This window comes from Aphelocoma coerulescens, chromosome 24, assembly GCF_041296385.1.
Source record: "Aphelocoma coerulescens isolate FSJ_1873_10779 chromosome 24, UR_Acoe_1.0, whole genome shotgun sequence".
Classification (NCBI taxonomy): domain Eukaryota; kingdom Metazoa; phylum Chordata; class Aves; order Passeriformes; family Corvidae; genus Aphelocoma; species Aphelocoma coerulescens.
Window position 1 is genome coordinate 2,983,462 of NC_091037.1, and position 59,714 is coordinate 3,043,175.

General features: G+C 47.3%; 1 long non-coding RNA gene across 5 annotated transcripts; it reads right to left on the minus strand.

Moving 5' to 3' along the window:
• Nucleotides 1-22,345: 22,345 nt before the first annotated feature.
• Nucleotides 22,346-52,012, minus strand: LOC138098352 (uncharacterized). 5 transcript variants are annotated; one of them, XR_011146597.1, is made up of 5 exons: nt 51,754-52,012; nt 30,298-35,611; nt 28,143-28,339; nt 22,937-23,183; nt 22,346-22,723 (listed from the first exon to the last, which is right to left on the minus strand). It is a non-coding gene; the product is annotated as an uncharacterized lncRNA (long non-coding RNA). The 5 variants fall into 5 exon arrangements; XR_011146600.1 differs by having other exon boundaries at nt 22,346-23,183; nt 30,298-35,245; XR_011146596.1 differs by having other exon boundaries at nt 22,346-23,183.
• Between the last annotated feature and the right edge of the window lie 7,702 nt (nt 52,013-59,714).

A 59,714-nucleotide genomic window follows, 5' to 3' on the forward strand; every position in this document is an offset into this window, starting at 1 on the left:
GAAAATAAGAAGATCATTAAAAGAGAGAGAAAAAAAGCACCCAGGACAAATAAAAAGGCAGGAATCCTGGCGGTGAAATGTTAGAGCACAATGGTGCCTCACATCGGGGCAGGGTGTGCTGAGAGGGGTTGCAGGGGCTGGGTGCTGCCAGGGGCTGGGTGCTGCCAGGGGCTGGGTGCTGCCAGGGGCTGGGTCCAAATGTGTCCCCAGGTGTGGGCTGGGGGCCAAAACGCTGCCAGGACTTACAGGTGCTCGCTGGAGGTGAGCGGGTCCATGTCCCACCCACCCTCACACAAACACAGCGTGCTGGAGACGCAGGGAATGTCACTGCCAGGGGAAAGGGAGCCCTGTATTTCAGGATTTGAAAATGAAGCCTAATTTTGAGGAGCTTGTGAGTTTACTCCTTCCAAAAGCAGGGCAGCAAAAGGGACCTGGAGTGGTTTCAGAAGTGACACAGCACAAGGGCAGGGAGGGTCTCTGCTGGCACCGAGGTGGGGGTCAATGCAGGCACCCTGAGCCCTGGGATGTGCCTCTGTTCCACACCACCATCCCCCAGGAGAGCTTCGGGATGGTGGCTGGAAGTGCAGCACAGAGGGGTCTGAAGACACGATCCAGCCCTGGAATCCAGACTCCGTGTGAAAAATCCCTGCTTATTCTCCTGCACTGGGCCCCTGAAGAGAAATGGGGGTGAGGAGTTTGTCCCTGCAGCCTTTGCCATCGGCCACACCGAGCTGCTCGCACAGGAACAGAGAGGAGCTCTGCTGAAACGCCTTTATTTGCTGCCGGTGCCTCAGGGGAGAAGGAGAGGCTCCCAGAAGAGTTTGGGACACTGCTCAAAGCTGCAAAGAGAGCAGCAGAAGCGGCAGCAAGGGACAGCTGGATGTGTCAGTGGGATGGAGCTGGGGTCTTGCATCACTGCTTGCACCAGAGCAATAATCAAGGAAGGCGATTCAGGACCGGTGACAACATCTTTTGGGTGGGAACATGCCTCTGCTGGCTTATTCAGCATCTCTGTGATGTGACAGGTGTTTCCAGGTCATCCCCTGCTCAAGATAAACCCTAAAGCTGACAAAGTACTCAGCACATCTTCATTTCTTAACGCAGATCCTCCCCTCCCACCACAAAAATGCCACCTGTACAGAACGCAGTGCCAAAAGCCAGGGAGATCCAACCACAAGTCCCCCTCTGCTGAGTCCCAGGCTGACAGGAGTGCTTTTAACATTTATGATTCTCGAGGAGATGTCGAAAACAACTGCATTTTTAAAAACCTCTTCAAAGATTTGCTTGACACAGATTTCCCAAGCAGCCAACCTGGGGTTCACCTCATGTAAATTTTATTCCCCTAAAAATTTAAATGTCTAGTCTGAAGCAGCTATTTAAACTCCCTCTCTAGCTGGTGGAGAGGCATCACCACCTCCAGAGGGTTGTTTCTCCCATCCTGAGTCCCCCTAACCGTAGGATTATAGCAGGAAGCAGCAGTGGAAACATGTCAGGAGCATTGCAGTTAAACCACAATTCAAGAGCAGCACCAGAGGGATTTTAATGATTGCACAGAGGGCAGAAGAGCTCACTTTTCACCTCAAAAGGGAGAGGAAAACCAAGCCCTGGCAACATATTCCTGGAGCACCATCCCAATAAAGTCCCCTGTACTTTTCCAGAAGGACCCGTGCCGAGCTCGGAGCTGGAGCCAGGGAAATGCTGGAATGCACCTGCCTCTGCCCACGTGGCCTCTTCCCCAGCCACCCACAGACCATCCCAGCCCTTCCAGGCTCCTCTGCACATTCCTAGGAACCCACAGGCAGTGGTGGGACACTCCTGCCAGAGCCACCCTCCCAGACTGGCAGGAAACACCGGCCTTTGGGATCACCTCTGGTTCAACACCGGCCTTGGAGCCCCAAGGCTTGGCCTTTGGGGTTGTCCCTGGGACTTTGAGGGTTTGGGAAGAGGTGCTGCATGGCTGGGAAGCTGTAGGAGGATGCCAGGCACAGTGACCTGCATTTTAAAGCAGGGTCCTTTTGCAGGGTGGGGAGGAAGAACCCAGGAGTTCACACACAGAGCTGGAGACCCCAAGATCAGTGCATCCTACCTCCTGAGCTGCCTCCAAATCCCACCATTTCCACTCTGTTGCTATTCAAGAAAGTGAAGAAAATACCATCTTCTTTCAAAGAAGGAAAAAAAGGAAAGGAAAATATGCAGCAAACTCTCCTGTGTGTGTTTTTGACTTAGTAATATCTGTAGCCAATTTTCCCAAGAGACACAAACAAACACATGCCGAACCGGAATATCAATGAGGGCTTTTTTAGAGCAGGCACATTAAAATGCAAAACAGGAGATAATGAGATAAAGCAGCAACTTACAGGTTTCTTAATTCCCGATTTTTAAAGCCCGTGAAGTAGCTCGAGGAAGGGAACTGTGCTGAATCTGGTGGAGGGCTTGGCTGGAGGGCAGCTCGTGAGGCTGGAGGAGTGACTGAGGGTAGGAGAGAGGAGCAGGGAGAGGAGGGGGATCAGGGAGCCCGTGAGAGGCAGGTGAGAGCGTTTAATGGCTGTGAGGTTGAATCCTCATCTGAGGGATGCTGCTCTGCACCTGTGTGCCCTGGGTTTGGAGGGGCAGAAGCAGCACAGGGAGCTGGGAATGGGGAGAAGAGGCTGGGAGAGTGGAGGCACCCTCACATCCCTCATCTCCCCGTGAGGCCTCACCCTCAGACCATTGTTCCTCACTGTTAGAGCTGTTCAACACATAAAAATCACTCTGGCAGAGAAGGGGACCCCAAGAAGGGGCAGAGCACCCTCTTGCACACGCACTGTGGGGTGCTGGGTGAATTCGGGCTCTGGGACAAGCCCAAGCTCGGCTGACAATGTAGCAGCAGCCTCTGAGGCTTTCCTGGACTCAATACAGCCATGCTGAGCAGCAGAAAGGTGGTTTTGTTCCTCCTTTCAGAGCTCCAGCCCCGCTGAATAACAGCTCCATGTTTTCCCACCCGTCTGCCTCGCCCGCGCTCCCGCAGTCCCGTAGGTGACACTGGAAAATTCGGGGTCACTTTGAGGAGGTGACATTTCGGGTGCCGGTGCCAAAAAGATCATGAAAGGAAAATGAAAAGAAGAATGAATGAGAGGAAATGGAGAGAGGGGGAAAGTATAAGAAAGAGCCATTATTTAACCAGACCTGGCCAAGGGTAAAGGTTTTAATTCTTTCCAAGTGCCATATGTGGTTGCCTGTGGGGGAAAGGCAAAGCCATATTTATCTGACTGAACCAATAATTCATATCTGTTTCAGAAGCCGACTTTGGTGGATTGTAGATCTACAGCTGTTCCTAGTCTAGGTCCAGACTTTCCCGGTGGGAATCACTGTAGCAACACGTCTGACTTATAGGATTCATATGGAGGGGGATAGGAGACCCAGAACTGTAAATTCAAACCGTGTGTACGTTACTCCTATGTGTTCAATTCAAAAGCATTTAGGGCTTTTCAAAACAGTCCTTTCACTACAGGAAAACTCCCCCACACTCACAATTTAAAGGAAACAGATCTTTCATGTTTACCCTTCCTGTTTCTTGTAGGAGGTCTTGAAATAAAGGTAAGAATGCAAAGCCGTTTTATATTTTTCCAATAAAATTTGGAGCAGTTGCCCTGGTGGACGTGTGTGTGTGTGTGGAGGGGGATGGTGGATGTGTTAGGGGGGAATAAATCACCGTGTCAGGATTAAACAAAGAAGGCTCAAGAAATACTTTGACTTTCCCTCGTTTTACTCAAGATTATGTTTCTCCTCAAATTTGTTTTTTGACACACACGCCCCTCACAGCTTAAGGACCATCAGAGAGTGACAAGAGTATTTTTTAGTTCATTTTCACAGCAGAAACTTTGGTGTATTCTTTTAGCTGCTTGAGGAGGAGCCACCTTTCTCCCTGGGGACACTCAGAGCTGGTGTCACTGCCGGGCACGTGGAGCTGGCCAGGTCTGTGTCTCTCGTGGCTTCTTGAGGAACTGACCCAGACCCAAACACAGAGACGGGGAAGAGAGGTCCTCACCCAAACCCCATCCTGCTGAAAATGTCAGGAAGGACCACGCACTAAGGAAGAGCCAATTTCCCTCAGGGATCTGTGGCTGAATCCATGGCAGAGCCCTGCAGTCCCTAAGATACCTCCCACTGCAGAGACAAAACAGTTCTGCCACAGGGCCAAAGCACAAGTCTGCCTCCAAGCTGACTTTTGTAAGAGGTTTTAGCTCTTTATTGATCACAGCAGCAAACCAGGTGCTCCACAGCTACTGCAGGAGCCTGAATTAGACATGGAAACCCAGAATGGTCTGGGTTGGAAAAGACATTAAAGATCATCCTGTTCCAACCCCCTTTCCATGGGCAGGGACACCTTCTGCTATCCCAGGCTGCTCCAAGCCCTGTCCAGCCTGGCCTTGGACACTGCCAGGGATGGGAAGTCCACAACTCTCTGGTCAACATGTTCCAGGGCCTCCCCACCCTCACAGCGGAGAATTTCCTTCCAATCTCCCGTCCATCCCTGCCCTCTGGCACTGGGAAGCCATTCCCTGTGTCCTGTCCCTCCATTCCTTGTCCCAGGTCCCTCTCCAGCTCTCCTGGAGCTCCTTTAGGTGCTGAAAGTGGCTCTAATATCCCCAGAGCTTTCCTTTCTCCAGGCTGGACACCCCCCAGCATCCAGTCTTCCATTTCTCCCACTCCTTCCAGTAGATGGGTGCTGGGAGGGTGATGGATTCAGTTCTGTTTTCTGCACCTTGCCTGGGGATCCTGCCCTGCAAGGTGCAGAGAGGAGCTGCCCTCAGCCCCGTGAGCCCTGGGCTGCTGTGTTTCCTGGGCATTTGATCTCAGTTTTGTTTGCTTTCTGTCTCTCTGCCTGTGTCATGTATTATGGATGATTGCCATGTAAGCTCTCCTTGCTCACCACGCCAAGGAAAATAAGGAGTTTTGAGCTCTGAGTTAATCTGTGCTCTGTGCCTTAGCAGAGAATCACTGCTGGGCTCTTCCCTGGGCCAGGACACGACAGAAACCTCCCCAAACCAGGATTCAGAGCTCCTTTTACACCAGTGGAGGCTTCAGCCCATCTTCTCTTCCCTCCTGCCCTTCCCTTGCTGAATCATCCTGCTGGAGGGCTCACTGTAAACCAAAGGAACAGGAGATTAATAAGGATGGAGACAGCTCCACAAATTCCACAGTGCAAGCCCTGAGTCAGACACCTCACAGAACAACAGAGAAAATTGTTTTCCTCCTTCCCCTAACACATGAACTGGTGGGATTTTTTTTTTGCCTCCACTGCACTCTGGAGCACAGAGCCTGCCCAGAGCAAGGACAATTTACACCTGGGAGCACCCAGGGAACTGCCAAGGGTGAGGTTGGTATCAGGGGAGTTTCAAACCTGCAGAGAGCGCGTTGCAGTTCTGACCCAGATGTCAAATCTCTGCTTCCTGCAGCATCACTTGCCACGGGGTTTACTCCAAACCTTAGGAGGGAGCTGCTGTACTCCTGGAACCAAATGTCTGAGGAGGGAACACAGTGGGGATGACATAAATGCATTTTAACAGGGGCACGGAACCCAGAAACTGCAGCAGGCTCAGCCCAAATCTCCACTTCCTCTGAGCAGGATGAACTTCAGCAATTCAGGCAGCATCCAGCACTTGGAAGGATCTATAAAATTTTGGCTGGAACTGTCCTTAGCTATGGATTCAGATTTCCTATAGCCCTGACCTTAGCATCTCCCCTTGAAAATGTCAATGATGAGCTGCTGCTTAATATTAATAAATTTTATCTGCATCTCAGCAAGGGCCTGCTCAGATGCTCAGGCTCACATGAGTGCTGGGACACCTCCCTAGGTGAGGGACAATATTTCAGGACCCTCTCTTGACTCTCAAAAGAGCCAGAACCTGGTGGTACTCTTGACCCAGGTGGTGGATGGTGGTAGAAAAAGCAGGAAAATACTTTAAACTGAGTTTTTGGCCGAGAAAAATCTCCTGTTGTACGTCCTAAAAGAGGTTTTCATGGAGAATACAGTCATTTCAAGCCCTGCTCTCAAAGGCCTTATTGGTAAATTGGAGCTGACAGAAAACTGCTTCTCTCTGAATTTCCCTGGCCGAGGTGTCACGTTGTGCTGGGTGATCGATGGGACGGGCAGTGACAACCCACAGCCATTCCTGGATGACTCCAAAGGCTTTGCTGCCTCTCCTTGGGAAGGCTGAATGAAGGGAAAAACCACTCTCAGCACCCACACCAAGCTGCAGGCCCTGGACCACACACACACAATCTCCTGAGATCCCATCATCCATCTCTCACGGGATGCTGCACTGAGAGGGACCAGAGGTGGGAGCTAAAGGAGGATCCAACAACACCGTGAGACACTGAAAAATTGTTTTACACCAGTTTTGGAGGCATAGTTGGGAATATTTTAAGAATAAGAAGCGGTGCTATGTGGAAAACAGCCTGCTCTGGGTGTGGCTTCCACCTCACCTGAGCCAAAAATGGGGAGCCATCCACCTGAACACTGTTCTCTCTGCAGAGAAACCCTCGAAAGCTGCCAGCTGATACCTCTTTCCATCCTTCCCTCTCTGTTTTCCTGCTCAACGACATCTTTGCTAAGTATTTTCTAGAAATATTTTATGATTTTGGGGTCTAGCTTGGAGACCTCCACAGGTCTCCTCCTCCTCCAGCAATTTCACAAATAAAACACTGGCAGGGGGCTGGAAAAATCCTGTTTATCTTCTTCAGAGGGGAGGTTTCCATAGGGGAGGGGATCAAATCACAGCAGCCAGCATCTCTCCCTCGTGTTGAACCTGGAGAGAGGCCCCCTGACGTCCCCATGGACAGTTCTAAACTGGTTCCACTGGGCATACTGGAGCCACAAGGGCAGTACCCTGACATCAACACTCTCTCCTTCCTAATTTTTAGGGACCTCCTCACTAGTCCCAGGTGTGCTGCCCTAAAAGCGCTCTGCAGAGCACGGCCCAGGGTCTGCCCCAGAGCGCCTACACTCCTCCAGGAGCCATGCTGCAAATTCAAAAAAAAGGGGATTAAATGGTTTCCTTTCCCTCTCTGGGCTCAGCCATTCCCCACCCCCCTCCAAGGCTGGCCCTGGAAGGGGTTTTTGCCTTTTCTCAGGTGATGGGGGAGGGATCCAACACGGACCCAGAGGCCCCAAACCCTGCTCTGACTTTGCTGCCTGAAGCACAGAGCTCTCAGAAAACACAGATGAAAGGGAAGCTGGGGGAGGGCTCCAGACTGGGAGAAACAACCCTCGTGGCAGGTCCTTTGGCAGGGGTCAGGCTGCAGGACACAGAGGAGATATATTAAAAGGGGAAGCTGAAGGAATCCAAATAATCAGGCTCCCCACTGGATAATGCCTTGACAAGAGGAGATGTTGCCGGAGCCAACGAAAGCTGACTCGCACAGAGGGGCAGAAAAGTAAAAACTCCCTGCACAGAGGGGCTGGGGCTGGCCAGGGAGACCTGGGAGGCACGGGGGAAGGGCTGAAAGCTGGAAGGAAATTAAATAATAGCCTGAAATTCCCAGGTGAAGAACAATGGAATTGAAAACAGAAAGGCCCCTGAGAGATAAACAAATCGGAGAGGCCAAGCGCAGAGAGAGAGAGACCTGGGGGCTGAATTCTGCACCCTGTCCTGCCATCCCACCTGGGCTGGAATGGGGTACAGCCCTGCCAGGCACCCCACAAGGTTTGGAGAAAGCCTAAGTGCTTGTCCTAAAAATTCTTACAACCTGAACCAGCAAAGCCACATGAAAAAGATCAGTTATCCCTATTTATCTGAGGGACAGAGAGATTAAACCCAGTTCTCGTGCCCTGAAAGGCTCTTTTACACTCTGTTTGTCTAAAAGGACTTCTCAGATGATATAAAATGTCCCTACTTTCCCTGGGGGAAAGCCAGCACAGCTCCACGGAGAGTTCTCAGCAAGATGAGGAATTAAATCCATGCTTGGGAATCCCAGGGAAGATCCCTGGATGTGCAAGGCCCTCAAGAGCAATATTTCATGGGATATCCATCAGGAAACAACCTGGGAGACAGAAATCCATGGAACAGCTCTGAATAACTTCTGACACAGGTGTTACAAACTGCTGGAGCCTCGCTGGCTGCGACAGATGTGTTTTGATTGAGGACATGGTCCTTGGAGGGTGGCAAATTATTGACTTGGAACCCAACAGCAGATTTTTTTGTTTTGTTTTCTTTTTTGGCAATTCTGTTGTGCTTTAAAAATTCATGGGCAAGCCCTGAAAGCACTTTACCAATAAGCATTAATATTCCCAGAGGAGAAACCGAGGCCTGGGGAGTGGGAGTTGCTGCACCACGGTGCAAGAACAGGGCAAAGAACCCAGAGAGCTTCCACAGCGTTTCCTTGTCCCCCCAGCACCCACAGAGAGTCCTGCTGGGATTTACCCACTGCACTAATACTGACCCTGCCCGCTCTGCTAAATTCCCTACAAATGGAGAAACGCAGGAAGCAAAGATGGAAATCTGAGTTTTCAGCTCCAACCGAAAACTGTTCCCTAGTATTGGATGCCCTTTCACACCCTACATTCTTGCAGCACCAGCCCAGTTTGTGTTCAAAAGCCTTTTCTATTTCCTTTTCCAGTGCCACATGCTGCTGTGTCAACATGATACAGGGTCTTCCTAAACAAAGGAATGTGTGTCTAGGAACCATCCACAGGGAATGACGGCCAGAACCCCGCCAGCAGGGAAAAAAACCGAGGTCCCACGCTCCTTTTTACAGCACAGCTTAAAAACTGGGAGTGGGTAGCACCTAACACCGGGTGTCGGACACAGGATGGGCGAAGTCTGACACCCTGGACGTTCTTCCACGAGCCCAAGGATCATCCCTGCACAGGGGAGTTCATTTTTGCCCCTCTCTCTGCCCCTCAGACAGGTATGAGCAGCTGAAGGCGTGCATGGATAGGTTTGAATTCCCCCTGTGCCCGTCAACCACGGCCACAAAGAACCAGGAGAGTCATTAGACCCCGCTCTGGTCCCAGCTCTGCTCTCAGCTTGTCATTTCATCCTGGCCAAGGCACTTCCTCTGCCTTGTTGACTTCACTCAAGCTGGTCCTGAGGCTGCAGCCAAGAAGGTTTTCATCAGAAAATGTGGTTCAGAGGGGAACATATGACCTGCAGCTGAGCTCTGTCGGGGTGTGAGACCATTGGATTGCACAGTGGCATGCCAGACCTCCTCATTTCCATGTAGGATTGATTCAGAGCACTGCCAAGGATCTGCAGGAAGCATATGCATTTGTTTAACATGGTGGGAGCACTAGGAGGAAGCTCAGGAAACATCAAGCCTTGTTGCAAGAAATCCTGCCCCTGGAAGCTCAGGAAAGCGGCCCAGGCTGAGCCAGGATGGAGTTTTCCACCAGGTGCCCCTGTGGGACATTGTAAAGGAGAAGTGAAGCCAAAATCAGCCTCCCCGATAACAGGGTGACCTCCACCTTTCCTGCCTTGCCTATCGCTGCAGATCCAAGCCAAGCAGAAGGGAGAGGATGTGCCTTCCACCCAGGCAGTGCCCTCTCCATCTGCACTTCTAGTTTCTGTAGTTCTTTCTATTTAAGTCCAGCACGGTTTTGAAATGACACAGACGACCTCTGGACTGGAACCTCAGTGCAATTTGCCTCTGTCAGGAGAGAAAGGGAAGCCTCAGACCCGCCAGACTTTCCTCGCGAGGACTTGGCCCCTTCATTTAGAAGAAATCCTAAATATTTGTTTTAATTGTGAAATGGATCCTCATAAACCAGCAGGCCTGTGTGCTATCAGGCTTTGGATTGCATCAAGCCTGGCATGTGGGCTCATGAGGCAGATGGTCAGGGAAAAGCACCTTGGCACAGCCTTGCCTGGCATCTCGCAGACAAAGGGCTGCACCAGGGACGGCGCTGCCATCGCAGCGCTGAGGATTTTGTCTTTCATCGCCCCTTTCCAAAGGCTGGATCCAGCAGGGTGCTAAGCTTCTGTCAGTCTCTGTCAGCCCTTCACTCCCAATGTCTTTCTCCCCACAGTCTGGCTGCTGGGGGAGTGAGGTCTCTTGGCAAAGCCAAGCCTGGGTCTGTTTTCTGAGCCGCCTGCACGGCCGTGGGCAAAGCACCAGCTCTGTCTGCACCCCCAGCCCCTTCCCAGCTCCCTTTCCTGGAGGTTTTGACTGGCTCCATCCGAAGAGTGCCCAGGCACACCCCTTACAACTCAGATTTTCACAAATATTTAACCCTGTCTGACTGATCCTGAATTCAGTATCTTACAGCTCCCCAAAGGAACATTTCTCACTCGTTGTTGGGGCCAGCGATGGGGTTCAGCAGTGGGGCAGCTCTGCTCCTCCAGGGAAGGGGAATGCCCTACGCAGGAATTCCAGATGTTTTCCTCTCCCTGAAACTCCCAGAAATGAGCTCCTGCTGGTCCACACCTCCCATGGAGACCGAGGAACCAGAAGAGGGTTGGACTTGCAGACTGGAGGAGGAACACTGCTGAGGATTGGCTTCCTGTGAGCTCGGGCTGGGCAACCTGGGCATGGCTCTGCACATGAAAATTTTGCCTCTATTTAAACTCTTTGAGGGATGAGTTGAGAAAAAAAAACAGATTCCTGTGGGTGCAAGTGATATTCCTCCCTGCCCTCCCTAATGGCTGCTCAGATAAACTCCGATCTAAAACGACACCAGAAACCTTTTGATGCCTCCTCATGGCCAGCATGGCCAATTTAGCCCATTTTAGGAGATCCAGCACGAGGAACGGCACAAACACAGGCTGGTAAAATTCTAGCATTTAAGAGTATTAATTTAGCCCGGTACATTAAGTCCACAGATCTTTCTGCCAATTATTTTGGATAATTGCAACTATCACCACAAACAGTTTGAGATGTACAGGATCTGCAATTATCTGTATTTCCCCCCCACTGTAAATGAAAGGGATAAGGAGTAGAACCATCAGGGAACGACTTAAAGCTTCTATTTGCTGCTGGGAACATCTGAACCATTTCTCTGACACCTCCAAAAACTGATTAAGGGGAAAGGGGATGGATGAAGGGAGATTAATCTACAAACAGACTGAAAAGAGGGACTGGAACTGGGGAAAGGCATGATGGAAAAAAGCTGAAGAATGAAATAAAAAGGGAAATAAAGGAAAAATAGTAGAAATTATTAAGTGAAGAAGCCCGACATGGTGGTTCCAGCCTTTTTCACACCCCAGTTTAGGCTTTGGCTCTGCTGAAAGGTCCCAGGGGAGGATGCAGACAGCGATGGGCGCCCTGCTCTAGGGCCAGCTGGTGCCAGGTCACCCCTGCACCCGCAGCAGGGACATTGCCCACCCAGGGAGGAGCCAGGCAGAGCAGATCCAGCCGGGAATGCCACTAGAGGGCCCCTGGGCCAGCGGAATGCGGCTCACCTGGGGGCTGAGAGCTGGCCAAGCCATCGGGGTTGAACACCTCCCGTTATCCAGACAGGTGACCTTTCACGGGGTGGCCCTTCCAGCAGCACCGTGACCCCGCTGCAGCCGGGCTGATGGAGATTTAGAGGGGAAAACGCTCCTTGCTCGGGCTCCAGCGCTGCTCTGGAGGTCTCCATCCAGCCCCACATCCAACCCCAGCCTGTTTTACATCTAATAAGTCAAGCACAGCCTGGAGAAGTCTGATTTCCAAGCCAGAGCAGCATCTTGCACCCATTTGAAATGTCCATTTGGAAATTCAGTGTGAATAACACAAACACAAGACAGATGCTGCCACTTACCCAAATGTCTTGGAGGAACAAATGGGAGGCGAATTTGAAAGCAAATGAAGCAACCAGATTGTAGCTCTTAAGTGGACTCTGTGCTACAGCGAGGGGAAAACTTGGCAGGGAGGGACTCAGTGCTCACCACTTTCCTTGATCTACATAAACCATAAGTGCACGTGGAGCTGTTCGCTCTGAAGCTGAAGACTTAATCAGAAGCAGGTGAAAAATCCCTTTTTTTGGACCACAGGTTGTGCCTCCACGGGGACAGCTCAGCCCAAAAAGCCACTGCCAGGGGCTGGCTGGGTCAGCACAGACCCAGTGGCAGCTGCTCCAGGATGTGCAGCAGCAGCAGCAGCAGGTGCACGGGGAGATTTTGGACACAAACCCCCTCATTTCACCCAACGCTGCTGCTGGGAGATGCTCCCTGTGAGAGCGGCAGCAGCACCGCGGCACCGCTGAAGGTTCGGGAAGGAAACGGGGTGGAAAAGGGGTAAAAAGGTGGAAATTGGGGTTCTGTGTGCGAGCCCCGAGCCACCCAGACACTGAGCATTCACTGGGAGAGCACATTCCGTGCAGCTGGCATTGTGTCAGACTAGACTGGCTTCGTGCAGGAAATACTGAGCACTTGGACGCTCGGAGCGAGGGCTGGGAAGGCGTCCAAGATTGTGCTTCACATCTGCTCCTGCGAAGCCAGTGCGAGCCCTGTTTGAGCGTGTGGGGTAAACAACAGCAGCCCCAGCGAAACACAAGCACAAGCAAACGTGGGGGTGCTCGGGGAGCCCCCAGCCAGAACCTTTGGAAATGGGAGAGGAGCCTCATCCCGGCACAGCCGGCGAGGAGGAGATGCTGAGTGACCACAGCACAGGTCAGCCAGGGAAAGGTGCAACTCAGAGTTCAAATGTCAGCAGTTTGAGTCCTGACATCAGTGAAATGCTGGAGTTAATCCGTTTTGCCCACACCATGTCCAGTAGCGTACATCTCTCTTCTTAAAAATGGTCTTTTCTTTCAAGCAGTCTGAATTTATTCCTAAGAAAGCAACCCAAAAAAAAGCCAGGGATGCACAATCCCAGCCACCTCCCGACTTTCTGTTGCTTTTCCTCGTCACCTCCATAAAGCACAAGCCCATTAAATGCTTCCATTCCTGTTGTTGGCACCAATAAATCTAAATTTTCAAGCTTGGCAAACCCAGCTAAACAACTGGCATAGAGATAAATGATTCCTCAAAGATAATGTACAACTCTCATTACCCCAAGACTCCTTTTTGCTTTTTTTTATCCATCCCCCCAAATACTGGTTTGAAAGTCCTGGAAAAGCACAGCTTTCTCCCCCAGCAATAAAGGTACCAGCTTTCCCTGTGGATTCTCAGGGTTTTTTTCCATAAGAAAATTCCCTGTGATATGGCAGCTTTCATCCAAACTGGGAGCAAACTGGGAGCTGGAAAAATGCAGCCTCCCCAAAGAGCCCGGAGAAGAAACTCCTTAGCAGCCAGCACCCCCTCCAACCACCCAATAAATGGCATTCAGCTCAAACTCTCCAACACTGCAAGGGAACAGGAGAACAAAGGGATTTGGAGCATGGATTAGATCATTCCAAATGGTCTCAACATTGGTGCTTTGGGGGTTTTCTTTTTTTTTTTTTCCTCCTCCCTCAAGCCGTGTGGCAAAGGCTGGATTTGAACCTTTGAGGACAATGTTTTGACACAAATATTTAAGCTATTTAAAATAAGTAATAACCTTCAGTTACCTTCAAGAGTATTATATTAAAAACAGAGAATGGGATTAAAACAGATTAGCTCCCAACGTTTCTTAATGTGGCAAACAGCATCAATCAGATCATATCAATGCGAGCTGACAGCTCAGGGAAATCCAGAGGAGCAGATTCCCTTAGAAAAATGAGATATTTGATCAATTCTTGTAAATTCTTTTTTCTGAGCTGTTAGAAACTGCATTGACTTCATAAAAATGTAATGACAGCTCAGCCTTTGCTTAGCATAACATCCTGAAAGTGCCTGAGAACATTGAATTAAGGCGCCCCGGCAGCGCCGTGTGTGATCGAGGAGTAAATACTGCTGTCAATTCGCTCTCCAAGTGCTGCTGCCCATCGATTTCCTACTCGGGGAAATCAGGGAAATGCCTGCCTTGCAATCCCAGCTCTCCAGCCTGCACTTTAGTGCCTGCAGACAAACTGGTGCAGAGCCCTGGTGGGATCCATCAAGCCACGAGGTGTGAAGTGAGGGGTGAGGCAGCGCGAGAGCCGAAGTTTAAGGATGCAGAAATTCCCTTTCACCTGCCCTCACTCTAACCCTCCCCAGGGAAGCTGCTCCATCCCTGGAAGTGTCCAAAGGCATCTTGGGTGGGGCGTGGAGCAACCTGGGGTAGTGGAAGGTGTCCCTGCCCATGGAAGGGGGTGGAAGTGGATGATCTTTAAAGTCCCTTCCAATCCAAACCACTCTGGGATTCTAGGATTCAATCCCCCTGCTTTTCCCAGCTACCCTGTTACCTCTCCCCCACTGGATGTGTCTGCTGGTCCTTAATTTCCCATCCCAGGAAGAGCTGGGCAACCACACTGATGCCTTTTCCTTACATTTTGCTGGGACTCCTATAAATGATCCCAGGCAGAATTCCAGTCAGTTTTGGGTTTTTCCCTCATGTTTTGGAGTCATCTGTGCACGCCAACAAAGGAAAAACTACGGATTTGTGTATTATTTGTAAATTAATCACCACAGGCTTAGGTGGGATATTGGGAAGGAATTCCTGGCTGTGAGAGTAGCAAGGCCCTGGCACAGGGTGCCCAGAGCAGCTGTGGCTGTCCAAGGCCAGGCTGGACGGGGCTTGGAGCAGCCTGGGATGGTGGAAGGTGTCCCTGCCCAGGGCAGGGAGTAGAATTAGATGGACTTTTCCATCTCTTCCAACCCAAAGCAGCCTATCTGCATTTATCCCACGGGGAACACCACCAGCAGGAACCACTGTCACACGAGGGACCTGGGCTCCATTCGTGCTGCAGATCAAGCCAAGCTCCCACTCTCCAGCACAATCAAATCAAGCATGAACGAAGCAGAGCCTGGTGCTTAAAATGGCATTATCCGAGCGCTCCGTGGGAACCGCCATCCAAATCCCCCTGCATTAACTTGGCGTAATCTTGGAGAAATCTCTTCCCAACTGTTTTGAAATAAATCCTGTTAAATTCTGCAGGGAATTGGCCTTATCTCTGCACACCTGTGTGGGTTTTTTCCTACCTTTCCCCCCGTGCCTGGACAAAAGGGAGCGGGGCTGTGTGTGGCAGTGTGTGTGTGTGTCTGAGAGGAGCTAAAGAGACAATTATCTTCCGCTGAAAATAAACATCATGAAACTATAGATGCCTAATTTTTGCACCTGGAAGATCCTCTTACAGCTATTCACTACTAATCACTCTTAGCTAATAAATGAATAGAATAACTAATGTGATTAGAGTAATTTGCCTATTCATCAGGAATATTAAATGAATTGAATATTTTGTATTTGACTCGTCTCTCGCAGCATTTCCCTGATACTGTAATTAGCCCCTTGTCTGTTCCTGTGGCAAAAACACCACGTAGCCTTCGGAATAGGACACTTGGGCTCGTTCTGCATCACTGGACAGATGGACACCTGCTTTTATAGCCATACCTTTCATGCTAGAATTAAATAATCCCACTGGAAAAGGCGCTGGACTCATGATGGAAGGAAGTCAGGGCAGAAAAGAAGGATAAAACCCTTGGTTTGGAGCAAGAAAGTACCCAAATAAAGAGATTTTACAGAGCAGCCACTCCTGGGCACCTTGGAGGTCACCCTAAGAGGTGACATCAGAGACGTGGCAGTGACAGAGGAGCTGCTCTTTGGCTGGCAGCATTGCTTAGGAAGTTGTCCAGGAAATTCTTGGCCACTGTGCCTCTTTTCCCTATTTTCCAGGTGGGAATGTGACAGCTCTCTGAAGACATCCAGGTGAACTCCCAGACCTGTTAATACATGCTGGGATGGTGGCTGTTATATTTAAATCTTGCTGAGGAGTCAGGAGGAAGCTGAACTATGCAAATGAGGATATAAAATAACCAGTGGGCAGATATTTAAATAAGGATTTCACATATATACAAAAAGGAAAAAAAAAAATTCAGATCTAGGATGGAGTTTTCCATATCTATACAAGGCTTTTCGAGAGAAGACAGCAAGGATTTAGAAAATTAATGCTGGTCTTTGTCTGCTTCTAGAAAATAATGGGGATATGCAGAACAACAGAGAAAAGATGCATTAATAAAATTGCCAAAGATCATCTGTCACTTCCTCTTGGTAAGAAGCCAAAGCATCTTTTAAAATGCATTTGCACTTAACCAGAATGATATCATAATCTTCCTTAGTCATATCTTTTCCTGCCTTCCTGCTACTCCACAAAGCAGACAGCGAGGTTTGCAGGAGACAAACTCAAAATGCTGCATTAAAATTAAAAAGGGAGGAGGCTGCACAGAAAAGCTGCACAAACAGAATCACCTTGAGCTGAACCTTGAGCAAGAAATACACGGGGCACGTTCGGAGCAGGGAAGGAAATTAAGGAGGGGAAAACAATGAATTATTGAAGGCTTCAGGGTTCTCCAGTCTGGAGAGCTCTAAAATCAAGATGTCACACAACCCTTTTGCTGTGCTTGGTTGGAGTGAGGCAGATACGAGGTGGTTGTAATCTTTGGAAAAGATTAGAGTTAATAATCGTGGTTTCATTTGGGCTTCACTGCCTCTCTTTCCCAGCTGACCCCACACAGAACCAAGTCCCTTCTTCACATTTATTTGTGTCTCCTGGTTTTGGGGTTGTGGGGTTGTTTTTCTCTGGTTTTGGGGTGGTTTTTTTTTTTATATATAGCTGCAAAGAAACCAGGACCTAAAACGTGAGTATCACTGGAATTCTGCATCAGCCTCCATCCTTATTAATTATGCCATAAATCTCTACCTGAACTCCCAGATGTCCCCGTGCTGAAGCAAGATCTGGATTCCTGTTTCAGAGCTGAGCTATTGTGAATCACACACAGCTACCTGGAGAACATCCTTCGAGGCACAGATGAGGCAAAGTCTCTTCTCAATTCTTTCATATCTTGTTACACAACAAAATTTCTTTCCCAGCTACCCACAGCTCCTCACCATTATTTTTCTGCCTTCCTACTTAGACCTGGAGTTTTCACTGTGAACCTGAAGCCAGTTTCACAGATTTATTTAGGTATTTTTAACACTCCCCCCGCCCTTAATTTCTCCTTTCAGATTGCTTTCAGACAGCAAGAGTGTAAACCACTTTGATTCCTGGGTTGTTGTGAGAAAAATGCTATATGAATGAATAAGTTACAATAATAATAATACATTACAGTGATAATGATGGATGTGTTTTAAACAAAGCCTCTGGCTGCCAGTGTGGAGGAGCTATGGAAAAATCAAAGATAATCTTGCATGAGGAGAATTGTAATGAGAAAGACCTGGAATATTTTATCTCTGAACTGCTCCTATCTGCTCGCCCCAGATCAGGGCTGTCCCAGTTTGACTTGAAGAGTGTGGCAGGTCTGGAGCTAAATTTAGGCCCAGGTGCTCTGCTGCTGTCAGGGAGGGAGTGGTTGGATCCATCCCGGATTCATTCCTGGCCCCGCGGGCTCCGAGCCTCGGCCCCAGCGTGGGGCAGGACCCCGTGGTGCTCAGCACTGCACAGACACACACACAGAGCCCGTTTCATCCTCAAAGCCTCTGCCAGCCAGCCAGATGAAAGCAGAGAAAGAGATTAAAAGCTTCGCCCCAGCCACCCAACAGGTCACTGGCAGGGCTGGGAAGAGCTCTCCCACTGTCACGCCAGTGTCTCCAGGAGAAACCCGCCCTGACAGTCCTGTCTCACGGCTGGGAAAGGGCAGGTGGACCTTAACACAGCTCATTTCTATAGGAAAATGGGGATATTGGGTCAAACTCAGTGCCTGCAGAATGCTACAGCTCAAACCAACAGGAATGCTCTGAACAAAACCTCCTGGTTTTTGTAGAGAGTGAGATTTTTATAGGGAGGGCCTCACGATTTATCCTAGTGGGGATACATCCTTTTCAGTTTTATCTCACCAGCTGTTTATCAAAATATCGCCTCTAACACAAGCACAAATTGGGCTGGAGTGACAACCCACAATTTCTTTAGGCACATGTACCTGTACAGTTGTTAAGGAGAGCTCCTCAATCACAGGGATTTTGGAAGCACAACAGAGGCACTGAGTCCAAGACAAAAATCTTTTCTACTCCAGTTTCAATCCCAAGGGCTGCCAGACCTCGGGATGCTAAAAAGCTGAGGAATATCCTTTACAAAATATAAGGCAGAATAATGTAACGTGTCCAAATTTCAGCAGCATCCCGAGATCTGGGTGACTGCAAAGCTTCTTCAGCCACATTAAGTATAAGACACAAAGCAGCAGAGCCTTGCAAGCTCCCTAAAATGCTTTGGAGGCTCCACAATCCTCCCCCTCCACCAAGCCCTCAGCCTGTGCAAATCCCTGGCGTGCAAGGCTTGGGCTTGGGGGTCTCTGGGGCTGGGGGGATTTACTCCTGGCCACTGATTTGAACATGTGCTGAGCCAACATCCCGATTTCCTGCACTGCCTAAATCTCTCCACCCTCAGGACAGCTCCTAGGACAGACCCTGAGAAAGTAATCTCATGATTTATGAGGTTTTCTAACAATGGCAATAAGCAAGGCAGCGTTTTAAGCAGCTAACTGAATTGGGATGTGGGCTGGCTTTTTTCTTTTTCCACAGCACAATGTGGATCTATTTAGCCCTTACAGCTTGAATTTCAGCCTTTCTTTGCCCATGAGAAAGCCTGGTAAATGGGATTTCGGCTAGGAGCTATAGGGGAGAATATCTTTTAATTAACCAGGAGGGTGGCTCAGGGAAGATGCAGCACTGCCTCTGAGCTGAGTTTCCAGCAAGACAGTCGAGTACAAATTAAAGTAGAGCAGTAAATGCAAATCAAATTCCTGATAGCTCCGATTTACCTGGGGTTGTGGAGGACTGGGACGACTCCGGTGCTGCTCTGCAGGCAGGGCACTGCCCCTCACCCGACCATTTCCACCTGAGCAGCTCAGGTGATGTCAATCCACAAAGATTTTTTTCCCCTGAGCTCAGGGGCGCCCTGTCTCTGTTTTCAAGGCAAGGCAATCAAACCTCTCATTACACTGCTGGTAGGGAAATATTTTTCCTGAGAACACAGCGAATTCCTCCACCCAGAAAGCACAAAGTGGGCACAGATCCTGCCCTTTCTGCATCAGCAGCGTGGCTGGGGGCTCCTGCAGAGCAGGGAGCTCACGCTGAGCGTGGCTCCACTGTGACTCCTGTGTCACCTGCAGGACACGGGAGGTGACCAAAGGCAGAGCAGGATTCATGCCCACAAAATATTCAAACTGTGGGGAGGTTGGAACAGAGGCAAGCCTTTGAGGAACAGCTGGAAAGACACAAGCTCAGGAAAGGCCAGAGATGGGGCAGCACAGAGCGCTTCCCAAGCAGCCCTAATGGGAACTCTCACCTTGCTGAAGGCTGAGTGAAGCAAAAACGAGGCACAGCTCCAGGAGAAACCAAACTTCCCCAGTGCCAGCACCCAGGGAATGGCTGTGCCAGCACCCAGGGAATGGCTGTGCCTGCTCCCAGGGAATGGCTGTGCCAGCTCCCAGGGAATGGCTGTGCCTGCTCCCAGCATGGACACGGGGATGGAGCTGAGCCCAGAGCCTGATCCTGATACCCCCACGACTTCACTCAGTGCTGGCCCACACCCATCCCTCCCTCGCCATCCCTCCCACGGCCCCGTTGTGCTCTCCCTCGCCAAGTCCCGCAGTGTTTCGCTGGACAAGGCCTGTGAGTTAAATTTACATTTTATTTGAACAATGTTTCATCTTGTTCCTGTGTGTCTCCGCTGGCGATGAGGCAGTGAGAAGCTGATGAAATTTATTCCTGCTCTTGCTGCCACGCTGTATAAATAAAGGGAAAGGAATAAAATACTTCTCCAACAGGAAGTGTGAAGGCTTTAATGCTTTGTTTAAATATGCAGTTGAGAGACTTTATTTATCACGCAGCATCTGTATGTGCCTACAGCTGAAATTTGCTCCCTAAAATTAAAAGATCTCACTTTGAATGCATTTTTTATCTATGTCACACCACCAAACCTGGTGGATTTACCCTTAAATCTATGCTGGATAAGAATCTCCCCCAAAAAGATGCCCAGGAATAGCATGGCCACTGTATTTGTGTATCTCAGGTACTGTGAACTCTGGCTAGCTGCATTTCCCAAGAATAATTGGTGTATACACACACACAGGGAGATTTATATTCCCCTGCATCTCGGGCTATATACAATATGATTTAAATGGCACAGGCACTGGAGAAAGTGGACAGTAAAGCGTACAGTATTTGAAAATAAACATAAAGCAAAACGGTTTGACATCCTATTTCACTTAAAATGTAAATGGTGAACATTCAGGGCGTGATTTACAACCTTTTTAAAAGCACAAATGTTTTCTCTTTTTGGCCCCCTCACTCAGATGCCACAAATCAGGAGAATTCTTTGCAGCATCAAGAAATCCCCCGTGGTGGGTTGGCTCCTTTTTGTTGCTATCCTAAGGAACAGACATGGATCCCCCAGATCAGTTTTCCTGCCTCTCTTTTTGTTTTCCCCTCTGGTGTCTTGGGCTGGAATGTGTCTGCATTGTGAATTTTAGGCTGTAGGCTCTCAGGGAGAGAGGAGGGAGAGGAAGGGGATGGGATGCATGAGGAGCCTGTTGCTCAAGAGCTCACTACTGCAGCCAGGGTAAACACCTTTCCATGCCCTCAGTCCTGGCTGTATCACTGCTCCCATCACAGTGTGGGGAATCCCTAAATTCCCTGATTCCTGCTGCTGCCTGGAGGCACTGACCCAGGAGAGCATCCAGGTGTGCTCACAAGCTCTGCACACATCGCTTTTTGGGGGTCCAGCCTAACCTGTCTCTGCTGTATTCCAAAATAGCATCGCTCTGTGCTGGTACCATCCCTGCACCTCCCTTCTCCTCACCCACCACCAGCACAGTAAAGATGCAGAAGAGAAACTGCCCTGTGCTGTTCTTCTCCCAGCAGAGCACAGGGAAGATACCCGGGAAGCTTTTTCAGGATTGAGCCACTTTCATTCCCAGATCACAGAACATTCTGAGCTGGATGCCACGCACAAGGCGCAGCTCTTAAGGGAATGGTCCACATCAGCTGGGCAAGAGCTGGAGTTCCAGCTGGAGTTCCAGCTCCACCACACAAAACCCAAAGAACCAACAGTGTCTTGTGCCCCTGAGCCACCATCTACTGACCCCCACAAGGCACAAATCCATGAAACCTGATCTCCAGGAGATCTTCCTGCATGGAGAGAAGGAGCAGACAGCCCCACCAAAGTGGTCCTTGTGCAGCTCCATGGCACCAGCACATTCCAGTCTCAAACCACGGCCGCACCACAGGGATACCCCAAAAACACTTCCCAGAACCTCCTGTCCCTTTCCCAAGGCACTGGGATGCAGGATGCTGCTCTGAGCATTTGTTCTGGGTGCAGGGCTGGGTCACAGAGGACTCTGCATGACCTGAGCACACCCTGGAGCCTCCGCCCTCCTCCCGGCCCTACAGCAGAGCCAGCCCCGAGTTTCCAGCCGCACCATCCAGCCCTTAAATCTTTAATAACCTTTCTTTTCTTTACTCAGAGCACACGAGTGTGAGCACATCTTCCCAGATCAAACCGAATCCTTAATTTAAGCAGCTGTTAATAAGGGTTAAATCTGCCGGCTGCGGTGGCCCCTCCGCTCCCTCTTCCCTGCTCTCACAATCAATGGAGCGGGAAGCCTGAAGGGTGTCCATTTTGAAAGCCATAATGAATCATTTTTCCTTAGCAAATCTGGCAAACTTCAATCCTGGTTCCTGCAGCCTCCCTTTCACATGTCCAAGCCCTCTGTGACACATCAAATTTAATGAGACTGCACAGACCTCAAATAAGGCACTGTAGCACTGCTGGGATACTTTATTAAGGAGGATCAGACAGAATGTGTTTGCTGTTTAAGAGCCTTTAAAGGCAAATTACACTTCTTTTTGGGGGGATGAGAGCCTCCCATTTTTGTTCAGTCTCTGGCCCTCCTCAAACACATCCTGCAGGCCAATTCAAACACAGAGTTAAGGTTTCTGCAAACAGGGAAAGCAGCAAAATTGGCAGCGAGGGCTGAGAGACCAGCGAGGCTCGATTGAAGGTTGTGGGGTAGGACACAGACAAAGGAACGTGTTATTTCCCAAAATAATAATAATAATAATAATAATAATAATAATAATAATAATAATAATAATAATAATAATAATAATAATAATCTGCCTCTGACAAGCCGTGCGAGGGAACACCCCACCCTGCTAGCAGGTGCTGCCCTGGTAGGTCCGGGGAAAGGCCAAATTAACCCTCTCTGGCTGGTGGAGAGGTGGGAAAAACTTTCTAGAAAGATCATAAAATCCTAGAGTGGTTTGGGTTGGAAGGGACCTTAAAGCCCACCCAGTCCCAGCCCTCAAGAGGGATGATGTGAGATACGTGCTGAGCCATCCTTGGGGAAAAACTGGGGCACCCCTTGAAGAATGGGGAAAATGAACCCTTATTTTTATTGTAATATCCATATAAATAAATACAAGCCCCAGAAGCAGGCAGAGTGCAGCTTTGCACACTCCAGGTTTTGGGGCAAGGGAGGCTCTTTGGTTTTGCTTGGTCTGCTTGTGGACGCTGTAAGAGGTTCAAGATGAAATCCTGGATGACTTCAGGAGTTTTTTCCAGCCATAACCAGCTAAGGTTATGTCCTTGCAGACTTTTTTCCCTCAGAAAATCCCATTCTGTGTGAGGACTCGGCGCTGTGACTTTTGCTGGAGACTGCAGCAGACTCGTGGCTTAGCAACCTCCTGCTTAATTCAGAGCATCTCTTTTGAGATCATCATGTTCAGCTTCTCTGTGTCCACCTCTGGCCACGTCCAGCTCTAAAAAGAGCTGTAATTTATTTCAGCCAGTGCCCAGGCTGCTGGACAAGGCAGCAGAAAGCCAAAATGAGTCTTTCAGCCTATGGATTCCAACTTAATTGGGGTTTATAGGGAAATATAAAAATTGGACTGGCTTTCAGAGAGCTCTCAAGGGTGCCTAAGGAAGAAAGTCTGTGTCTCAGAAGATTTTTTTGAGACTAGAGGAAAATGATAACATTTTTACCTTGTTGGTAAGTGAGGACCCCGCCTTCCAAAAAGTGCAGTAAGAAATAAAATCCTTTAAACATCAGAAATGCTTTGGTTGCAGGATAAACCCAGAGACGTTTCCTACGCCAGGACAACTGAGGCAGAATCTGTGGGAGGTTTAATTTGACTTTTCTTCTCCATCTTTGGCTGTCTGAGAAGGTTTGGGGCTCTGCATGGCGAACACAGTGGCGATTTGGACCCAGGTCACATTTTCTCTGAAGCACCTGCATTTGGAATCACAGGAAGAGTGTGGTTAATGGATCAGTTTAATGACATCAGTTCTGATCCATCTCTAATTAAGGGCTCTGCCAGGAATACGGTGAAGCAATTCTAATGGCCCAGAGGAAAAATTGTGAAGTCAGGTAGTGAAATTTGCTTATTAGACAAAATGGGAAGAAGGAGTGCAGGGGCACAGAAATCAATATGAAAGCACACGGAGAGAGCCCAGCTAATGAAGTTCAGTGCTCAGAAGTGGAATTACAAACCCCTGCCCTGCTAACAGCCTCGAGGATGTTCACCTGGAAAAGGTCCAGTTTACGTGAACTTCTAAACAATTTCTTGCACGCTCCAGCTTCCTCAGCTGGAGGATTTCACCACTTCTGGGTTTGTGTGTCTCTCAGTGCTTTTAGAGGCAGCTCCATGTCTCCTTCTAGAGCCAGTTCCCTTCCAGTGGTGCCTGTGGTGGGATATTCCCAGGATTTATAGCCAGGATGGTGACACGACTCTTGAGGATGGAGAAAGGTAGGGTCACACTTGTAGCCTGGAAACTTCTTGGATAAATGCCATAATGGCCCCCAGTAAATCCCAATAAACGTTATGACACAAGTATCCCTGGAAAATTATTCACCTGTGGCCTTTTTATCCAAGGAACTTTTCAGTCTGTTCCCACCACACCCATTCCGGTGGGAGGTGTCCCTGCCCATGGCAGAGGGCTGGAATGAAAGGGTCTTTAAGGTCCTTCCCAACCCAAACCATTCTGGGATTCTGTGATTAGCACAGAGGAGATGCATGTAAAAAAAACCAAAAAGCCAGAGAGAAACGCTGATTCTGCCAAAAAATTAAAACCTATTTATTCTGTGGTGATCTACAGAGTGCTGGGGAGGGAAATATTTATAGGTAGGATAGTTACAGCTCCAAACCCTTCACTTGCAGGCTGGTAGGAGAGGAACAAACCAGACTCTTAGGTGGTTTTTTGTTTGGTTGGTTTTTTGGGGGGAGTTTTCATATTTTTAAGGGGAAAAGTTAGCTGAAGTTTATGAGCTTGAGCTGAGGAGCAGAGCCTTTTGTGTCTCACTAGCCCACATAATTGCACTCCCCCCTCCTCTCACCCGGTGGCAAAGGAATGTAGGTGGAATGTCTTTACACGGAGAGCGGCTCACGCAGGGACTGCACAATGAGGGGAAGAAACAGGAGCCAATCTAAGTAAAGGATCAGGCAAGGAAAATAATATTGGGCTGTCTGCTACCACGTCTAACCCCGTGAAATGCCTCCATGAATCCCCTGCTTCCTTCTGTCTTAAAATGTCCTCCTCCATCCCAAAGGTTCAGGGCACGTATCTTGTTACAGTCTCCTTTCTAACACTTCTCTTTTCCCCCTCTCCTTTCATCCTGCTGCCACAGATATATTTACTGGCAACGGAAAAAATCAATAAAGGAGAAGGAAATGACTTGGCAGCCTTCCGAAGTGTTAAAATAATTCTCATCTAATTGAGCCCCATTGTTTTTAAACAATATTGCCAGCGGTGCAGCTCAGGAGCTTGGCCTCGATTTTCAGAAGCAACTGGTGATTCAGGGTGGTTCTGACTTTTTGGGGTGGCCTTAAAGGGACCAGTTTGGCACAGCCACGTGGGAAACACGGAGGCCCCTCCATCACACTCCTGAATTTATCTGTCCCTCGAGGGATCCCACCCCCCAAGTTTCATTTGGGGGCATATTTAAGCACAGCAGCCCTAAGAAAGGCTGGACATCCCATAAACTATCCCAGCTGCCTCTCACCAGAGAAAACTGGGAATGATATTAGCAACCAACAGCCTGAACCAGGTGCATTCCAATCTGTCAATTCCTCGTGTGAGTTATTGCTCCTTAAATACAGACTTTCTGTCCCAGCAGTGAAATATTCTGGCACGTGCTGTGCAAGAACATAGAGATCTGACCTTCACACTGAGCTGCTCCTTGTAAGCTGGAATCTCTCCTGGAATTCTGATTTTCCCACATTTTGTGGTGTATTTTGGAAAATCAGAAGAAGGAGGACTCGAAACGTTGAGATGCCCAAAGATCCTCTGTGTTCCCACACAAAATATTTCCTCCACAGCTCCAATTAAAACCCAAAGAACTTCATTTCTATTTAGACTTTTTTAAAAAAAGTATTTTTGCTATACAAAAACGGAAGTGAAAAGTCATTTCCAAATGGAAAATTGGAGCATTTAATTTGGAAGAGGATAGGAAGCACATCTCCACTTCAGGAATGCTCCATCTTGAGCTGAAACAGAGTCAATAAGTTGGGGTTTGTTCCAAAACAAAGGCTTTTCTCAGGGAGGCAACAGCTTAAATGAAAAGCGTCCCTTTATCAATATTTTGGCAGCTAAATGTTTAGAAATTAAGAGTTCTCTGCCTCCACTTCACTGCAGGAGAACATGATCCCACTTCTCACACCTGGAAAATACCAGGATTTGCCTTTTATTCCCAAGCTATCTCCCTCTGGCACCCAAGGAAACAGCAATTAGTGCTGTCACTGCTGGGCTTTGCTGAGTTCAACACCCGCTATCACCTGGAGCCCCAATTTGTACCTCATTTAGGTACCAAGTGACCAGCGTGGGGAGCGCCTGCATTTTTCCCTGATCTCTGATTTTCCTGGAATGTGTCTTTGGCAGGACTGGGCCTGGCTGAGTGGAGCTACACATGGAAGGACACTTTTTGTGGGCTGAGCTTGTGACAACAAGAGCTTGGTCTGGGGATGCTCTTCCCACTGCCTCCCCTGCCGCCTTCGGTGTGTGGACACGCTGCACCCCAGGAGACAGCCCTTTGTAGACCTAGAGATCCCTTTTTGGACCCTGAGATGCCCTCTTAGACCCAGAGATGCCCTTTCAGACCTAAAGAACCCTTTTTAGACCCAGAGATCCCCTTTTTAGACCTAAAGACTCCCTTTTAGAACTAGAGATCCTCTTTTTAATCTAGAGATCCCATTAAGACCCAGAGATCCCCTTTCAGACCCAGAGATCTCTTTTAGACCGAGAAATTCCCTATTTAGACCTAGAGATCCCCATTTTAGGCCTAGAAATCCCCTTTCAGACCTAGAATTCCTCTTTTCAGACCCAGAGATCCCCTTTTAGACCTAGAGATCCCTCTTTAATTACTTGCACATAAATCCCACCCCCTCCAAGAGCATTTTTATCCAAGATGCATCGACACTAACAATCAGGAAATTATTCTGATGGAAAAACCCACTCCTAAAGTCCAGGTGTGTCCATGCCCAGAGCCCTCAGCACGCTCCAGCTGAGAGCAGCCGCTCTCCTCCACCATCCCAGCTTTTATTCCTGCTGGGAACGTGAGCAAACCACACAGGAAGGGAATTCTCTGCTGCTCCCCAAGAGCCAAATGTGCACAAACACCCAGAAACGTGCACCTCTGTGCCTTGGAGGTCCTGGGGAGAGGCCTCCCTCTCTCTCTCTCTCTCTCTCTCTCAGCATGAGAGGAATGAATTTTTTGGGTGGGAAACATCTGCCCTTCTCTGGGGTTTATTGGCAGGGATGCACATGGCCCTCATAATGGGGCCCATTGTGCGTGCACGAGCACAAAGAGGGTAAATCAATAAACCAGGAAAGCCTCAGTTGTTGGATCAAATGCCAGCCATATCTAATGCCTCCAGGATGCCTCCTGAGCCCACCAGGTCCTGCTCGTTTGATGCCTTCGCTTCCTGGGTATCCCAAAAAGAAAAAACCCAAGATATTAACTTTCCTTTACAAAAATGGCTTGTGGGAACATAGGGCCAGGGAAAAGTTTCAGCTTGACCAGCCTCAGCGTCTGCATGGGCTGTGTGGGATAAAGACAAGTCCAGCACGACCCTGTGGGAACACCAGAGGGGTGGGATCCCACATTCCCACCCCAAAGGTGCCATCAGCACCCCATAATGGGGTGATGTTTCTGTGCTACCTCCCAGCGGCCCCACTGCCCTCAGATGGAAGCAAAAATCCATCCAGATTCTCCACTGTGGAAACATCCATCATCTTCCCAGCAAGGACAAAACAGGGATGTTCCCAGCTAACTGAAAAGCAGCCTCAGAGCAGGGAGTGGATTTAAAGGATTTTGGGAGCCCTGTCATCGTGCCACCAGCGCTGGCCATGGCCACCCAGTGCCCAGGTCAGCCTTTCTTCCATGCAAGCTGGCACCAGGGGAAGGAGCTGCATTTCAAACCAGCACCAGCCTTTGGCAGAGGGGCTCAGAGCAGAATAATGATGATGGGATTAGGGAAAAAAAGAAGAATTCATAAAAAACTAAATTAAAAATCACACCTCGCTTCACATTGGAAATCGGACTTGGCCACCGCGGTGAGGTTTGGAGCAAACCTCTTTAAATGCAACCCATTGTGTAGGGAAATTCTCCCTGAGCTCTGGGTTTCCAGCACAGCTCCCCACGTTCCTGAAATCCCCTGAAAAGCTGCTGAAAAAGCACCGTCCTGGCAGGTCTGGCTGTGGTATGTGAATATTTTGGGACAAGTCTCTGCAAGAGCTGCTGAGCTGCAGAGACAAAACCACTGGCAGAGGGTGGCACAGGCAGTTCCCTCCCAGCTCATGTCTGACAAGGCAGAATCAGCTGGCTGGGATACATTTTGCTTTCCCCTCTCCCCCAAAACACACGTGCAAGTTCTGAGTGGCAGACAAAGAGAAACAAGTGCTGCTTTTTTTTGGTGTTTCCCTCCTTTCTCTTCATTTCCTCGTCCCAGTAGCAAAAGGGGAAATTGAGGGGACAGACACGACCGAGTTTGCACTGAAGGGGAAGCAATAAAATCTTCCTATATGCAATAACAACCTCTGCTACTCCTAAATATCCCCGAACTGCCAGAAATAAAGAGGTTGGAAGAGGCTTTTTTGGTTTTTTGTTTTGCCCACCCATGATAAAATGCAGTTTTCCTCCTCACAGATTGAGAGTTGAGCAAAAGTAGGAGTGAAGATAACACAAGTTCTGTACCTTCTGCTCTGCAAATGCTCCTTTAACCTTGTGCAGCATCCAGCAAACTTGATGGAATCGTTCAGGTTGGAAAAAACCTCTAAAATCATCCAATCCAATCATCAGCCAGTCTCTCAAATAATAAAAACCTGTCAAATATTCTTCTTTTCTTCTTCTTGTTCACTCCCCTCGGACTTATGGCGTTTGTTGTGAAGCACCTGCACATGAGGGGTGAAAAGGGAGATTTTTGTTCTGTGCCTGCAGTTGGCAGCACAGATTTGGGGACTCTGCTGTGGGACATGGGCACTGGAGGGTGGCAAACAGGCACTGCCATCCCATGGGAGAGTGTCCCTGCAGGCATTTAGGAGGACACAACCCTGAGGGTCTGATTTCACAGAATATCCTGAGGGGGAAGGGACCCACGAGGATCATCTACTCCATCTCCTGGCCCTTCACAATCCCAAAAATCCCACTCTATCCCTGAGAGCATTGTCCTGGAGCTCTGGCAGCCATTCCCAGGGGAGCTCGTTCAGTGCCCCACACCCTCTGGGGAAAGAAACCTTTCCTAAAATCCAACAAAACCTCCCCTGGCACAGCTCCAGTTGTTCCCCCAGGTCTTGTCCCTGGTCACAGAGAGATCGGATTTGTGTCCTTGGCCTTTCGGGGCTTCATATCCCAATCCTTCAAAAGGAAAGAAAGCACAGTGAGGTTCGCTTTCATTTTTCCTTGGAAAGCACCAGGATGAGGCATTCCTACAGGGAAGGGGCCAGCAGGGTGTGGGACTGAGACACTGAGGTGAAAAAAACCCCAACCCCAACTAAGTTATTTGGGGGTGTAAAAGCCTCCCCCAAAAGCCCTGCCAATCAAAGGCCCGTGTTTCACACATTAGGCCGCAGCCGTGAGCCGGGGTGGGGAAGCCCTTTGGAAAGGGGCTGTTCCTGTGTGAAAATCCAGTTGTGAGGGGCTGGGAGGCACAGCTGGACACAGCTGCACACAGCTGCGGGCTGGTACTGGAGCTGCAGCCTTGCGGCAGCCAGCTCTGGCATGTGCACAGGAGGCCCGGCAAGGGGAAGGGGAAGGGGAAGCGCAGTTCGCTCCTGGCTGAGCCGGGAACATCCACCTTCTGCCACAGCTCCGTGTTCCTCGCTTCACGCCCCTCCCTCCCCTTTCTTTTCTCTTTTTTTTTTTAATTTAGTGAACAGCAACAAAAAAATCCTCCCTTTTGACCCCTTTCTCCTGGGCAAGTTTCCAAACGCTCCGAGCATCCGACTGGACTCTCTGTATCACCCCAGGCTGGGATGGATAAATCCCACAGCTCCCAAACACCCAGAGGGGAGAATGCTGCTGCTCCCCCAAGCTTTCCATGCTCCCAAACCAGTTCCAGGAGGGGCAGAAGCTGCTGCTCTCCCAAACCTTTCCATGCTCCCAAAGCTTTCCATGCTCCCAAAGCAGTCCCAGAAGGTTGCATCTGTTCTGCCTTCCTGATCTTTGTGGTGTACGTGGACACGCAGATACTTGGAATTAACAACGGCTTGGAAGGATTTTTGTATTCACACATGACGCAAGAGCAGGGGAAGGAGGGTGAAGGCAGATTAGGATCTGGCCCACCACATGGAACAGGAATATTTGTGCAAAACATTAATTTATTGTCCCTGAGAAAGCAGCAAACCCTCAGGAAGTGGCATTTCATGGGCATTTACTTATTTAGGAAGCACGTGAGATGCCCAGTGGTTGTTGGAACAGGTGACAAACACCAAAATAAATCAGCTTTCCTTCAACATGAGCAACCAACTCTCCATCCCCACTTACCTGATGTCCAGGAGATCTTTAACAAGGACCCAACAAACCCTAAATTGCTCCAAAATGACTCTGCTGGCCATCAAAGCCTCATTCAGGCCCTTGCCAGCGGGGTAACGCAGCACCGCAGCGAATGGTAAAAAACAAAATAAATGTATTTTAGTGCTGGCTTCTGGCCAGATCTCCAAGTCAGTAAAATGGGAAACCAACGTGGGCTGGCTGAACCGGCTGTTTGAACTCTGCCCACTTACAAGGTGGTGCTTCCGTGGAGATGCCAGTGGGGGAGACGGGGAGGAAGAACAGCAGCAGAGACAGGCAGAGCCCTGGCTTCCTGCTGAAGGCAGCATCAGAAGCTCAGAGGTAAAGGAAAGGAACTCACCAAGCTGACATTTGAAGGGTTAATGGGATTTAAGCTTTGATCTCCCAAGAAAACATGCTGAAAACGTAGCCCAAGGCGTGCTCACCATTTTGTTTGCCTGTAAAACAATGCAATTTGATTTTTGTTGGCTTGTTGTTTTTAAGTGGAACCTCATGGGTGTTCTGTTAAATTCAGCCCACAAAAGCAATTTGTGTCATTTTAATGCGGCTCCTGTGCTAGAAATGTTTGTTTTTAAATGCAAGTTTTATTGTTTTCATTGTTGGCACATTAAAAGCTCGATCAATAAGAAAAGCAATTCATGATGTCGCCCTTCAAAATTCCAGCCTTATCTACCCCATAAATTGGGGCAAATTTCAAAACGCGAGGAATAACACGAGCTCATTCTTTTGGAATATGAAAAGAATAATTCCAGATCTTCTCTGCTTTGACCTGTCCCTATCCATCATCTGTCTTAATATTTACAGGCGAGTCAGGCTGAGATGCAGCTCTGGGACAGAGGATGGAGCAGAGCATTCTGTGATTTGTTACATGGTAGTTATATTTTAGTGCAGACATCACTTCTAAAATGGAAGAGAAGCCTTTTTTTCTGCAGGAAACGTCCAATTCCTGAGCAGATACGAAGTGTTTGGGCACAGATTAAAAAAATTCTCCCCAAAATGGGGACAACTCCTGCAAAAAGGGTCAGAACCCAAAGCCTGCCCTCAGCTCTGTCTCCTGATCTGCTACTGGCTTTACATTTAGCCTTGTACAATTCCTTCTACCTCTCAGGGCCTCCTTTTCCCACCTTTACCCAGGGGACAACACTACAGTGGGTTTCTTGCTCTTTGATATTTGAAACACGCTCCGAGATTCCTCAGGTGGAGGCGGGAGAAAGAAATCATTATTGTTATATTTTTATAGCCCGTTTCTCCCTGCAGGGTCCCGGAGGTATTTTAAAGTCTCCATAGTCTTGGGCAAGAAGGAGCAAAGAACAATCAAAGTAAATTTGCAGGAGCAGGATCACTGCAGCAGGAGCTGGACATGGATGATCCCTGTGGGTCCCTCCCAGCTCAGGATATTCCGTGGTTCTCTGACAGATGATTGGATGTGGAGCTGCCACTTCCATTTCCCCCCAAACATCCCCTTCTGATTTCATTTTTCCTTAAAGAGGTTGGCATTACAAGCAGGAACAGGGATAGCGTCAGGTATGACTCTGCATGCCTTCACACCTCATGAAATCCCATCCAGAATGGTAAAATTAATGAGGAAAATTGCCTACTGCAGCAATTTCTGAAATAGCTGTAAATGTTTTATTGCCTGAGCATATGCAACAGCAACTTTAGCAAACATGCTCCAGCGAGTGTCGTGGAGAAAGGACACAACAGGATCTTTTGGAGAAGCAGACAGCCATGGGCATATTCCTAAATAAATTGGCATTAATCAGCTGATGGCTGCACAGCTTCCTGTAGCAAACCACGCTCAGCAAAGACACTCCCGCTGTATCTCCTCGGTTTCCTGATAATGCCACCACCAGACTGGCGCTTTTCAAAGCACTAATTGAGCTGAAAATCTGCCACAGGGGCTGCTTGGTGTCTCAAAATCAAATTGGGTTTGGGTAGGCCCCCCAGTAAAGTCTTCAGGGAAATGGAAGGACACTTGCTCGGAGCTCCCACCACCCATGGAATTGTTTCGCTGAGGTCAAAGACGTCTCAGCTGGAGAAATAAAAGAGAAATGAGTGCCTGGTAAATGTGGGGATCCTGCCACCAACCCCCAGCAGGAGGGGCTCCATCACAGTCACCATGGCTGCAGAGGTAGGGCCATTTGTCCACCCTGTCCATCCAGGGCCACACCACCCAGGCAGGGAAGGACACCAGTGTTCAAGCAAACTTCCCAAAGCACCTCCAAACTCACTGTTGGTGGCCGATGGCTGGCTGGTCCTAAGGAGCCACAGCGAAGGACACAGCAGACCCATGGCAAGGACTTGAAGGTCAAATAAGGGCACCAAGCCAACCTGGTGACCTTCTGCTGCTGCTGGACCTTGGTGTCCATCACCTCCCACGTGCTGCCAGCCCACCAGGCCCCCACAGCAGGGACAAAGTGCCAGGGTGGCTCTGAGGAGGTGGCAGGAGCCTTCACAAGAGGGATTTGAAAGGCCCTCGAGAGTCACTCACAGGGGGAGCAGAAAGGAAACCAAAGGAGTGAAGTGGCAGCTCTGCACCTTGTAAAGAAGATTTGAACCCGAGGGGAGCAGAGCACCTGGAGATCCCTGTTTGCCCAGCCCAGGTTGCTCAAAGCTTCTGGCATCTTGCAAGCTCAGCTCAGAGCTGCAGAACTTATTCATTAGACCAGCAAATAGCTGGGGATAACTGATCTATATGCTGGAAGAGGCTCCCAGAAAACATTTGCTAAATAATTTAGGAACAAAACCCAGCAATGATAATAATAAAAAAAAAAAAACCAAGAAGTTTGCTCCCAGATGATCTGCAAATACAAAACAGCAGTAAGTCTATCAGATGAACTCACCTAGTGCTACTCTCATATTCCCTACCATCCTCCCAATCCTGATTCTCCTCTGATTCAGCAGCTTTCCTCCTTTTGGCATTTCTGGCTGGCAGGGCTGGATGTACTTGGTTAGAATTCAATACCACGAGGGGGGTTTAGTAACTGAAAACTGCCTTCTTTTTTTTTTTTTTTCTCCTTTTTTCCCTCCTCTCTTCAGCAGCTCACAGGGGGTAAACAAAAGTTTAGAAGGGTGCCCTGTACGATTAAGGTCAGTCAAGTTTAAACTGCTTCAGTCCTCCTCAGGTTCCACCAGTAAAAGTCAAAAGCTCCCTTTACGTTCTTCAATTAAATTAAAAGAGGAAAAATGAAACTGCTGTTTGAAATCTCTGGATCAGCTGAAAAATATGAGAGCAGAGCCCTTGCCAGGGTGCTGTAACATTCAGGAGGAGCCTGTCCCAGGTGCTGTTCAAAAGCACATTACCCAAGACAGGTCTGGACTATCATTAAAAACTTTAAATGAAGTAAAGCAAGGAAGAAGAGAATGAGACTAAGAAAATGAGCACCAAGCTGGAATTCACTTGCTGGCCCTCCTCCAAGCCAAGGCTCAGCTCTGTGTGTTACTTTTAGGATCAGTGTCATGCAGGGGCCTTCAGCCAGAGGCTGCTTTCTGTGGATGGACAGCCACTGCCATGGTCCCTCTGGAACCATCCCTTCTACCACATCATCCTTGAACCCAGTTCTCAAAATCACTGCGAAGGGGGGAAAGAAATATTAACAGTGAGGAGACAGATGGTGCCATAATAAAATCCTCTCTCTCTTCTTACTTTTTTCCACTGCTTTTGCTTATCAGGACAGCTCCCCCAAAAGCAGATCGTGCTTGCACTCCACATGTTCATTTTGTGCCTGCTAGATGATCCAAAGGAAGGGCTGAAAACCTTTCCGAGCTGATGGCGCTGATCTGATGACCTGACAAAGGCTCAAACCAAGAACCAGTTACTAAGGAAATAAAGACAAACCATGGCTGCTCTCCAAAAGAACTCATAAATCTAAACATCTCCTTCTTGCTCTCCTGTAACAGCTCTAATATTTCTTCTGCTTTTACCTTGTGAAGGCTGCTCATTATTACTTTCACCTCTTAGCCTCTCTCAGGATGTCAGCTCCATCTGCCACAACATATCTGGAGTGAATCTCAGAAAGCGCAGTTCAGGTGCTCACTTCTCCCTTCCCCCTGAGTTCTCATACTTGACACAACCCTTCAGAATACACAGAATATTTTTTTCAATCAACACACTGCAGTCTCCTCACCTCTCGACTTCTTTTTTTCCCTCTGCCTCTCCATCCCCAATCACTCTCTGCTCATCCTTCACTTCATTCTTACCTTGGGATTACTGAGAGTCATACAGAGGGTGATGCCTCATTTTGCTTAGTAATGGTTTTGCTGAACATCTCAGCCTCCACTTCAGCTGGCACATTAGCAACCAGAGAATAAACTCGAATTGTTTTGACACTCTACCACTTGCCAACCCTGAGCACAGGTAGCACTGAAGGCTGCAGCCTTCAGCTCTGCTTTGAGGAGCAGAGAATTCCAGCCTTTGTTGACTCGTACTTGGCTTCTCCCGTACAAATGTTTTCTGAACTCCTTTCATCTCTACCTCACTGCTGCTGAGCATGTCATTTTCCATTCCCTGTTATTCAACAGCCTTTATATTCACACGCAGCCCAATTTTCTGCCAATATCATCTTTTCATTTATGTCAACTGGATTACATGTTGCTCCTACCTGCCTCCGAGTTACCGCTCATTTTCTGTGTCAGGTGAAGTTATCTCACAGCACACAGAGCGGGTTTTATTCCACAATCGCATTCCTTTATGCCTTCAAATTGCTTGCCACAGAGCAGGCTGTAATTCTCCTCTGGTGTAAAGCTCATCAAGACAAAATAGAAGTATGGGAGCTGGCACTGAGGGTTCTGGTCAGCTGTTCCTCCAGCACGAGCCTTTTTCCAGGAATTATAGGAACAGACATCGCTGAAGAAGATTCTAACACTTGTGGGATGAATAACCTGTCAGTAGGTGAGGCTTTCTCTTGTCACATTAATTAGCAGTCATCTCCTTCCTTTAAACATAATCCTTATAAGACTCCCAGCCTTATTTATTTATTTTTGCCCCTGCAGTTGGGTGTTCTCCCTCCGCGGCCGGGGCTGGCGTCAGTAGATGGCACTGTGACATTCACTCTTCCAGCTTCCTTTTTGTTCAGCCTACGAGCAGAGCTTTGAGAGTTTTTACTAAATTTTTGTGTGCGTATTATAATTAGTTTTTGTTTATGCGAGGTTCTGGAGTCCTTCGGGAGCAAACTGTGGAAGCAGGGAGATAATTTGCTTTTCTGCTTTCGCCCCACACTCTGATTGAGGTCAGTTCTTGAGCCAGAAGCAGTCTCTGGGTACCAGTCACCGAGGTGATGCTGAGATTCCTGTAAGAAGGGATTATCCCGCATATTATTCCACCGCTCTTGCTGCAAGGCTGGCACACCAGACTAAACAGGGCAATTAAAGTGGGCACGCAGGGGCACTGCCCTCCAGCAGCTCGGCAATCTCCAGTGCCCAGCTCTTTTTGCCCCGTGCCAGCAGATCCGTGGGGCTGTCTTTAGGAGAGGACTCTGGCCTCCAAAGAATGGCACGTGCAAGTGGAAACCCATCCTTTGAGTCCTTTGGTTGGATTCCTAATGTTGGGAATGCAACTACGAACCCAGGACTCATTAGCAAACGTGGTACCCCCAAATTCAAAATCTGCTTGTTTACAGAGACCTAGACTGGGGTTGGCCCAACACGTTCGAAACCTGTGGAATGTCAAGACAAAAAGGACACAAAAAAGAATAAAATTCAGTGCAAAAATATGAAATGAGAAAGCCTCCCAACTGGCTTAGCCAACACCATCAGTGTCAGATGCCTTCAGTTATTTGCTTTCTTTTTGGAGGGAGAAAATAACAAACATTATTATGTTTTATCCGTGCTTAACTCAGGATTCTTGATCTGACGATACCTGGAAACCTCAGTGAAGGCACAGAGCCCTGTTGAGCTAAGTGCTTTTCAAATAGAAGATAATAAATGAATTTAGATGAAGATGTTATCAACTGATTTCACAAAAACCCTTCTCTTTTTTAAAAAAAAAAAAATGTGAGCTGAATATTTATCAAGTTTTTTACTAAAGCACCTTTAAATTTTTCTTGTGTTTTCTCCTCTGTTTCGAGCAGCAAGTCCACCCCTCCCTTTTAAATTTTGGTGATGATTTAGCAGTGAGCAGCATTTCATAGATGCAAAAAGACAGCAGCAAGTGAGGGAAAGTAGAATTATAAAAAATTCACCCAAAAAAGAAGTGTTAGCATCAACATCTCTCGTAAATATAAACATGTGCCCATAGATTCAGGCACACCCCTGCACAGAGTGCATTTCAGTGTACAAAATGTCCTTTTGACCTCCTAGGATGAAGTGTCCTTAGCAAGAATTACAATTATCATCAAAGGTTGATTAGCAAGTGTCAGATTGACAAGGAGTCATCAGCAAATATAAATATAGGTCCTGGAAGGAATAGAAAGCCTTTGTGGGAGCTGATAGCTTCTTCCAGCACTGAACCTTGATTTTCTACTTCTCCATGACTTTATTTTTAATCAAAGGATGTCAGAGAGAGGAGAACAGCTCTGTGGGCTTTAATATCTGCCCATAAAATATATTCCTCAGAGTGTGACTGACCAGTTGTAACACCCCTGAGACAAGGACAACTCGGGAAAAAAAGTTGTGAGTTACTTCAGGGAGGATTTTTTGACATCAGAGACCCCCGAGATGTAGCAGGGGAATTATTTTCCTTTAACATGCTTACAGCTAAAGGATTGGCTTCCATTCAACTAATAGAAGTGTTAGTGCTTAGAGCCTGCATGCCTGGCATTCCTGCAGTAATACAATTCTGTATTAAAATCTATTCCAGTCGCTTGATTTATGAAAATGGTTAAAACGTGCTGCACTCGTTCCCAGCTCATTGGATCAAAAGGAGGGGGGGGGAATAGAGAGAATTAATTTTTAAACAGAAAGAAAAAGCAAGTGAGAGAGGACACGCTGCTGTCCCTATCTCAGAAGTGAAGCTCCAGTCCGTATAAAAGTTGCCTGTATCCAAAATGTGACAATTTTATTTCAGAAGGTGACGACGTTTTAAGAATTTGTTGCAACTTGCGGACAAAGCCGCGGTTGATTCGCTCTCCAGCGTTCCCTGGATTTTGTAATATGTCAATACATCATGTTAATGCAAGTTTTTAAAAAAGGGGAAGAGAAAGCAAAAGCTCCCTTCCTTTTTAAGTATGAGTAATCTATCCAAATCCTACTGAGACACACAAAGGAACGCCGGCAATTTTCCCTTTCATAAAATGCGGACTTTCTTTAAATACTTCCTCCCTACATTTTCAAAGCAGGGCTGTATGAAATGAAGGGGAAATGACACCCTTCCCCATTGAAAAGGAGATTATGTAAAACTGCCTGGAGAAGCCAGCCGTGTTAATGCAAATACAAGTATGATCTTATTCATAAGTTGCCATTGTGCTGGCAGAACATGCCTTGGCTCCGTGTGTCCACCTCCAGGAGGAAAACCCTTTTCTTTCGGGATACGCGCCGCCCCTGGTTTGCAAATAAATATGAAACCCCAAAGATCACTTTAAAGGAGTGGAGGGCTCCGTTTGCCTTTGTGCTGAGCACTCGATGCCACTTGAAGTTAATGAGAGCAGTCAGCAGCCCTGACAATAAGGCACGGCGAGGATTTTGTGTGCCCAAAGGTGCTGGGGACACTCCAGGAGCAGCCAGGGCTCCTTCCCCACTCTTAGCCAGCAGCCAAAGCACCGAGTGGGGACAGCCTGGCCCTAGGAAGGGTTTGAAAAGTCAAACCCTGCCTGTGCCACTGGTTGCATTAGATCCAGCCCCTCCTTCTGCCAGCCACTCCAAGACTTCCTCCAGCTGGAAAAGTCCAGGTCATTCCCATCCTCTCCCACACCCTCAGCTGCAGGACACGCTGCATCGGTGCCTTGCTCCCCCCTTGAAAGATTAAAATCATGGACTCCTTAACGTTGGACAAGAGCTCTGAGATCATCAAATCCAGCCTTTAGTTCAGACCCTAGGCCTGGAGCTGTGGGATCAAAGCATCAATTCACCCCAGACCGCGTTCGAGACCAAGTGATGCCCCAGAGGACAAAAAAGCAGAGGGAAAAGTTGTCCTTGCAAAGCTCTGAAGTCCAATTAAAACCCAGCTCCTGCTTGAAAAATTCAAGATGTAGGCACATGAATTTGTCCTTTTGAAAGGGAAGAATATTGCATGGAATAAGGGAGATGGGATGCCCTCAGCCACCAAAAAGACAATGAAATAGAACGTGGGTGGGGAAGCTGTGCTACTGCAAACAGACACATATCCTGACCCCTACATTGCCCAAAGTGCCCCTTAAGGCATTTTATTCTTGTATGTGAACAAGAAAAGCCAATCCTGGTACGTTTTTAAGGTAACTTTACAGGGGAGCTGACCCTCTTTCTTCTGTTGACCACTTTTTAATCTTCTCTGCTTTCCATGGAAACTCCTGGTCGTGTGAGGAAGCCCAAGGCCTTGGCTGTGTGTATTTAACTTTGGGCCCCTAAAGAAGGTCTAATTAATCTTCATTACGTGTGGCTTTTGAAATAGATGCCTACACTGAGTGCCCTTCCTGTGCAGCTCCAGTCCAGAGGAGTTTCTGGCTCAGCCTGGAGGACCCTGGGGTCTTTTCATAGGAAGGGCTGTTCAGTATTTGATGGAGAAATGATTACACAACTCTTCCTACCCTGTGCCACTTATATATGGCAGCTGTTACCAGTCAAACTGTATTTATTTGTTTGCTGGCTAAAGGTAGATAATGGCCAGGCTAAACCAAAACTCCTCAGCTATTTTTTAGTTGCCAGTACTTCTTCAGAGCAGAAGGGTTTGATTCTCCCCAAAGGTTCAAGAGAGTTAATTCCTGTGTTTTAAAATAAGAGCAATACCAGGTCATTTGATAGAAAAATCTACCTATATTAATTCCTGGGGGGTTGGTTTTAGTTATTTAGGTGGTTTTTTTAAAGGAATACCTCAAAATATACAACAGGAGTTTACTGTTTGCATCACAGCACTCTGAGCTAGTTTTAAGTGAACATCTAAAATACAAGGTTTTTTTAAGCTACAAGAAACCAAAAATTAATGTAAGCTATATTTGAGCAGTGGCAGTGCAAAGACCTGCAGAGCTTGGTTCAGCAGTCGGGGGCCAAACCCAAGCCTGTGGCTGAAGGTCCGGCCTTTTGGGAATGTGCAAAACATCATCGACCCCAACATGGTGGAAATTCTGATTTCCAGGCATTTAATTACTTTGCTTTTTAGATCCATTTCCATTGGATAGCAGCACATTAGATCATTGCCCAAAATCTTTATCTGAGGGGTCACGTTTCCAAGTGTTTCTCTACTACAAGGACTCAAACATGACATGCATCAACACCCAAAAAAAGAGGAGATGTGGGGAGAAGCTGACTAAATTTAGGGATCTGCTCTTTTTTATTTACTATTTTGGCAGAATTGGGGGAAAGAAAGTTAACTTCCTCTCCTCCTCCCAGCCAGTTTTATTCTTTAATCTTCCCAAAGAATTATTAAATCTTTTAAAAGATCAAACACTCGGATCTTTCACAAAGGTTGTCACAATGAATTCATTTGCAGAGCTTTCATCCCTCCTTCCCCACTGTGCTGAAATAATGTTGACTATTTTTCCCTGTCTCCCTGGCTTGCTGGAAAGATCCAGTGGCAGAGGTTGTTGGAAGGACTCGATCTCCCACTCTTTTCCCACCTGGCACTGAAATATCCCCAAGAATTAAAAATGCAGGTGGTGGGACCTTGCTGTGGCTGTGCTGTCCAAAAATGAGCTCAGAAAAGGAGCCTTGCAAAAGGTGGTTTATGGCACTGCAGAGCAGAGGGAAAGGGAGTAGCAGTGATCCCTAAAAAGGGAGGGTGATCCCTAAAAATTCCATCCTTTAGGCGTGCTCCTCTTGGTTTAAGAGAGTGCATCTGATGTTATTGCTTGGTAGCCCAATTAGTACTGATCAGTGCTGCTTAGAGCATCGAATCTCTTTGGTTTAATTAGAGATACCTCAATTAACAAACACACACACACTACAGCAGCAACACAGAGAGATACAATTGACAAAATAACACCATTTTGTTCAGTTTCTTACAGAACCAGAGTCTTTCCTGCCAAAACTTTTAAAGCAAAGATGTTTTAGACAGAGAATATTCATTACCCTGAAGACCGGTCTGCTTCAAATGAGAAGCATTTTAAAATAAACTATTTTATACTAAAACAAAAATTTAAAATTGCTGCATTTTCAGAATCCGCCCTGAGTTTTACCACACGCCAATGAATCCTCTCAGAGCAGCAAATTATTTTTTAATTAATCATTTGGCCTTCTAACGGGGTGGGGGGGGGAGCAAGGCCAGAGCAGTTTTGGATCAAGTTTTTGGGTTTAATACCCAACAGGTCACGTTGCCCCCATGATATTCCATGTTCTCCGTGCCTGAGAGCAGCCAGGATGATCCCAGAGAGGGCAGCAGAGGAGGAATGCACGAGGGTGTGGTGCCAGGGATAAAGGAGAGGTGCAGATTGTTTAGTCTCTCACCTCATAAATCCACCTCTCCCTGATTACAAAACACCATTTCTGAGGGACTCAAAGAAGGGATCATTCTGTTTTGAAAACCCTGCTCTTTGATCTGAGGGCATCAAATCTCTCTCCAAGCTGAGCCCTGAGCTTGGATGACACAGGGAACTCTCCTGAGACCATTTCAGGGCCACAGAGTTATCTGGAATAACTTCAGGTGCAGAGGAAACCACAAAATGTGATGGAGAATGCAGAGACCAACACCCTGGGAAATGGGGATTTATAAGTGTGACAAGCATCTCACTGCTATCAGTCCCTCCCTATCAGCTTTAAAAAGCGATCCAAATATCATTTCAGCTCTTCATTTTCCACAAATTGCAAGTTTTCTGTGTTCTGGTCTGACATTTCCTCAGCCCCATCACAGAGGGTGCTCCAGACTCTCCAACAACGAGCACACCAGAACAATAAAACAACAAATGCACACCTCTGTTAAGAACAATAAGACTCCCCCCGGCTAAATGAGAAAAGAGAAGCCTGGGAAATTGGGTAAAAAAAAGGAAATTCCGTGATTTATGGAACTACCAATGCTTCAGCCGCTTTCCCAAACCCACGCAGAGCTTTTGAGGAAAAACAAGTAACTTCTTTTCCAGATCAAGGACAAGGAGATTCAAAGATCCATCCCACTTTTTGAAGGCCAGAAGGAGCAGATCCAGTCCCCAGAAGAAGTTGGATTTCACAAGGCTTTGGCTCCTCCTCGCAGCTCGTTGCACAACCTCCCCCCGCAAACCAACCCAAACATATTTGGTTTCAGCTGGCAAAACTGACATTGCTTCCTTAGAAAGTCATCAGATTTGGGGTTTTATTTCCAATCAGCAAATTTAGCTGTGCCTGCCCAGTAGATCAAACAGTAAGGATTCCAAATTACCCCCAAGGCAGGGCTCAGTAATGAAAAATGGATCACGTTTGACCTGTGCGTTAATTAAGCGCGTTTTCCTATATGAGGAGGTTTCCATCTTTATAAACACCAATAAAACACCTTTTGAACAGGTTCTAATACATAACAGGATTTCCATAAATCCTCCCCTTTGCCCCCAAATTGTAGAGAAGTTCTGATCTTCTTTGGAAATGATCAGCTGTCTAAGGATCTACGAATTTAATGTCATTTAATACAACCAAAGTCCATAAGCTTCTAGAAACAGCTACAAAAATCCAAGGAAAGAAACAACCTTGTTGTCAAATAACCACACCAATAGATTCTTGCACTACTGACTTATTAAGTTTTCACTTTAACCATGATTATTGTTTAATGTCACAGAGCCATTCCATGCCGGACTTGATTTCTTGTGTCTCTGCCCCAAGAAAACATTTCTTATATCCCAACCACAGGCTTTGCTTTCCCAAGAGTGAATTTGCTCAGGGACTGCACAACAGCTGGGCACCAGAGCGATGTGAGCAGGAACTGCACCTCCATGGGGAGATTCGAGCTCAAGCTCATTTTCTCCTCCATCTTTCATAGTGAAGAATGGAGTTGTGAGAGTCAGCAGCTCACACAGAATCCTGGAGTCACAGAAACACTCGTTAGAAATCAGTCTCCTTGAGCTGATCAGAGAAATCCTGCTAAGCTGTCTGATTTGGTCAAAATTTAGAGCACAACAGTCCCTAGCTGATAATTCTGACTGATTTGCTGAAGGATGCTGAGCAGAAGGAGCAGCAAACCCAGCGAGGTGAATTTTCAGCTCGGTGTCGTTGGCCAAATGGTGCAAATGGAGCTGGTTCCCACCTCCTTTTGCTGCCCAGACTCCAGCTCTCTGCTTTCCCTGTCCCAAAGCTGGCTGTGGCTGTGTTTTGGCTGCTCTTGCCTGGCTTTTTGCTGCTCCCAGCAGCTGTAGGCAACTGGTTCCTCCCCACCATCTGCCCAGCCTGGATCACTGCTCTCTCTCACGCTGTGCCTGAGCAAAGACCTCGCTCAAAGCTGGGGTAAATTGGCATTTGCAGCCCAGGGACCTTTGGAGGACAGGAGCTCCTACTTCTGTCCATTCAGGTCAAACCTTTATGCCAATATCCAGAAGTTTCTGGGAGCCATCCTACTTTTCACAGCCCTCCTTCAGCTGACCCTAAATAAAGCAGCTTTTGAGGTCTGTTGTGCTCGCAGGTAGCTCAAATCTTGTTGTCTCCCTTCCAGTCCTGCTTTGTCATCCACATCCCTCTGCTTCCCTGGCACTCCCATTGGCATTCATCTTCCATATCCAAAATAACCTTTTCCTGCGTTTTCACTTTAGAGAAAAGCATCACCGAGGGCGAGAGCTGAATTACAACATGGGGATGTTATAAGAATTCATCATTACGAGACATTCTATTATTGAATGCTGAAGGAGAGACCTGATCTAAAGCAGGAAGAAAATTAACCAATCACTTATGGCAACAAAAAAATTGGAGAAAAGGGAAATGTTGGTGTTTTAAGGAAAAAGAGAAGATAAATAAAACCCCATTTCCTTTCAAAGAGCAAGGAGTTTTCTCCTCATTTGAAGCTGAGCACGGATCTCTCCCCCCTCAATACCATTATCATTTTTCTCCACCAAATTTTTAAATATAACACCTAACACTAATTTTGGGAGCTGGAAGAGCTTTGCAGAGCAGCACAAGTTTAGGGGATTCTGAGTTCAGCTCCAAACTCACCCTCACAGGGGCCCAAGCCAGAAAAAGGAGCCATGGGGATGATTTACCTTCCAGTTCAGCCCATGCTGAAGCATTCCCAGAATTTGGGACTCTGCCATAAATCAGCTGCAGGCATCCAGCAAATTGGATGGGACTCTGCAGAACTGGAACTTCAGGTTGCAATCCCCATCCATTTCAGGGCCCATTCCCATTTTGTTAAATTAATTTTAACACTTTTTTTCTCCCCCTATTTTTTTTTTTCCACCTTAATCCTGGTGCTGTAATGAGGCTGGGATGGGATGTTATGGGTTATATAATGTGTGCTGATATTTGAGGTTTCATACATTATCGGGCCAGGATTAAGGCTGATTAAGGGAGCGCAAAAGAGGAAAGAAAGGAAAGAGATGGGGCTTTATATGACTAAAAATCACATTTTCATTGCTACATCCAACCCTCAGTTCCCTTAAACCAGTGATTTTACTATTGATGAATGGTAGAATTAAGGCCCAGAGATTGCTGTGCCCTCCTTGCAGGCAAGGAAAGTTATTTTCCCTGTCTCCCACTGCCCTTCCCACACGCAGGCAGCAGCTGTAAACCTGATGCCACAAAATCCAGGCCAGTGTTGCGTCCTCCCCCACAGCCCCACTCGCTGGAGCCAAGGTTTTGCCCAACATATGGTCCAGAATTCACTGCCATAAATCATCCTGGCTGTCAGCTCCTGCAGCAGGTTGGGCCAGACCCAGGAAAGGCTGAGGGGGTCTGCAGGTACCAAAATCTCTACCAGGATCTGAGATTGCCTGGATTAGTAGCCAGCTATTCCCGAGGAGGAGCCTCCATCCCCTATCCATCTGAAAATTCCGGTGTTTCAATCCCAGAATTGACTCAAGTGGGTCCAGAAGTATTGTAGGATCAAGGAATTCAGTGTGTAGGTACCAATTCCCCTGGCTGTGCTCAGACTGCAGCAATCCTACCGGAATTAGCAACAACAACAAAGGTGATATGATGACTTTTTCCAGGGAAAAAACACCCACAGAGAGGTGGGTGGTGACACCAACTCTTGACACAGTGACACCATGGATGGAACATCCACCCTGAAGTTCATTTTGCGCTGTCCTGACCCTTAAAAGGGATTTAAATAACTCCATAAAATCATCAAGCTTGCAAAAGAGGTCTAAAATGAAGTCCAACCATCACCCAGCCCCACCAAACCCCATCCTCAAGTGCCACATCCAGACATTTTTTGAACCCTTCCAGAGATGGTGATTCCACCACTCCCCTTCCAAATCTTTACAACCCTTCCCATGAAAATATTTCTCCTGACATCTGCTCTAAACCTCCCCAGGAGCTTTCCAGGGAAGCCTCTCTGTGCTGTAGGTACCAGGAACGAGTTCAGGAGGAGAAGAAAAGGTGGGAAATGCCCAGAACAGGGAAGGAGCAGCATCCCTGGGCTCTGGTCCTGCTCTCTGGGTGTTTATCCAGGGGCTGCTTAATGCAAAATGCAAGAGCTGTCCCAAATCCATGCATTTATTGTTAATGGCACTTGAAGTCAAAAGCACACTGATTCATTTAGTGGGGAATAATCATTTACTGTATTAGCTAATCTATTTATCAATATCAAGTCAATTATTACGAGGCATGGAGAGGGGCTGGTAATTATGCAATGTAAACAGAAAGGATGGGATGGGGGAGTAATTCTATTTACTCATAATTCCAAGTATTGGAAAACAGTCACAGTGGCTGCAGAACAGAGCCCACCTTAAAGAAACAGCAGCAGAAAAGTCTCCCCCAAACGAGGATTTGGGGATCTTTTTTGTGTTACTGCCTGTATGAGCCTTAAAAACATATGAAGTACTTATAAATATCAAAGAGGATTCTGAATATCCCACAGTTTGGATCCTTCTGACACATCCTTGAATTCAAAATTTATTCCAATGTATCCATATTTTCATCTGCAAGGATGACCAAGCAAAAAAATCTTTGTGGAGAACCAGAGATAAAACCACCAAAATAATGTATGAGTAGGCTAAGAATTCACAAGAATATAAATTATAACTGCCATCAGGCAGGTGGACAAGTAGAATAAATCTAATCTGATTTCATGATTCTTTCAGATTTGATAATTCCTCTCACAGTTGTGCTGCGAAAATATTTTTTGTGTCGCAAAAATTTTAGTCCCAATAATTGCTGCAGTCTCTGGAAGGACCCTGCCCTTAATGTCTGCCTAACACAGAATAAACCCAAAAAGCTTTAAGTACTTTTGGCAACATCACCCCCTGCTTCCACGTTTGTTTCCAAGCCCCCAATCCACCAAACTGAGCAGTGTTTCAGGGTTGTTTGGGTTTTTTTTTAAACACCTGAATCTGATCATTTCACTCATTAATCCAGTCCCACATCCACCCTCTGCCATTTAACAGATGATTCACTTAATCGATATTAAAGCTTCCAAGAACTGCAATTGTCTTATTTCCAATAATTTGCAGCATCATATTGAGGTCACCCTGCTCCATTCCAGGCTAGAATTCCGTGCTGGCTCTGCAACAGCGAGGAAGTTTATTGGCCTTAACCTTTTAAAAAGTTATCTGCACTAAGAATAGCAAAACATTACCACGCACTCAATTTTTAATGGAGTTACAACAGAAGAACCCAATCTATTCCTAGTTTTTATGGCTTCAGCACTCCCATCTCTCTTTCCTTCTGCTCCCTTGCCATACATAATAAATAATTAGGGGCATCCATGGGACACAGGAAAATATTGGCAGCTTTGGTCTTTATTCAGGGCCTGGGGATGGGAGCGTTATCAGAGTCCCTTTTCCCACTAATCAGTGTCCCACACCCAGAACCTCTCCAGTGGTACTTTGCTGGGGAAAAAAATCTGTGCAGACAGCAGCAGAACTCTGTTTTCTGCATTGAAAAGCTCCTAACCAGGCGTGGGACTGGGAATTGTGGATGTCCCTCAAGGAAGTAGAGAAATAAGAATAAGGGGAGACCCTTTTGTCTCACCAGTTTTGACATGCCTACTCATTTACTGGCACGTATTCCTCCAAATGCCACACTGCATCTTGCAAAATCTCAACTCCTGGCTTTGGTGGTGTCACGGGACAACAAATTTGGCTTGGTGGGAATATTTGATTTAATGAGATTGGGACAAATAACTGGCTAATTCTTGAATAATGTGAGGATCTGACACTTGCACTGTTACTTTTTTTTCCCTCCTGGTTGTTTTTTGTTTGGTTTTTTTCTTTTTTTAATTAAAAAAAACCCCCAGATTTAGGGGTATCACTGCACAGAGCAGCATTTCACACCCTGGGAAACCGAGTTCTTAAATCCCTCCACCCTTCTTTTTTTAAAAAATACATTGAAATTGGGAAAACCTTGAAACAAAATATTTTGTCTTGAATTTTATCTTCCCCTGTGCTCTGGCAACGACAGCTCAGCATCAACCAGAGGTAGAAAGGGGCAAATTTCACAGCAGGCAGAGAAGTCACCTCAACACCAATTGTTGTAGGAATTAACCAGTGGCTGCTCTTGCCCCTCAGACCCAAGGGGCACCACAACAAATTTCCAGCAACATCAGAACGCACCCGAGGGCACCAAGGGATGAATCTTTTGCCTCCAAGCTTTAAATTCATTATTTTTAACTCTGCCCTTTCCAATGGTCACAAAACAAGACTTGAGGTGCTCTGCAAAGTAAAAAATTGAGATTAAAAAAAAAAAAAAAAAAGGTGGAAAAAAGAGAGACTTTTTGCCTCAGTTCTTCCTTAAATCCTCATCACCCTCCTGGCAGGGCTGAGGTGAAATGGTGCCATGTGGGGATTTCATCAAAAACCAGAGAGCAGAAGATGCTGAAAGTCCCAACTCTCTCCCTCCTGCAGCCCCTGCATGGAGGGGAAATGGTGGGGTTAAGAAAATAAAGTTTTCTCCCAGTAAGGCAGGCACATAATGAATACAGCATTATTATGCAGAAGGCCTCTTGAGACAGAGGCCTAAAAAATTCCGCTGGAAAAGGAAACACCTGTTGGAATATTAACTAGGACAAAGTCAAGCAAGGAGAAAGAGGATAGGTGGCCAAGAGGTCGGAAAAATCGAAGAGGAAATGTTGGAGGGATTTTTCTCTATTTTTTTAAAATGTGTGAAATTGGTCATATTTGAGTTTTTAGCGCAGCAAACTGCCTTCTCCTCATGCAAGGATCTGGAGGTGACAGAAAAGATGAAAAAAAAAGCCAATATTGAGCAAATTATCTTGGTTTGTAAGAGCAGAATTGTGTTGGGCATTCTTAAACTGTACAGCCTAACCAGATACCTCCAGGAGCTGATGGGTTCCAGCTACTGGAAACCACTTACAGCTCGTGTTTAAGAAAGAATAAGGAATAAAAGAATATTATTAAATAAAGAAAAGAAAGAATATTAAGTATTTTTAAGAAAAAAATCTCAAAATCCATTTTGACCAAGGGAACTTTCCTATCAAGCTGAACTCACCATCAGTTTCACAGGTTTCCAAAGATTAAATTAAAAAGGAATAAATTCCGTCTTGCTTTTGCACAATCTCCAAGTTCCTTGGAGAATTCCAGCATCCTTCCCTCCCCATGGCTCTGTCTGGGAGACCGAGGCACAGAAGAGGGAAACCAGAGACCCTGCACCACTCTGGGCAAGGAGAATGGAAAATGCAAACAAAGAAAACAGAATTCAGAAAGGCCCAGCACAGTTTTGGTCCCAAGGCTGCAGCCAGGACATCCAAAACCAAAAATCCTCCTGTGACCTCTGCTGTACATCCCAGTGCCAGGGCTGTAAAATGCCAAAACCCCAAACCTGTCAGGGCTTTTTTCTTTCTTTAGGAAGGTGAGCAAAGCTCACATTCTGCAGCATTTGCTGCCTGACTGGAAGGTGCATCATCAGCCAGCCCCTGTCTTCAGCTGAATACCCAATTCAGGAGGATTTAGCACAGGTCTGAGAGCACTATAAAGCAGATGAGCACTTAGACCATGCTAGGAAACATGATCCTTAGTTGTAGTGCACTTGTAAGCATTTTTTTCCCTCCAATATTTTAAAGGGAATAATGTTTCTTTCCCTATAATACACCGGAGGAGTGTTTCAATCCTCTTGTAAAAGTCCCTGCAGAGCATGAAAATAGCGTGTTGCAAAGGTTTAAACTTGACATGTTGAGGGGGGGGCTGAGCTCTGCAGGGCTCAGCTCTCCAGCACAGCTCTGTAGACAGGGAGGGAAGGCTGGGATGCAGAAGCTGAGCATGGGATGCCCATTCCCAGAATGTCAGCCTTTGGAACAGGCTGGATACAGAAAATAATAACAAGAGATGCAAAGCACAAAGCTCTTTCAGCCAGGCAGCCATTTCCCACTGCCTGCCTGGAGGAGGAGGAGGAGAAGAAAGAGAAAGGAGGGGAAAAAAAAATAAATAAAAACCTAAACCCCAGCCACTTACAGGGATCTGTCTTGGCAGCTTAGCAAAAAAAAAAACCCAGAGCGGTGCTTTCAGCTGAGCCCCTACACCACAGCCGGGATGTCGGAACAGCATCTCCCTGCTCTGCAGCGGATCGATTCCCCACCGCAGCCCCGCAAAGACCCAAGGAAGGAGCAGGAGCCGGCCCCAGACCTATTGACTGGGAGGAACGAACCCTCCGGCTTTGCCTCCTGCCCCGGCTGCCGCTGCTCTCCAAGAACCGAGCCCCCCCTGCTCGAGGTACTCGTATTTTACAGACGGCTCAAGCTCATCCCTTTTATAATGAGCTTCGGTTTATCCTGATTACCTGGAAAGCACATCAGCCTGTCATATCCAGCCCCGGTAATCCTTAACCCTTCCCACGCTGCCTCCATCCCACTGCAGCGCCGGGGAGCCTGGACCTGATTTTCCCCTTCGGGTTTTTCTCCCTGGAAAAATCTTGGTGGCTGCTCCCAGCTGGAGGCTGGAGCGGTGGGGAAGCTCTCTCAAGAATACACGAGGTTGTTTCTCTGCTGGAGCAGCGGCTTTCACAGGGCCAGGGAAGATTTGAGCAGGCACGTGTGTGAAGGAGAGCAGGGGTGAGCGTGATGATGATGATGAAGGGGAGAGGTACCAACAGCGAGGCCGGCCCAAAACAGAGGTTTCAGCACATCCTAAAACATCGAGATATCCCTGGCCATGGCAGCAAGTTGGAAATCGATGATTTTTGAGGTCTTTTCCATCCTAAACCAGTCTGGGATTCTGTGAGCACAAAATTCCCGTTGTCCTCTCAGCCCAGCACCACTGTGGGTGTCACCCTCCTGGGCTTCGTTTATTCAGGCAATAAATCCTCCAGAAGGAATCACCTCCCCATCTTGTATTTATCACTGGAATATATCCACAAAAGGGGGGAATGATCTCAGCTGCTGCCTATAAGTGTGTTCTTACATTAAAAAAGAAATCCCAAACTTGGATAAAACACAATTTCATGTTTTTGTAAGTAGTCGGAACCATAGTAAAACTTCAATTAGAGGTTTGTATGAAAAAAAAAAAATCAAAATTAAAAATCCTCTAAGGTACCACACTCAAAAAGAACTTTGGAGGTGCTATCACATAACAACTGCAACAGGTTTATTACTGGTACCAATAATAATAAAAATAAAATTGACACGGACAAGACAGTGGCTTGGTGGCAGTTCCGTGGCTCCACAGCCATCTCAGACTCTCTCACCTGGATTTAACACAGGAATCTAAACTTTACGAAGCAGATCTTTGGATGGTGGAATGCTACAGCCTCTTAAAACCCATAACATTTAACATGAACTTGAACCTGGCAGGGAGGAAGAGTTGTGCACGGCGAGAGCGTAATTTTAGAAAAAGCAAAAATACCTTGGCAAATTGAAATTTAGCCAGGACATGAACACAGCTCGCTGAAAGGGAATTGCAGGCTCTCAAAAGAGGCACAGATCTTTCCCTTTTGCAAAAGACAGGGATCCAAACCTTTAGATTCCCCAATCCATGTGGAGAGTGCAGGAGAGGAACAAGAAAGCCACGTGGCTCGGCTGAGGAACACTGTGTTCTTCTCCCTGTGACTACAAGCAAATTATTTAGTCACTTGGTGACTGTTTTCTCCATCTGTGGAAGAGAATAATATTGAATGCTCACTTTGCCCACACAGCATTAGTAAAAACCCTTCCAAAAGGTGCATTTTCCAGCATGGCAGCGCCATCAGGGATTGCCTTCTGCCCAGACCTCCATGCAAAGCAACACCTTTGGAAGAGTCAGGAGTTCTTTTCCCAGCTTTAGCAAATTCGCATTGTGGGTTAATTAATTTCTATCGAGGGCTTGCCGAATGCCGCAGGAAAAGGCACTGCAGAGATGGAAAGTCATTTTTATAGTGCTGAGCTGAGGCCAAGGGAAACAGATTTGGATCGGAACCTATAAAGCTCTGAGCTCGGCTCTCTCATAATAGTAATTAATGAATGAGACTGCAAACATTTGTTTTTCAGGCCAAACTATCACCTTGATATGAAATGCCTGAAATAATTTCAAAGCAAAACATTTAAGTCGTAAATCTGTCGGCGCACCCCGAAAAGCGTTTGAATTTAATCTCCTGAGTTGTGCTGGGCACTGGGCTCTTCCTGTACAGCTTTTACTGTTACGATCGTGATAAGGGCACTGGGAGGTGAGAAACCGAGCTCAATAATTCACACCCCGCCTAAAAGGCAGTACCGAGCCTAAGCCCTGCTTGCGAATTACACCTGAAGCCACCAAATCTCGTCTGGCTGGTGGGAAGAAAGGAAAAGGGTGAAGGGAAGGACGCTGCAGGGATGGGGAGACACTTCAAACAGCAACCTGAGCCTGTTCAGGTGCCCTTGGGGCAGGAAGGAGGGTGGGAGCGAGGGGAGCGCGCAGGTGGAGGGAGGATCCAGCATCAACCCGCTGCTGGTTCCATCAGCCTGGCAACTGTTTATGCAAACAATCCGGCTGACTCATTAAAGCGCTGCTCTGATCAGCTATTAATTGTAACTGACAGATTAAGAGGGGAACAGCATGAGACAGATACTTCAGGAGCGAGAGCAAAACATACCGGGAGCTTAATCTGTGTTTTAATTCCGGCACCCTGCTCCCCGCCCCCAGCCCTGCCTTTGTCACCGCGGCTCCCTCGCTCCGCATTGCTCGGCGCCCACCTCGGCAGCCCTGCGTTCCCAGCAAGGGCTCCCACGGCATTCCAGGGAGCCCACGGCAGCAGCCCCGCGTTCTGCTCGCCCCTCCGAGGGCTCGGGGCAGCGCGGATGCTGCCGGTGTCGCCCGCTGGCTGCAATCCCTCCCACGGCCCGTGCGCGTTCTTGGGGCTCTGATCCCCTCAGATGCTGCCTGATACCGATGGAAGGAAGGGCTGAGATGGATGCTTGCTCTTTTTCATTTCCCTAAGCTGATAGACAGGACTTGTCAACTGCAATCAAGAAAAAAATAGCTCAAAACCTGCTACTGTTCTATTACATATTTCATGTTCTCCGTGCAGCGGGGAAGTCCCAGCCCTAAAAAATTCTTGCTTTGAATTAGAAAAAAACCCCACCAAACCTCTTGTAAAAGCCACACCTGGCTGTCACACAGGCCACAGTGAATTTGGGGAACTCAGCTCCACAAGAGGTTACAAAGGCCATTGATAGAAAGGAATTTTAAGTGCATGTACATTAATAAATAGAAGAAAGGCCCACCTGAGCTGGCAACGAGGAGAACTCAGGTCACCAGTAGTTAATGGCACGTTCTGGGGAGCTGTGAAGGCATTGCTGGCATTCTTCTGGAGCTCTGAGCATCAGCTCCTGGCTCCTGCTAAGGGCTGGAAGCTGGTGACAAGGACCTTGAACCAAACACAGCTGATTTTACAGACAAACCCTCCGAGGGTTTCACCCAGCTCTTGAAAAGCACACAAGGCCACTGGACCCAGGATAAATCCAACTCCAGGACTGCCTTAAGTCCTGACTCAAGTTTTGCCCTTCCCCTTTCTCCTCCCCTTTTTCTACCCCACTGGGCTTGATTTCAAAAATGAAAACACCTGACCCTTCTCTCTTTTTTGGTGGGCAGGGGAGGTCTTGAGTGAGAAGCAAACCTGAAGTGAATGAACTTTGTGCTGAAGGAGCCAAGATCCACGATAGGAATTTTATTTCTTTTCCCATACCCTTCAAACAGTGCCAGCACCATCCGGGCCTGCCTTGGACCCTGGAGCCACCCAAACCTGAGACCCAGACCTCAGGAATCCTCAGCTTCTGCCATGGAATCAGAACTGTGATCCCCTTAAGCCCCTTCCCCTCTCCCTTGGCAAGGAGGAAGGATCACTAATAGGGCTGGGCAGTAATTAGTCATTAAGCCCTGTATCCCATTAAGAGTTGCCAACAGCAGATGCCAAGGGAAGGGTGGGAGGGGGGCCTCAGTGCACATTGATATTCCCCCAATATTCCCCTCTGGCTTTCAGTGACATGGAAATATCTCCAAGGGCTGCTGGAGGATGGGGCTGGGCTCTGCTCAGTGTGACAGGATGAGGAGCAGTGGCCACAAAATAAAACACAACAAGTTCCACCTCAACACGAGGAAGAAGCTCTTCCCACGGAGGTGGCAGAGCCCTGGAGCAGCTGCCCAGGGAGGGTGTGGAGTGTCCTTGTCTGGAGACATCCCAAAATCACCTGGGCACGTTCCTGGGTCACCTACCTGGGCATGGGGGTGGCTCTGAGTGATGTCCAGAGGTCCCTTCCAACCCCAGCTATTCTCTGATCCAAGGATTTTGGGACAGCAGTGGGATCTTTGTCCCTGGTCTGGCATTCCCTTCCTTCCCAGCAAACCTTTAACCCCCAAGTGCACCCCCCCTGCCTTTGAGTGAATAATGGGGTGGATGAGCTGGGCAACATCTTGCCCATAAATATTCCCCCAAAAACCCCTTTATTTCCTGCAGAGATAAGAGTATCTCCCATCTTTATGAGTTCCACATTGCAATCAATGTGGTCTGCATTTAAAAAGCACACACAAACATGAATCCATCTATCTACAGGCTGGATATGTTTCCATCCACACCATCCAGACAGAATATTTTGCCACACTCTGCAGGATTAAGTGCACATTGCCACGGAGAAATAAATAAATAAACAACCAGCAATTTCTCAATTTCTTCCTGCTGTGTGGCAGTGGTGAAAATTGCTTGGAAATAGGGAACTATTATAAATATTCTATATATAACCACACATTGTGGAGGGAAGGGGAGAGGAGGGGAAAGGGGAGAAGGTTGGTGTGCTTGAAAAATGGGAACACAAAGGAGGGCATAGAAACCTACCCAGCCATTTCCACCTCGGTGCTATTTATAGCTGCAGTGTTGGGAGGTGTTTGTTTAAAGGGGCACTGGAGGAGCATGGAGGGACCAAGCCCTCCCTGAAGGAGGCATGCAAACAATATTCCCCTGGCCAAGGGAAGGAGAACTTGTCTGGCCTGAAAAATCTCGGCTGTTCTTGCTTTTTTCCTTTTTCTTAGGTTTTTTTGGGTTTTTTTTTCCTTTTCAGAGCTGAAGTTTTAAATTGTGTTTGCTTCCTCGTTAACACTTTTATTCCTCTAGCCCGGGGAGGTGGCTCGCTGGTTTTGGGGTCGGACCCCAAACTGAAAAGAGAAGAAAGAGGGAAATTAGCAAACATTTCTGCCACCATCCTTCCCAAATTTCCCTTCTTTACAGCAGGCACTGGCAAGGGGAATCAAATTTCAAAATGTTCTGGTAAACTCCACAGTTGGTCGAAAGTAAAAATGAAAAATATTCGCCTGAGCGCTGCCAATTCTGCTGTGAATGCATTTAGTTTTGAAATTCAGTAGAAATATTGAAATAATTGGGATGAAAAATCCAACCAGCTCCTCGGAGAACCCTTTGCTTCTGAAGAGTTATAGTAGGAACCCCTGAAGAGCTCTCTATTGTTCCCTTGTGAGATGCCATATGGAGTAGGAGGGGTGGGAACTCGAGGGAAGAGTTATGACAATGAAAACAAAAACATAAATAAAATAAAGGAAGTTCTGTGTTCTCTGCAGGGACATGGCTGAGGACTCACCAGCCCAGCCACAAGACATTTCTGCTCCTCCAGCAGGGCGTGGGGAGGATGGCAACAGCACGGGAGGGTTCTCTCAGCCCTGGTTTTTACAGAAACTGTGGAGGCCAGCGAGTGAAGGAGCATCCCTGGAGGCTCCGTGGATTTTGCCAGGCTCCAGTCAGCACTTCCAGCTCAGCCCCACTGGCCAGACAAGTTCTGGATGTTTTGATTCATCACAGGGAATTGTGGCTGCCCCATGAGAAGAAGAGGAGGTTCTCCCACACTGCTGCTTTGGGGAGATGTTGGATTGGGGATCGTGGTTTGTGTACGTGGCTGTGACCAGTGTGAAAACCCTGGAATGGGTTGGGTTGGATGGGACCTTAAAATCCATCTCATTCCAACCCTGCTGCGGGCAGGGACACCTTCCACCAGGCCAGGTTGGCCTTGAACATCCAGCCTGGCTTTGGACACTTCCAGGGATGGGAATACTGGAACTGCAGTGTCCTGTGACGTTTGGGGTAAAGGGAATATCTGTTCCCTGCTCTCCTGGGAAACTGGAGAGTGACAGCCAAGGTGTTCCCTGCTAAGGCCGCTCTCTGGAGCCTATCACACATTCCCAGCTGTGATGCCTCTTCCCATGGTAGCTGGAGTGCAGGTCCAGCCCATCAACTCCTCCAGATGTGCTCCCAGTCCTCCTGGCTCGGGCAGGAACCACGTTAGCCATGAAAACACCCGTTCCCCCAACAAGAGCCGCGCCACGGCCACGGCCGCCTCAGCTCCCTCTGAGGAGCCTTTCTGTTGGTAATTGCCACTGATGATTGTTTTGGCAAGCTCAGAAACCTGTCTGAGAGCAAACTGGGGGCTCAGCCTCGCTGCATCCCGAGCAGAGAGGGAGGGGATGCCCTGAGGAGTCTCCGCAGGGCTGCAGCTCCACACGGGAGTTTATTGAGGCTACTGGGCCGCTCATCCCGGCAGCCTCGTTTGCCACCTCCCAAGGGGCTCGTTGACACACTAAAGCTGTCCTGCTTTGGCTCCCAGATCTGGAAACAGGGCAAAGTCATGCCCATGGCCAAGGGAAGGAGTCACAGCAGCCTAAAGAGCTTTTACACGCTGAGTGCTGCACAAACAGTGCTCATGTCTATATAAAAACTGTACAGAAACCCGGCCGTGAAACTGCAGCTATCAGATTCTGTGCTTAATTATAGGTTTTAATTGTTTAACTGCAGGGGCATTTGGCAGTCATTATTACTTGCTTACCAAAAAAAAAAAACCAACCCATAACCAAAAAAAAACCAACCAAAAAAAAAAAAAAAACAAAAAACAAAAAACTTGAAAGAAGTTGAATCAACCTGAGAAAATAAAATATCATCCTACGAAATGCTTGATATATTGTTACTTTGATAAGTTCAAACAAGTGTGACTCACTATACAACCATTCTATCAATTCTGAACAAAAAACTGCATGGGATTATTATGCTTTTAATCCAAAGAGCTGGGTATTTGGAATTCCTCAAGCCCTTTGTGGTGTCATATTAGCTAGGCCAGTCTCTCATGAAAAGAATGTATTGTTGAATAGAGTTGAGTCCGGATCTCTGCTCCATTGGGTTGATAAAATGGCAGTTGATTTAAAAAGAACCAGCTTGTCTGGAGAAAGGATTAGCAGATTAAGAGACTGCATGTAATTTTTTTTTATGTAATGTAAAGTTACATTTCATAACTAAAAGGGATTAATTAAAACGTTAATAGAAGAAGAGATGTTATTTTTCCAGGGACAAATGCCTCACCACACATATGAACATTCACTTTAGTTGCTGCTGCCTCGACAGTAGGAAACAAAATGCTATTCTCTGTGAGCAAGAGTTAACACAGAAAAGAGAGACAAGAGGTTTGTGTGGTGGCTCAGCATTTTATTTTCCTGTTGCACTGATCTGGGTTTCAAAACAGAACAAAATTTCCCTGTGCAGCCCGCTATAAATATAAATGTAGATAAATATATACACACATACATGCTTATTTATCTCAGCTGAAGAACGCAGCAAAACTCTTTTGCCTGACATATTTTCTGCTCTGATAGGATGCTTTGCTTCCCTTCTTTCTGAGTTTTGTGTCTGCTTTTGAGTCAGAGATCTGATTCTGCTCTGTGCATGTGCATTTTCAGTGGTTTAATAATGATTTTGCACCGGGGGAAGGTGGTTGGGACTGTCCCAGTGCCCTGTCCTGCGGCTTGCAGGGAAGTTGCAAAGCTTGGCCATAAAAGCCCTACCTGAGCCCAGTTTTAGCCCTGTTTATATTGAAAAGTTCAAAGTAAATCCCACCAGGAGGAGGTGGCAAGAAGCTGTCAAATTTACTGCCTGTGTCACCAAGCCCCAGCTTGTCTGAAAACCCTGGGCTGGGGCTTTGCTGTTTTGTTCTGCTTTCTTTTCTTCCCTGGGGATGAATTTTTGGCCGGTGAATTTTGGGCTCCCCAGGTTTTCTTTGACGCTTTTGTGAAGGGATCCAGGGGCACAGAGGAAAGCTGGGCTGAGCCCCTGCCCTGGGATGAGGCACCTGCCAGTGTTGAGGGGCTCTGGGGGCAAAGCACAACAAGTGCCCTGCCCTGGGACCCCCAGCCCTGCCCCAGGGCACCTCTTCTCTGCCCTGCCCTCCATCCCAGCTGAAGATGAACTTCCTCTCAATTAAAAATTAATAATAATTTAAAAAAAAAAAACCCTCTACCATAAATCAAAATTCATCCTTATTTTCAGTGCTTTCCCACCTATGCAAACTATGCAGGAGTCTCTTCCTCCCTATTAAGGAACACCACAAAAAAAATCTTTTTTAGTTTTAGCACCTAAACTTACCTGTGCAATAAATTTTAATTGAGTGTAATAAACTCGTTCCACCACTGCCTCCAGCACCTGTGTACAGCTGTGCATTGATGATGCCATATTGCAACAAGGAGGAATTTCAATTCCCTCTTAAACTCCCTTTCGCAAAAAATTCAGATAACATGGCAATAAACCATCATAAAAAAAACTACAGGCTGTAATAAAAACTACGTGTTGAAATATTTATTTAAGGCAATGCCAAACCTATTGCAGTGATAATCAAATTTTTTTTTTTTTTTTTTTTTTTTTTTGGTGCCTATCTCCTCCTGGATCGCAAGGGAAAACCTTTAATGAGGAATTTTCTTCCCTCCCCTTTCCTCAGCCACTATTTAAACTATGCCCTGAAGTAGGAGGGTTGGTGCTGGTTCTTTGCTAAGAATAGCATCCCACCCATTTCACTGCAGATGTTTCCATTCACTGTACAAATGTTCAATGAATTTTTCAATCCCACCAGATTCCTGGCCTCAACCACGTCAAGAGACAAAGAGCTCCACAGGTTTTTGTCAACTGTACAAAACCCAGTTCTTTCTAAGCATTTTCAATGTACTGCAATTCACCTTCCCTGCTCCTTTTATTATTTACTCCTATGTTCTCTCATCTGAACAATCTCTTTCAAGAAATTATTCTTTTGAGCACTTTTGCAGGCCTCTAATTACTTCTGTTGTCCGTCTCCCAGCTGTTTCTATTTATTCCCTGTCCCCCTTGCTTAGGAGTGACCAATACCACGGGACACTGATATAATATCTTATATTTTCAATATCATGTTCCATGCAAGTTGGTGGGGTTTTCCTACCACTTCACTGGGGTTTTTTAGCCACTGCTGCAGCCTGAACAGTGATACCATTGAACTGTTCACTCACAGACCTCTTTTTTTTCCCCCTTTGGCGATAACTTAGATAGATATGGGCTGTCCAAATATTCCTTTGAAGAGTCCCCTTGGAGTTGCCAGCAGGGAATTTCCATGCAGCCCCTCAAGATTTCCCTTTGACTATGCAGGGTTCCATTAAAACCATTCAGCCACCTCCAGCTTAGCTCCAGAATGGCTTTTCCTGCCTTATTTTTCACTTCTCCTGCCTTGTTTTTCTGCTCTCCCAACTCAATAATAAATACATTCAAGCATCTACAAAACCCTGGGCACAGCAGTAATTTTTGAGTTGAAAGAGGAATATTTACTCCCATCTTGGGGTGCTGTAGGGACGGGAAGGGCTTTTTCCTCCCACCTAAACCACACCAGGGCTTTACCAGCCAGCCCTTGGGTCCTTGGCTTCCTTAGCACCCCTTGGCAGAGACTTTATCCCAAAACTTTCTGCGTGTCCACATGAATTCTGGCACCCAGTCCTCCTTTACCCCCTGGTTTGCTGACCTGCTCCCCGTGTCTGTTACAGAGATGTGCTGTCCCCTCCAGGAGCTGCTCTGGCTCACCTGTCTCATATCCAGGAGTTTTTGCCTGAAGTCTATTCTCAATAACCTCCATTTAATTAAGCCTTGCTGATTTGCAGCATGCAGGAGGAACATCTCCAAAGGGGCAGGTTGCCTATGGAGCAGCTGATCTGAGCAGGATTATCACTTCTTTCTTTTCCCCCTGTCAACAGCTCAGCCGTGTCTCTCACAAATTCCAGGTGTGTGCTCAGAGCTCCATCAGTGCTTCCCTCCAAGAGTTAATAGGGAGATAGGGCATTTATTTCCCTGCAACACTGTGCTTTTCCTGAAGTGTTCTTCAAGCCTCCCTCAAGTGTAACAACTCTTTCCCTCCCAGTCCCACTGCTCCTCGCAAATCAATAAATTCTCTGTGCGTTGTTTGCGTCTCGATGTGCTCTTCAAATCCCCCCCTTACCCTTCCTAATTTCCAGCTTGTGCTTGAGCCAGTACTGTTTATATCCCACTCTGCTGATGGCACTGGGGTTGGTTTTTTTTCCCACTTTCTGGTGGTTTTTGTCCCGTGAAAAGCACAATCTGATGGGTTTTTCCCCCTTTTCAAAGTGCTGCTGAAGAAGGCAGGGATGGCCGAGGGTATCGACACCACACTCAAATTGGCTGGCACGAGCCACTCTTGAGGAGCAACAGTAAAAATTGGTGGCTTATTATTAATTAGATCAGCCCTGCCTTTATCACATAACCTGTAGGAGTCAGATTTCTCCCATCTTGGAGCTGGAATAACAGCAGTAACCTCAGGGTTAAAGCTTTCTGCAGCTCCACAGAGCCCCACGATAAGAATCCAGCATATCCTTATATCATTTTATGCAAGCCAGACAAGGTGATTTATAAGTTATTCTCCCCGAGCTTCAATTAATTTCACTTAGGACATTTTCACAGTTGTACAATAAATGTTTAAATTAAGACATTTCCCTGCTCCCCACCCTGCTGTGGAATGGAACTGAATATTAACTGGTTATTGGGTGCCATTCATGGCCTGTGCAATTACAGATAAGAACATCGATCTGGCAGAAAAACAAATTGGCTCTTAAAAGAGGGTGGTTGGGATCTGACAGGTTAAGATGATTAGGCATCCCTCTAATGGATTCTGGATATTACTCCTGCATACAGGCAGGAAGCAGACATCCACCCCACTCCTGGGTACCAGGCAATTCCCTGCCCTCACGCAGGAGACCCAGCTGGAAAATTACCTGCAGGGTTTCAGGCCAGTTGTTTGCTCCCTGAATTAACCTTCTTGGTTTGTCCTGGAAGTTTATGGCATGGGGTAGGTAAAGAAATGCCTAAAGAGGATGGGTTTTTGGTGGTATAACCCAGGGGAACCTC